This window comes from Balaenoptera ricei, chromosome 6 (assembly GCF_028023285.1).
Source record: "Balaenoptera ricei isolate mBalRic1 chromosome 6, mBalRic1.hap2, whole genome shotgun sequence".
Taxonomy (NCBI): domain Eukaryota; kingdom Metazoa; phylum Chordata; class Mammalia; order Artiodactyla; family Balaenopteridae; genus Balaenoptera; species Balaenoptera ricei.
The window spans coordinates 29,763,503-29,824,450 of NC_082644.1; the positions used below are offsets into that span (position 1 = coordinate 29,763,503).

The 60,948-nt window shown below is 45.6% G+C and overlaps 1 protein-coding gene across 1 annotated transcript; it reads left to right on the forward strand.

Annotated features, from left to right (window-relative positions):
* The first annotated feature begins 39,787 nt into the window (after window positions 1–39,787).
* On the forward strand, window positions 39,788–59,050 carry LOC132367823 (uncharacterized). The gene is made up of 16 exons (XM_059926416.1): window positions 39,788–39,803; window positions 41,759–42,473; window positions 43,426–43,554; window positions 44,601–44,724; window positions 45,275–45,520; window positions 45,912–46,028; window positions 46,550–47,088; window positions 48,042–48,170; window positions 49,217–49,340; window positions 49,895–50,140; window positions 51,092–51,425; window positions 52,613–52,790; window positions 54,493–54,760; window positions 55,152–55,268; window positions 55,790–56,309; window positions 59,043–59,050. The coding sequence occupies exons 1-16, from the start codon at window positions 39,788–39,790 to the stop codon at window positions 59,048–59,050; spliced, it is 3,810 nt and encodes a 1,269-aa protein (XP_059782399.1).
* Window positions 59,051–60,948: the final 1,898 nt, after the last annotated feature.

Here is a 60,948-nt window from a genome sequence, read left to right on the forward strand (position 1 = left end):
ACAGACCAATATCACTGATGAATATAGATGCAAAAATGCTCAACAAAATACTAGCAAACATAATCCAACAATACATTAAAGGATCATACACCATGATCAAGTGGGATTTATCCCAGCGATGCAAGGATTCTTCAATATATGCAAATCAATCAATGTGATACACCATATTAACAAACTGAAGAAAAAAACCCATATGATTATCTCAATAGATGCAGAAAAAGATTTTGACAAAATTCAACACCCATTTATGATAAATGGGTTTTCTCCAGAAAGTGGGCATAGAGGGAACCTACCTCAACATAATAAAGGCCATATATGACAAACCCACAGCAAACATCGTTCTCAGTGGTGGACAACTGAAAGCATTTCCTCTAAGATCAGGAACGACACAAGGATGGCCACGCTCACCATTATTATTCAACATAGTTTTGGAAGTCCTACCAAGGCAATCAGAGAAGAAAAAGAAATAAAAGGAATACAAATTGGAAAGGAATAAGTAAAACTGTCATTGTTTGCAGATGACATGATACCATACATAGAGAACCCTAAAAATGACACCAGAAAATTACTAGAGCTAATCAATGAATTTGGTAAAGTTGCAGGATACAAAATTAATGCACAGAAATCTCTTGCATTCCTATACAATAATGATGAAAAATCTGAAAGAGAAATTAAGGAAACACTCCCATTTACCATTGTAACAAAAAGAATATAATACCTAGGAATCAACCTACCTATGGAAACAAAAGACCTGTATGCAGGAAACTATAAGACACTGATGTAAGAAATTAAAGATGATACAAACAGATGGAGAGATATACCATGTTCTTGGATTGGAAGAATCAATATTGTGAAAATGACTATACTACCCAAAGCAATCTACAGATTCAATACAATCCCTATCAAATTACCAATGGCATTTTTTTACAGAACTAGAACAAATCATCTTAAAATTTGTATGGAGTCACAAAAGACCCCGAATAGCCAAAGCAGTCTTGAGGGAAAAAAACAGAGCTGGAGGAATCAGACTCCCTGACTTCAGACTATACTACAAAGCTACAGTAATCAAGACAATATGGTACTGGCACAAAAAGAGAAACATAGATCAATGGAACAAGATAGAAAGCCCAGAGATAAACCCACGCACCTATGGTCAACTAATCTATGACAAAGGAGGCAAAGATATACAATGGAGAAAACACAGTCTCTTCAAGGAGTGGTGCTGGGAAAACTGGACAGCTACATGTAAAAGAATGAAATTAGAACACTCCCTAGCACCATACACAAAAATAAACTCAAAATGGATTCGAGACCTAAATGTAAGACCGGACACTATAAAACTCTTAGAAGAAAACATAGGAAGAACACTCTTGACATAAATCACAGCAAGATCTTTTTTGATCCACCTCCTAGAGTAATGGAAATAAAAACAAAAATAAACAAATGGGACCTAATGAAACTTCAAAGCTTTTGCACAGCAAAGGAAACCATAAACAAGACGAAAAGACAACCCTCAGAATGGGAGAAAATATTCGAAAATGAATCAACGGACAAAGGATTAATCTCCAAAATATATAAACAGCTCATGCAGCTCAATACTAAAGAAACAAACAACCCAATCCCAAAATGGGCAGAACACCTAAATAGACATTTCTCCAAAGAAGACATACAGATGACCAAGAAGTACAATGAAAGCTGCTCAACATCACTAATTATTAGAGAAATGCAAATCAAAACTACAATGAGGTATCACCTCACACCAGTCAGAATGGGCATCATCAGAAAATCTACAAACAACAAATGCTGGAGAGGGTGTGGAGAAAAGGGAACCCTCTTGCACTGTTGGTGGGAATGTAAATTGATACAGCCACTATGGGGAACAGTATGGTGGTTCCTTAAAAAACTAAAAATAGAATTACCATATGATCCAGCAATCCCACTACTGGGCATATACCCAGAAAAAACCATAATTCAAAAAGACAGATGCACCCCAATGTACATTGCAGCACTATTTACAATAGCCAGGTCATGGAAGCAACCTAAATGTCCATCGACAGACGAATGGATAAAGAAGTTGTGGTACATATATACAATGGAATATTACTCAGCCATAAAAAGGAACGAAATTGAGTCATTTGTTGAGACGTGGATGGATCTACAGATTGTCCTACAGAGTGAAGTAAGTCACAAAGAGAAAAACAAATATCATATATTAACACATGTATGTGGAACCTAGAAAAATGGTACAGATGAACCAGTTTGCAGGGCAGAAGTTGAGACACAGATGTCGAAAACAAACATATGGACATCAAGGGGGGAAAACCGCGGTGAGGTGGGGATAGTAGTATGCTGAATTGGGCGATTGGGATTGACATGTATACACTGGTGCGTATAAAACTGATAACTAATAAGAACCTGCAGTGTAGAAAAAAAACAAAAAAACAACTAATACGAAACTTTCTTTGGGTTATTTGTATGGAAATATGTTAATATAAATGTTTCAGACAGTACATGAAATTTCTAAAAATCTTATATGTTCTGGTATAATGTTATAAGTCATAATTCTAGTTATTACTTTAAAATGTATATCTCAGGAATAACTAAATTTCCTTGTCAATTGCATTATTATAAACTTTCATCAAATCTTTAACCGTGGTCATTTTTAAGTCTTTTGTCATTTACAGACAGTTCTGGGTATACTCTGATGCTTTCGCAAAAATGTTCCTATAAAAGGGTTTCATATTCAAGGCATTCATGGAAAAGACTCTAACAAGTACACGTTTCTGGTAACTAACTATACTGCTGACCTGAATGAATAAGCATATTCGGAACTCTAATGAAAAAATGATGAATTCATAAAAGTGCTAACAAAAGATCAAGATAAAGAAAATTAATTACATGGAACTGAGTGAACTGATGAGGATGATTATAATTTCTGTGACTTTCTGTTTGAATAAAGAAAAAATCCCACAAGGACTCAGAGGCAAAAAATATACAAATCAATTTTCACTGCAAAGTAAAGGAGCTGTTACAGTGGAGGATTGCTGGACTGAATGTCAATATTATGACACAGTATGAGTGTGTTTCGTGTTTGGTAATTGCAATCATTGTTGCTTTTGTTGTGGTCATCCATTTACAATGCATCGTGTCAGTTTAACTCTTGTAAAAATAAAATACAGTGTGTGTGTGTGAAAAAAAAACTCAGCAAATTATGTATAGATGTAATGTTCATTATCGTAATAACGGCCATATATGATAAGACTACAGCTAACATCACACGCAACAGTGAGAAGCTGAAGCAAGGAACAGGATCGTCTAAGATCAGGAACAAGACAAGGATGCAACTCTCTGCACCTTCATTCACCATATGAATGTAAGTCCTAGCCACAGCAATTAAGCAAGAAAAACGAATAAAAGGCATCCAAATTGTAAAGTTATAAGTAAAATAAGTCTGTTTGCAGATGACATGATAGTATATGTGGAAAACCCTAAACACACTGCAAAAAAAAAAAAAAAAACCTGTTGGAATAACTGAATTCTGTAAAGTTTCAGGATCAATATACAAAAATCAGCTGCATTTGTATATGAACGAATATCAACTAACAATGAATTATCAGAAAGAAAAATTAAGAAAATAATCTCATTTACAATAGTATGAAAAAAAGTAAAATACTTAGGAACAAATTTATCTAACGGGGTGAAAGATCTATACACTAAAAACCATAAAACACGGATGTAAGAAATTGAAGAAGACACAAACAAATGGATAGATATTCTGTGTTCATGGATTGGAAGGGTTAATATTGTGAAAATGCCCATACCATCCAAAGTGATCTACAGATTCAATGCAAGCTCTATCAAAATTCCAAAGCATTTTTTAGAGAAATAGAAAAAAAATCCTAAAACTCATATGAAACCACAAAAGACTCCAAAGAGCCAAAGCAATCTTGAGAAAGAAGAACAAAACTAGAGACATCACACTTCCTGATTTCAAACTATAATACAAAGCTATAGTAATCACATAAGTACTGTATTGGCAAAAAACAGAAACACAGATCAACAAAAAGGAATAGAGAGCTCAAAAATAAACCCACGCATATATAGTCAATTAGTTTTCAGCAAGGAAGTCAAGAATAAACAATGGGAAAAGGAGAGTCTCTCCAATAAACGGTTTTTGGGGAAACTGCATAGCCACATGCAAAAGTCACATTACGCCAGACATAGAAATAAGCTCAAAATTAATTAAAGACATGAACATAGGACCTGATCCTTAAAATTCTTAGTAGAAAATATAGGGGGTAATCTCCTTGACATTAATCTCATCACTGTTCTTTTGGATTTGACACCAAAAGCAAAGGCAACAAAAGCAAAAATGTACAAGTGGGACTACATCAAACGAAATAGGTTCTGAACAGCAAAGGTAACCATTCAGAAAAAGAAAAAGCAACCTATGGAGTGTGAGAAAATATTTGCAAATCACGTATCTAAAAAGAAGTTAATATCCAAAGTATACAAGGAGCTCATACAACTCAGTAGCACAAACACCATATAACACAATTTAAAAATTGGCAAAGGACTTAAAAAGACATTTTTCCAAAGATGACAAACATTTGGGGAACAGGTATATGAAAAGGTGATTCACATCACCAATCATCAGGGAAATGCAAATCAAAACCACAATGAGATATCACCTCACACCTGTTAGTATGTGTATTATGAAAAAGACAAGAGATAAATGCCGGTGAGGATGTGGAGAAAAGGGAATCTGTGTGCACTGTTTTTGGGAATGTAAATTGGTACAAGCAGTACTGAAAACAGTATGGAGATTCCTCAAGAAAATAAAATTAGAATACCATGTGATCCAGCAACTCCACTTCTGGTCATATAGCAAAAAGAAACCATATTTTTTTAGGAGTTCCCCGGCTGTCCAGTGGTTAGGACTTTGTGCTCTCACTGCTGAGGGGAGGGCCCGGGTTCAATCTGTGGTTGGGGAACTAAGATCCCACAAGCCACGTGGTATGGGAAAAAAACAAAACAAAAACAAAAACAAACTTTGAAATGTTATTCACAGTAATGGTATGGAAAGAACGTGCCTGTCTCTCACAGATGAATAGATAAACAAAATCTGATACACACACACACACACCATACACACAAATATACATACATAACATACACAATGAGATATTATTCAGCCTTAAAGTAAATCCTTACATTTGCAAGAACATGAATGAGCCTGGAGAACATTATGCTAAGTGAAATAAGCCTGATGGAGAAAAGACAAATGCTGCATGGTATCACTTATGTGTGGAATCTAAAAAAAAGTTGGAATCATAGAAACACAGAGCAGGAATTGTTGCCTGCAGTTGGGCATGGGGGGGAATGGGAACACGCTGGTAAATGGATACAAATTTTCAATTATAACATGAGGGATAAAATGAAGGAATAAGGTCTGAGGAGCTAATGTATAACATGGGGACTAACTGATGATGCTGTATTCTGTAACTGAAAATTTCTGAGAGAGTAGAATTTGTGTCCTCACACACAAAAAGTAAATATATGACAGGTGATGGGTATGTTAATTAACTTGATTGTGAGAATCCTTTCACAATATATACGTATATCAAATAATCATGTTATACGTTTTAGATATATTACAGTTTTGTCAGTTATGCCTCAAAATAGCTGTAAAAAGAGGAAAACGATCAACAAAATTGACAAAACTACTTAGATTGACTATTTAAAAAAGAGATAAGAACAAAATATGTAAAATCAGAAATGAAGAAAGGGACGTTACTACCAATTTTGTAGAGATAAAAAGGCTTACAATAGAGTACTATTGACAGTTGTATACCAACTAATTTGATAACTTAGATGAAATGAACACATTCCTAGAAACACACATCCTACCAAGAAATACAAAATCTGAACAGATCTAGAAGTTAAGATATGGAATCTGTTATCAAAAATCTCCCAACAACTGAACGCCCAGCACCAGGTATCTTCATGGTGAATTCTACCAACACCTTAAAGAAGAATTAACACCAATCCTTCTCAAGTTCTTCCAAACAATTTAAGAGGAGAGAATGTATCTTCACTCATTCTATGAGGTTAACCTTACATCAATTACAAACCTAAAGACACTACAAGAAAAGTACACTACAGACCAATATCCCTTATGAATACTGATGCAAAAACCCTTTAAAAAATAATAAGAGACAGAACAGCCCATTATAAGGATTATACATCATGACCAAATGGGATTTATTCTTGCAAGGCAAGGTTGGTTCAACATATGAAAATCAATCAATGTAGTATAGCATGTAAACAGATTGAAGGGACTAAACTCCATGTGATCATCTTAATTGATGCAGAAAAAACATTTGACAAAATTCAATGCCATTTTATGATTAAAAAAAAAAAACTCAACAAACCAGGAATACAAGTTGATGACTTCAACATAACAAAGGTCACAGATAGAAAACCAACAGCTATTATATTCAGTGGTGAAATCTTTCTCCCTAAGATCAGGAACAAAGGAAGGATGCCTGTTGTCACCACTTCTATTCAGCAAAGTACTGGAATTCCTAGCCAAATAAATAAGGCAAGATAAAAAATAAAAGGTATCTAAATCAGAAAGGAAGAAATGAAATTATATTTGTTCAGAGACAACACACATGCACCAAAAAAACCCTGTTAGAATTAATAAATGAATTTCAAAAATTTGCCAGATACAAAATCAACACTCAAAAATCAGTTGTTTCTCTATACACTAAGAATGAAAATTTTGAAAAGAAAAGTAAAAAAAAAAAATACCATTTAAAATATCATGAAATATAGTAAAAAACGAGGAATAACTTAACCAGCGGGACAAAAGACATGTACATTGGAAACTAGAAAACGTTGCTGAAGGAAATTAATGAAGACACCAATAAATGTAAAGGCATCTTGAGTTCACAGATTGGAAGACTTAATGCTGTTAATATGTCAACACGACTTAAAGGGATGTACGGATTAAAAGCAATCTCTTTAAACATCACAGTGAGGTTTTTTCAGAAGTAGTAAAATTCATCCTAAAGTTCATATGGAATTTAAAAGGCCTGAATAGTCAAAATAATGTGTAAAAAGAACAAAATTTGAAGTTTCAAATTTCTTGATTTCAAAACCGACTACACAACCACAGTAATTAACATAGTATTGGCATAAACACACATACAGGACAGAGAATAGGCCAGTGGAACAAAATAGAAACCCAGAAGTAAACCCGTATATACATCACCAAATGATTTTCAACAGGAATGCCAAGACCAACTAATGGGGAAAGGATAGCGATTTCAACAAATGGTACTGGAAAAAAAAATCCACATTCAAAAGAATGACGGTAGACCCTTACCTTACACCACATACAGAAATTAACTCAGTGAATCAAAGACCTAAATGTGAGACCTAAAACTATAAAACTCTTAGAAGAATGTTCTGGGAAGAAAACCATGACATGAAATTTGGCAAAGAGTTCTTGAATATGACACCAAAAGTGGAGGTAATAAAAGAAATAGATAAACTAGGTATTCAGAATTTAAAAATACTTCTTTCATCAAAAAATAAAACGAACCTCCTGAATGGGAGAAAATATTTGCAAATCCTATAGCTGATAAGGTTAATATCCAGTATGTATACACTTGTACACTGTTGGTGGGTATGGAAAATGGTGCACACAGAAAGGAAAACAGTATGGTCGTTCCTCAAAACATTAAAAATAGAATTACCATATGATCCCATAATTCGAGTTCCTATTAAATACTCAAAAAGAATTGAAATTATGAACTCAAAGAGTTATGTGTTCACCCATGTTCATAGCAGAATTATTCGCTATAGGCAAAAGGTGAAAAAACTCAAAGGTCCATTGAGGGATGAAGGGATATACAAAATGTGGCCTATACAAACAATAAATCAATATTCAGTCTTAAAAAGGAAGGGAATTCTGACACATGCTACAACATGGATCAACCTTCAGGCATTACGCTAAGTAAAATAAGCCAGTCACAAGAGGACAAATACTGTATGATCCCACTTATATGAAGTACATAGCGTAATCAAATTCACAGAGATGGAAAGTACAATGGTGGTTTCCAGGGGTGAGGGGGCAAGGGAAATGGAGAGTTGTTGTTTCATGAGTACAGACTATTATAGTTTTGCAAGATGAAAAGTTCTGTGGATGGATGATGGTAATGATAGCACAGCAGTGTAAATATATTTCATGCCTCTGGCCTGCACTCTTAAATTGTTAAGATGATAAATTTTATGTTATGTATATTTTACCAGATTTTTTTTAAATAAAGGAAAATTAAGACATTCATATAAAGAAACACTGATGAAGTTCATTACTAGTAGATCTGCTCAATAAGAACTGTTAAAGGAATCCTTCAGGCTGAAATGAAACGTAACTTGAAATCATATGAAGAATTAAAGAACAATGGTAAAGGTAACTACACTAAGTTTAAAAGGCCAACACATTTGCAGTTAGGGTTTGTAACGCCTCTTTTCAAAATGTGATTTAAAAGACAAATATATAAAATAGTTATTATAAGGCTATTAATGGGCACACAATGCATAAGGATGTCATTTGTGACAAGTGCAGTGTAAACGAGGATGCGGGATGTAAATAAGCAGAATTTGTGTTATTATTAAATGAAAATGTCATTACTTCAAATTTGTTTTTTCATAAACTTAAGATGTTTACTTTAACCCCTAGGATAAGCACTAAGAAAACTACCTCACAAATATACAGAAAAGAAATAAGAAGAGAATCAAAATGGTAAACTGGGAAACACATCAACCACAAAAGAATGTAATAATGAAGGAACTGAAGAACAAAAAGGATATAAGATATCTAGAAAATAAATAGTGTAGCAGTAGAAGTAAGTTCAAAGGGCTCAATATAGGATCAACACAAAGAAGACTACACGCAATCACGTTATAATCAACTTGTTAAGTGTGAAGTACAAAGAGAGAATATTGAAAGGAACAAGAGAAAAGTGACTTGGAACATATGAGGGAACTCCCAGAAAACAATTTGTGAATTTCTCAGCAGAAACCTTAAAGGTCAGGAGAAAGTTGGATGATATATTCAAAGTACCGAAGGAAAAAAAAAACCTGTAAGCAAAAATGACCATACCTAGCAAAATTATGCTTTAAAAATAAAGGAGAGATAAAGTCAACAAAATCAAAGTGAGTTCATCACTACTAGACCTTCCTTATAAGAAATGCTTAAGGGAGATCACTTTGAAATGAAAACATGTTAACAGAAATGCAAAAGCAAACAAAAGCATAAATTTCAATGGTAAACTCATACACACACAGACAAATATAGCATAATAACACTGTAATGGTGCTGTATAAAGTACTTTAACCCTGAGATAAAAGTTAAAATTTGTTAACAATATACAAAGAAGGAAACTGACTATAAGGACACAAAGGTTGGGTGGGAGTAAAAGAATAGATGTTTAGAACTACAAGGTTTCTATGTAGCCTTCAGTTAACCACAAAGAAAAGGCCTACTATAAATAAACAAAAGATAAAGAGAAAAGGATCAAAGTAAATCATTACAAAAAAAGATCAAACAACAATGAAATAAAGCTACAGAGAAAGAGGACAAAACAGCTACAAAACACACATAAGACAATTAACAAAACAGCAATAGTAAGTCCTTACTGATTGATAATTAGTTTAATATACACGGATTAATCTTCCCAATCAAAAGGCATAGAGTGGCTGAATGGATAAAAAAACAATATCCAACCTTATGTTGTCTACAAGAGACTCATTTTAGATTAAAAGACAAATACAGGCTCAAAGTGAAGGGATGGAAAAAGATACTCCATGCAAATGGCAACCAAAACAAAGTGAGAGTTCCTATATGCATAACAGACAAAATAGACATTAAGTCAAAAATTGTCTGTATAGACAAAGAAGGTTTCTATATGATAATAAAAGAGTCAACTCAACAGGAGGATATAACAATTATATATGCATCCAGCATCAGAGCACATAAAGCTCTAAAGGAAATATCGAAATTAAATGGAGAAATTGATTGCAGTACAGGAATAGTAAGGGACTTCAATAACCCAGTTACAATAATGGATAGAACACCCAGACGGAAAATCAATCAACAAACGTGACTTGAACAACACTATGGACCATATGGTCCTTACAGACATATACAAAACATTTCATCCAACAGCAGCACATACACGTTCATTTCAAGTACACACACAACATTCTCCAGAATAGATAATATGTTAGGCCACAATCAAGTCTTAACAAATTTAAGAAGTCTGAAATAATTTCAAGTATCTTTTCTGATCACAATGGTATGAAACTAGAAATCCCATAATAGTAACAAAACAGGAATATCTGGACGTCCCTGGTGGCACAGTGCTTTAAGAATCTGCCTGTCAATGCAGGGGAAATGGGTTCAATCCCTGGTAAGCAAAGATCTCACATGATGCAGAGCAACTAAGCCCGTGCAGCACAACTACTGAGCCTGCGCTGTAGGGCCCATGTGCCGCAACTACTGAACCCGAGTGCTGCAACTACTGAAGCCTGTGCACCTTAAAGCCTGTTGTCCGCAACAAGAAAAGCCACTGCAATCAGAAGCCTGTGCACCACAACAAAGAGTAGCCCCTGCTCACTGCAACTAGAGAAAGCCTGCACGCAGTGACGAAGACGCAACACAGCAAAATATTAAATTAAAAACAAAATTCTGATAAAGAAAAGAAAACAAGAAAATTTACCAATATGTGGAAACTAAACAATATACTCTTTTCCCTCGTTCCACTTTTATTGAGATATAACTGCCATAGAGCCCTGCATAAGTTTTAGGTGTACAGCATAAAGATATGACTTATGTACATCAAGAAATGATTACCACAGTAAGTTTAGTGAACATCATCTCATATGGCCACAAAATAAAAGAAAAAGAAAAAAATGTTTTCCTTGTGATGAGAACTCTTAGGATTTACTCTCTTAACCTTCATGCATGACACAGAGCAATGTTAATTATATTTATCATGTTGAATAATACAGTCTTGAGCAACAATTGGGTCAAAGAGAAAATCAAAGGGAATTTTAAAAGAATCTTGACACAAACTAAAATGAAACACAACACACCAAGATTTATGGGATGCAGCAAAAGCAGTACTACAGGAGATATTTGTAGTGATAAATGCATACATTAAAGGAGAAGTAAAACCTCACGTAAACAATCTCACTTTATGCCTCAAGGAACTAGAAAAAGAAGAAAAAAGTAATCTCAAATTTGGCAGAAGGAAGGAAATAGTAAAGATTAGAGCAGAAATAAATCAAATAGAGAATAGAAAAACAATAGAAAATAGAAACAAAACTAAGTGGTGTTTTTTGGAAAGATAAACTTGAAAGACTCTTGACTACACGAATTAAGAAAAAAATACAAAAGACAACTCAATAAAATCAGAAATGAAAGAGGAGACAATACAAGTGATGCCTCAGAAATAAAGGAATCATAAGGGTCCATTATCAATTATGCCAACAAATGTGATAATCTAGAAGAAATGGATAAATTCCTACAAACATACAACCTACCAACACTGAATCAAGATAACACAGAAAGTCTGAACAGTCCAATAACAAATATGGAGATTTAATCAATAATTAAAAAAAAAACAAAATAGAAAATCGAGGACCAGATGGCTTCCCTGGTGAATTTTGCCAAATATTTGAAGAATTACTACCAATCCTTTTCAAACTCATCCAAAAAAATGGATAGGAGGGAACACTTCCAAACTAATTTTACAATGTTAGCATTACCCCGATACCAAAGCCAGACACAGGCACTAGAAGAAAAGAAAATTACAGCCAATATCTTTGATAGACATAGATGCAAAAATCCTCAACAAAGTATTAGCAAACCAATTTTAACAATAAGTTTAACTTATCATACCCCATGCTCAAGTCAGATTTATTTCTGGGATGCAAGGATGGTTCAACATACACAAATCAACCAATGTGATACACCACACTAACAAAATGAAGGAAAAATCATATGATCATCTCAATAGAGGCAGAAAAGGATTTGACAAAATTCAACATCCTTTCATGATAAAAACTCTAAACAAATTAGGTGTAGAAGGAATGTACCTCAACACAATAAAGGCATATGGAAAAGAAAAGACCACAGCAAACATCTTACTCAACAGTGAAAAACTAAAAGCTGTCCCTCTAATATCAGGAAGAACGCAAGAATGTCCACACTTACCACTTCTATTCAACATAGCACTGGAAGACGGAGGAATTAGGCAAGAAAAAGAAATAAAATGCATCCAAATCAGAAAGGAAGAAATAAAATTACCTCTGTTTGCAGATGACATGATCATACATGTAGAAAATCCTAAAGATTCAACAACAACAGCAATAAAAACTGTTGGAGGGGCTTCCCTGGTGGTGCAGTGGTTGAGAATCTGCCTGCCAATGCAGGGGACACGGCTTCGAGCCCTGGTCTGGGAAGATCCCACATGCCACGGAGCAAATGGGCCCGTGAACCACAGCTACTGACCCTGCACGTCTGGAGCCTGTGCTCCGCAACAAGAGGCCGCGATAGTGAGAGGCCTGCGCACCGCGATGAAGAGTGGCCCCCGCTTGCCACAACTAGAGAAAGCCCTCGCACAGAAACGAAGACCCAACACACCCAATCATAAATAAATAAATAAATAAAAACCAAAAAACTGTTAGAACTCATAGGTGAGTTTAGTAAAGTTGCAGGATATAAAATCAGCATATAGAAGTCATTATGCAAAAGGAATGACCTACCCAAAAAAGGAAATTAAGAAAACAACCCCATTCTTAATTTCATTACAAAGAATAAAATACTTAGGAATAAATTTAGCCAAAGGGGTGAAAGATCTCTACATTGAAAAGTATAAAAAATGGATGAGGAAAATTAAAGATGACACTGATAATATGGAAAGATATCCCATGTTCATGAACTGGAGGATTTACTATCATTAAAATATCCATACTACCCAAAGTGATCCACAGATTCAATGCAATCCCTATTAAAATCCCAATGGGGGACTTCCCTGGTGGTGCAGTGCTTAAGAATCCACCTGCCAATGCAGGGGACACGGCTTGGAGCCCTGGTCCAGGAAGATCCCACATGCCGTGGAGCAACTAAGTCCACACGCCACAACCACTGAGCCTGCGCTCTAGAGCCTGTGAGCCACAACTCCTGAAGCCCGCGCACCTAGAGATCGTGCTCTGCAATGAGAGAAGCAACTGCAATGAGAAGCCCGTGCACCACAACAGAGTAGCCCTCACTCACCTCAACCAGAGAAAGCCCACGCTCAGCAACAAAGACCCAACACAGCCAAAAATAAATAAATAAAAAAAATAAATTTAGTTTTAAAAATGGGCAAAGGACTTGAATAGACATTTCTCCAAAGGAGGCATATAAATGGCCAACAGATGTATGAAAAGGTGCTCAACATCACTAACTGTCAGAGAAATGCAAGTCAAACCACAATGAGATATCACCTCACACCTGTTACAATGGCAATTATCAAAAAGACAAAAGATAACAAGTGTTGATGAGGATGTGGAGAAAAGGGAACCCTCGCGCATTTTTGTTGGGTACATAAGTTGATACAGCCACTAAGGAAAACAGTATTGAAGTTCCTCAAAACATTAAAAATACAACTACCTTATGACTCAGCAATCCCACTTCTGGGTATACAGCAAAAGGAAATGAAATTGGTATCGTGAAGAGACATATGCACTTCCATGTTTACTTTTCACAGTAGCCAAGATATTGGATCAACCGAAGTGTCTGTAGATTCATGAATGGATAAATAGAGTGTGGTATATAAACAGGCATATCTCATTTTATTGTGCTTTGCCGATACTACGTTGTCTACAGATTGAAGGTTTGTGGCAATCCTGCATTAAGTCCATTGGTGCCATTTTCCCAATTAGCATTACTTTAAAATTAAGGTATGAACATTGGTTTTTTAGACATAATGCTATCGCATATTAACATACTATAATATAGTATACATATAAGTTATTTATTTATTTATTTATTTATTTTTGGTTGTGTTGGGTCTTCGTTTCTGTGCCAGGGCTTTCTCTAGTTGCGGCGAGCGGGGGCCACTCTTCATCGTGGTGCGCGGACCTCTCACTATAGCGGCCTCTCTTGTTGCGGAGCAGAGGCTCCAGACGCGCAGGCTCAGTAATTGTGGCTCACGGGCCCAGTTGCTCTGCGGCATGTGGGATCTTCCCAGACCAGGGCTCGAACCCGTGTCCCCTGTATTGGCAGGCGGATTCTCAACCACCGCACCACCAGGGAAGCCCTACACATAAGTTTTATATGCACGGGTAAACCAAAAAATTCATGTGGCTTGTTTTGTTGCAATATTTGCTTTATTTTGGTGGTCTGGAACCAAACCTGCAATATATCCAAGGTATGCCTGTATACGATGGAATATTATTCAGCCTTTAAAATGAAGGAAATGCTCCTATTTGTGACAACATGGATGAACCTGAAAGAGATTATGCTAAGTGAAATAAGCCAGATACAGAAAGGCAGCTACAAACACTTCAGGATGCTGCTTTTATGTGGAATCTGAAATAGTCATAGATGTGGGGTACAGAACAGTGGTTGACAGTAGATGAGGGGATGGGAAAATTGGCAGGTATTGATCACGAGGTACAAAGTTTCAGTTATGCAAGGTGAATAATTTCTGGAAATCTAGTGTACAACAATGTGCATATAGTTAACAATGCTGTACTGTGTACTTGTAATTTGCTAAGAGGGTAGATCTGAAGTGTTCTCACCATAAAGAAAGAAAAAAGAAAGTGGTAATTATATGAGGTGATGGATATGTGAATTGGCTTGATTGTGGCAATTATTTCAAAAATGTATATGCATATCAAAACATCAAGTTGTATATCTTAAATATATATTTTTATTTCTCTATTACACCTCATTAAAGATGGGAAGAAGAAAGAAATGAGGTAATGATACACACTACAATATGGGTGAACCTTGAAAATTATGCTATGTGAAAGAAGCCAGACATAAGTGGTCACATACTGTATAATTTACACTTATATGAAATATCCAAATAGATATATCTATAGAGACAGAAAGCAGATTGGTGACTGCCCAGGGGTTAGGTAGAAGAAAGCATGGGTAGGTCTTCCCTTTACAGCGATAAAAATATTTTTGAACCACGTAGAACTAAGGGTTGCACAACATGGTGAAGGTACTAAATGCTATTGAATCGTGCGAGTTAAAACGGTTAATTTTATCTCCGTAAAAAGTAAAACTTCTCCCCAAGTTACGTTTAGTTAATTTACTGTGTCCTGACAAGTTTTAATATGAATCATATAGTTAAGAAGAAACAGCCTCAATTCACACCAAATAAACATTCAGTTTAACGAGGTATCTGTTTTCTAATGGTTTTTTTAATGCCCTAACTTTAGCATACTACCCCATCCCTATTGTTGTGGTAGAGCAAATGGCATGAACCAGAGGTGGAAACCTAAATCAGACCTTAGAACTCTGAATTTTTGAGACCGTGCAACGGCGGGGTTTACGTGTTTTTGCTTCAACATGTTTGTACCTACAATTTCTTATCTTGTTCTACCTGACTTTTTAAAATCTTTAATTCATTTACCTTAAAATATGTAAATGGTTTATAAAAAGCAAGTAAATATCTATGTATTGCTAGAAAAGAGATAATTTAATGATGAGCTTTCTTTATTCGTCATATTTTATACTGTTAGAAGAATGAGGCTATCAACTGAATTCTGTCCCCCCAAAATTCATATATTCAGGCTCTAACAAAGTGATGGTATTTGGAGATGAGGCCTTTGGCAGGTAATTAGATTAAATGATGTCATGAGGATTAGGCTCTATTAGTGCCCCTGTAAGAGGAAACCAGAGAGTTTTTTCTGTCTCTCTCCACCATGTGAGGACACAGTGAAAAGACAGTTGTCTGCAAGCCAGGAAGAGAGCCCTCACCAGGCACTGAATTGGTCAGCACCGTGATCTTAGATTTCCAAGCCTCTAGAACTGTGAGTTGTTAAAGTCACCAAGCCTATAGTATTATGTTATGGCAGCTTGAGCTATAAGAGTACTAAATGGAAGAGACATGGAGGAACCCTAAACACATATTGCTAAATGAAAGAGGCCAAACTGAAATGGATACATACTGTATGATTTCAGCTATATGACATCCTGGAAAAGGTAGGGCACTTAAACTATTCTGTATGATACTGTAATGGTCAATGCTTGTCATACATTCGTCAAAACCCATAGGATATGCAACAGAGCAAACTGTAATGTAAACTTTGGATATTAGTTAATAGGAATGTATGAACTTTGGCTCATCAATTGTAAAAAATGCCCCACACTAATGCAAGACGTTAATAATAGGGGAAACTTTGGTTTGGGGAATAGATGTGAGGGAGTGTATGGGAACTCTATACTCTGCTCAAATTCTCTTTAAACTTAAAACTACTCTAAATATAGGCTACCCATTTATTTAAACAAAATAAATCTAAGTTGCCTCATCATATTGTGAGGTTATTACCATCTTACAGTTTTTCTATTGGACCTACTTCTTTAATGTTCATTTCTATCTTCTTTTATCCTTGTAAAAAATTTATCAAATGTTTTGTATTATTTCACCTCCCAGCCTATTATCTTTTTAGTTATATGTCTTTCACAAACTTTCATTGGAAACTACATTAGATATCCTTGACTTATTACACTCTATGACCATTACTATTTTCACCACCTCCCTAGTAATGCTTGAACCTTGGCTATGACCCATTGTCACCTCTGGACAAATAGTTTCTGCTCTATTTTCTGTCTTCTGTCCTTCTGGGCCACTTCTATCTACCATCATTACCCAAAGAACTGACTTGACAGATTCTATATGCCAGTGTGTAAGACTTGCAGTGTTTTAAGAAGTATCCCAACTTCATGATGATGATTTGGGATCATTACCAAAGCACTCGGGATCATACATATTATTTTAAGGTAGTTTTATAGGACAACGCACATTGGTATTTTCCTCCTATTAACAGACTAGGAAATTGTGGGTTGATCTGCAGTTATTTTGATTAAGAAAGCAGGATATGAACTCTGCTTCTTTGCTGGGGTACTTGGCACTGCTACTTCTCTTGCTGGGACATATTTTGCGCCTTTACAGCCTGGCATCTAGGCGTACTGATCAGACTAATGTTTGGCTTTATTGGATACGTTGACCAGTCTGATTGATATTCTGGTACATACAGGGTACTTGGTCATGGTTGCTCACCTCTGAACCTCAGCTTCATCACCTGCAAAGTGCAACTAATAGCACATCCGCTTTGTGGGGTTTTTATGGATTTGGCAAGCGTCATAGTGCCTGGCACGTGCTAGAGACTCAGATGATGCAGTAATTACCCAAATTTGCATTTTCAGTGGATCCTTCCCACCTGGAGAAGGTGACTCACAGCCTTGGGGGAGGAAGAGCAGGACAAACAGCAAGGGCAGCATGGGCCAAGGGAAGGAGGTGAGAACTGACATGCAAGGGGGCCTCATGCTGCTATCACCAGAGGGCCCAGAGTGAGCCAGGATGTGGGGAGAGACTGGTCGGTCAGTAAGACCAGGCCAAGAAGGGCCGTATGAGGGGGCTTAGCTTTTACCTTGTGGTAGAGGCCATCCAAAGCAGAAAGTGGAAGATGGGTAGGTATAAACTTCTCCCTTAGGAATTGTCCTCGGGGTCTGTTTATCTCCTGGCAGGGTCCGTTCAATGAGTTGGCCCCTCCAGCACATTCTAGAGAGGACTGGCCATGTCTGACCCTCTGGAGATACAGCCCTGACCTCCTGGCCACCTCACTGAGGAGAGGGCTCATGGGGGAATCAGCCTCACTCTGCATCTGTCCACCAGTCCTGCACCCTGGACTCCAGGACCACTCACTTGCAAGACACACATCCAGCTGCCAGAGGAAGTGACATTTCCTGACTCATCTGGCTAAGAATGAGCAGAGTATTGCTGACCATTCCAGGGGAGTAGCTGCCACAGAAGATCAGGATGGGTACAAGCCATAGAAGGTCAGAAGGAACAAAGGTCAGTCCACGTGGGAGTTCACATGGGCGCCTCACAGTCACCAACATGCCCTCGAGTTTTCCTTCCAGCCCAACATACACTCCACCTGCCCACAGTCACCTGTACCACCATCACACAGCCCCACAGAGCTCCAAACATCCTCAAACACACAAACTCCCTACCTATAAGCAGATGCCTGTGTGCCCAGAACCCTCCTGCTCCAATATACATGCACTACAAACCCCAATAAAATTACAGCCACAGTCTTGAATACAAAAACACACCCCCAACGGCCCCCGATAATCAAACACCTAAATCCTCATATCCCACAAAAATCCACCCAACCCCATATAACCCCCCAATGCAAACACACAAACCCTTCAACAATAGCCAAATACATCCAAACCAAACTCACATACTTCTGAATATAAGACACAACCCCCAAAATCCAAATATAACACATACAGTCCCCCCACAGCTGTGAACATCCACGTATGTACAATGCCTTAGAGGCTGAGACAAACACAAAATACCATCAGAGAGACACAATGTTTTCAACCTTCTCCTAAATACTCCCCCCACAACACATGATGAACTCACATCCCCAATACAAACATACACCCATCTCCCTCTTGAGATACTATAAACAGCCTCTGTCACATCTCCTGATTATACACACACAGCTAGCAACCCCAATTTACACTGACAACCCCAATCTCTGCAAATTCCTCCACACCAAAAATACACTCCCTAAACTCTTACCCTACAGGATGAGCATATGTATAACCCCTATACTCTGAATACACACAGATCCAACACACAAAACATTAAAATGCATACCCCTACCTCTTCTCAAATGCCTGCACACTGAGCCTCAAAAGACCCAGAACCAGCCCCACCACCCAGCCGCACCATGCTACACCAACCGTACACTCATAAAGGCACTCAGGCCCCTCATCTCTCCCCAGATCACACATACACAGTCTCTACACAGCTTTACTATTACCCCAAACCGTCCTATACCCCAAACATACATCCATGAGTTCCCCACACAGCCCTAACCCATGACAGAGGCAGCTCTACCGGGGGCATCATGGCACCCCGAGAGGGCAAATGCCGCTGAGGTAAGTGCCTCCTATGTTGCTGCAATTCTTGCTGCTGTTGCAAATCATCCCTTGACCCCACCGAGGCTGACTGGGACACCCTAAACGGGAAGTGGCAGCATATGAGTCAGGGAAGAGGAAAACTCCCTTCCAGGTATTCCCTGTCACCATCCACTGCACCAAAACATCGGATGACCAGCATGAACAAGAAACAGAGACATGTAACTATACCATGATAGAAATGCAAATTTTTCTAGAAAACATTTCTCCAAGGGAAGGGGGAGAACTGTGTTCCCCCTAATTATAAAGCCATGCTGTTACAATTCAAAGAAACGTCAGATACAGTACAACAGGCATTGGACTGCATCCATGTTGTAGCTAGATATGAGAAAGATAATTTTTCTGAAGCCCCAAATCTCGCTTGCCAGTAAAGGCACATGGGCCCCACTGCCCCATCGGCCAGGAACCTAACAGAGGACCCTTAAGGGATAGAGGGACTTCTGGGACCCTTACTGGTCTCCACCAAGGGGTGGTGCTTTCACACAGCTCCATCCTTCATGACATGACTAACAGACCGCCCTGTATTGGCAGCTCTGGGGATCGGGGTCCGTAATGACGTAACCCTGGGACAGCCAAGCACAAGGTAGAAATTTTTGCTCAGGCATTACAGACTCTTCAGCAGACTGGAGTGATGGGCAGCTGTCACCTCTCCGAATCCTGTACCCTGACCTCTGCCAAGGCCTCTGCCTTAGGGACCTGGCAGATCCCTGGAGCGTGGCCCTCCTCTGGGACAATTGCCCATATACTTCTCTAATTATCCTTGGGACACACATAAACAACTTTTCTCATGGCTCTTATTGACAACTGGAGCTCAAATTACAGTGCTTCCTCGGAAACCCTCCAATTATAAGCAAGGGCCACACATTAGATTACAACGCATAATAGTCAGGGGAGTGGAAAGCATTCAGCTTCCATTGACTGTCACTACTGAAACAATCTTTATTAAAAATCTTGTAGTGGTGGTAGCCCCTTTGGCCCTACCCTTTCCCGGTACAGCTATGGATGCCCTGATGTACTGCAATGCCATTTGGAACAAACCCAAATCCCTGGTCTTCCTGGTGGAAGCTGAATATTGGGAGCCCATAAGACTGCCACCTAAGACAGTAAATATCCCCCAATAACATGTATGACAGGGGGCTGTGGGATTGCAGCCCAAAATTCAAAATTTAGGACAAGAAGAAGTCATTAAACACACCATTTCTCCTTTTCAATTCCCCCATTTGGCTGCTATTAAAGCCTGCTATTAATGAGTGGCGCCTTATAAGCAACTACGGAAATATCAATGCTGATCCCCACTATTAAGGCTCCCATTTCCAACACTGTCCAGTTAATTAAGGATATCCAAAGGGCTCCAGGGAATTACTTTGCTGTGACAATCTAGCTATTATGTTCTATTCAGTACCAGTTATTGAGGAGTCCCAGCTGCAGTCTACTTTTACTGCAGAAGGCACCCAGTATGCTTTAACCCGTCTGCCTACTGGCTATCTTAACAGCCCAGCTATTGCCCACAGTCTTTGCTGGCAAGACCTGGTGTCCCCTTGCACCGTCTGGCACTATACTGATGTTCTAATCCAGAGCCCCTCAGGAGATTGGTGCACGAGGCCCTAACATGGTTGGTGACCCATCTATAACATACAGGTGGGCTACTGCCCCACAGAAAATTCAAGGACTGTCCACAACTGTTAAATTTCTGGGCATTAACTGATCCTTTAAAATCCAGGAAGTTCCTCTTGCAGCTAAACCTCAGCTGTTAACTATTCAGCTCCCCAACACACTATAGCAAGCCCAACTCGTCTCACTTAGGTCTCTTCACACTTCGGAGGCAACAAATACCACACTTGTCCATCATTCTTAGACCCATTTATGCAGCCACGTACAAACCCTTCACATTTTACTGGTGAAGAGCTAAATAATAAGCTTTATAGCAGGCACAAAGGTCAATTAGTCAAGCCCTCCCACTGGTTCCCCCTGGCTGCTCCTTCTGGGCTGAGAATGGACTATGTGTCCCGGAGCCTTTGGACTAACACAGCTCCTCCTAGCTGCCTGTGGGCTTCTGGACCAGACGGCTGCTCTCTACACCACTACACCCCCTCAGAACCGATTTGGGAACTGGTTCGTTGGTTTTGGTCTTGGTTTGGTGTGCACTGATGCCAGAATTTGCTTGCGTCTTTTGCATTTTGGTGTACACAATGGGAAACACTCCATCTACCCTGAAGGAGAGCCCTTTGGGGCCTATATTAAATAAATGGGTGAAACATAGCCCTGAGCCTATGACTAAGAAACACATGATATACTATTGTAATAGGGTGCGGACCCAAAATACAGGATCAGAAGGGCGATAGCCCCTGAATGGCTCACTCAACTTTTATAGGATCTCGCAGTTACAGGTGTTTTGCAAAACAGCAAGCTGCACCGGCAGTTGTTCCAACTGCCCACCCTCCCCCCATGCCGCCATCATATTCACCACCTCCTGTTTCCCCTACCCACGGGGATCAAATAGAAGTTTCTGTGTTAACCCCCAGAGCACAGGAGCCGGATTTAGTATCACCATCTAAGACTCCACAGACCACCCAATTTGGACCAGGAGCCACTTCCACAGCATGGCAATTTCCCTTGTGCTGACATCCTATAGGAGGCCAGGCGACGCCCTTGGACTTGAGGCGTCTATTCTAATTTCCCCACAGGAGCCCCAGGGAACTTTGACAGTGGGGAACGAGTTGATTGACTCTCCAGTAGATACCACTCCCCAAACCCTCCCTGTTTATCTTAAGAGGCTTGTAAATATTAAACAAAGGGGAAACAAAGTCATCCTAGGAAAAACTTGCCTGTATCTTTGAGATGCAAATGTCCTTTCTGGTCTTCTCAGGAACCCTCATCTCTGCCATCTTTTTAAAATGCATCTTTTTAAAAGAGGGTAAAGTAATTTTGAAATTGACTTATCAAGGATAAATAAAAAACCTAAGTGTCTTTTCTGTAATAATTCAGCCATCTAGACAAGTGAGTTTGATTTTTTCCATCTGTCAGAAACCTAATTTGAATCCAAACTCTTTTTGTAAACTGATGGGTTTCACATGGCTGTACCTGACTCCGTGCTGAAATTTGGAAATGACAACTATGACGTCTCTGTATGTTTGTGTCCTTGTATGTGTCTTTGTCTTTGGATAACATTGCTGAGGTGGATTTGTGGATGAGCTCTATTTAATTGGCTTAAAGAAAAGTGAGCACTTACAAACCAAACTATTCTAAATACAAGAGAAATTGAGCTAAATGAGCTTCAGGTTCATGTGAACTGGGAAATATTCAGTATTAATTAAGACTTGGTATTAACGTTCGTTTGTTGATCTAATTAATATAGACATGCTGTTAGAGTCATCAACATTAAGTATAATACTTTTATTGTGCCTAGGTTTACTATAAGCTAAATAAAATCTTGTTATATCTATTGCAAATTTGTCAGCAAGGAAATAACCTGATGTGAAGAAACTTTTAAGGAAAGAAAATGCAAATGAAATAAGAGCTTTAGGTGAACTTTTTAAAATACTTATCCTTTAGGAAGGTCTATCTAAAATAAGTCTCTCCAGATATTTGACCACTTGAAAGTCAGAATTGTGCTAAAATAAGTGACAGAAGTTTTATGGAAAGTGGACCCTGAAAAAAAGAGTTCTGTACGTGGTCAGGATTGACTAAGTTTAAAATAAGTTTAATTGAGTCAATAAATTTTAAAAGTAAGCTGGTGCAAAACTTGAATTTCGCTTTTCTCTCTGTTAAGAAGACAAGGTTTCTTAAGATTTTGGACTGCCTTTGATACCAGATTTTAAGTTTTTCTACCTTTTAAGAGATCTGTTCTGTACTTGCCTTTGAAATCTTTTATTGTTACTTTGGCTAACTGAGTAACTATTGTTTCACAGTGACATGTGATCCTATCTGACAGTTTTAAACCCTTTTCTTATTTTTCGGACAAAACTTCCCAAATCAAATTATAATGAAGTTCCTTTGAGCTCTAGCTAACTTTGGGGTGCTTCAAAGGGCCCCTGAAACACCCCCAAAGAGAGATATTAACTAATTAGGTTGACTTGGTATGTTGAATTACACCGGAAGTGTTGTCAAATAAGCAATAAATCTTCTTTGGTTATATTGTATGCCAAATGATACGGGTATTCTACAGATTATATGGAGTTCCTAAAATTTGGTATGTCCTGGTAAAATGTTACCAGTCAGAATTCTCTTTATTATCGGAAAGTGCTGCATGTCACCGCAGCAACCACATTACTTTGTCAATTGCATCGTAATCAGATTTAAACGTGCCTTCTCTTTGTTTCTTTTCAAGTAGCCAAATGTATGTCTCAGCCCACTCATCTTTGTAAAAATAGACATAGAAGTCTTTCAAATGCTGTTTTAGCAGGAAGTTACTGATGTGTATGTGCCATTTACAGTGATTCTGTATATACTCCCCAGCTTCAAAAACACTTAGAACTGCTGCTGTGGTTTCTGGAAGAGTCAGTTGTTGGTTCCTCAATTACATCTGTGCAGCTCGGGTCTGAGTTTTTAAAGAATAGTTAACTTTTAAAGAAGTTTCTTTATCAAAAGAGCAGTTTGAGTTATAGCCATGGTTTTTGCTGGGTTAACATTGGCTTCAGTTAAATCGTTTCAATTATAAAGTAAGTATAACTATGGTGAAGAAGCTTGGCTCATTTTAAAATGCTGAATCACATTTTATTTCTTGAATTAATGCGATAGAAACGTCAAAATTCCGGACCACTGGAATATGCCAACTTTTTTGTTTTGGGGTTGTGTGTATAGTTTTTGTTGTGCTGATTTGTTTGCTTGTTTTTTAAAGAAACGGAAACTGCTATGTCTGCTAGTGGAAGAAAATGCTTTGTTTTGCTCTGAAGATTCTGAAATTATTCAGGCATATCGTGGTTCATAGATTACAAAGAATAATGCTAGTTAAATGCCAATGAACTATTTTTACTCTTTTTATACGAAATGTACAAATTTCTGGGGGGTGGTGGTGATGGTGGCAGCGGTGCCTCTTACTACCTTATGTAAAACACTTGAACATTTTCATCAGTATTGCCATCATCTGTTTAATACTCCCAGTATATTTTCTCAACGTGTTTACCTAAAGTTGTATGGAATGACATAATAAGCAATAAAATCTGGATTACACCCTCCCCCCCCAAAAAAAGTGCCTTCTTAAGTCTTTCGTCATTGTACACAGTTATGGTATCACTCTGATGCCTTTGCAAAAATGCTTCCTCTTCAAGAAGATTTATAGAAGGGACCTTTGGATAAATACAAGTTTCTGGTTTTCAGACCATAAAGGTGAACCGGGTAAGATCTTGAAGAATTCTAATGGGAAACCTGATGGCTTCATAAAGCTGTTAACAAAAACGATTAGTTGCACATGACTGGGTAAACTGGTGACTATGGTTATAATTTGTATGGTTTCTATCTGAAAAATGACTGCTTTAAATCTGTGTTTTCCAGGTGTAAGCAAAAGTCTCCCCTTAAACTAATTATGACTTACAGTAATTTGTTAAATTATACCCTTGTAAGCAGAATTGAAACATTTATCTTTTTCTCTCTACCTGGTTGATCCTGCCAGTAGCGTATGCTTGTCTCAAAGATTAAGCCGTGCATGTCTAAGTATGCACTGCTGGTACACTGAAACAGCGGATGGCTCACTAACGCAGTTATGGTACCTCTGGTCGCTCGCTATTGCAACTGGATTACAAATAGTTATACTGATCATTGTTCTTTGTTTCCAGATTGTTTGCTCTTTGTGTCTCCCTGCTGCACTGTGTCTTTGTTAACGTTACTAGCTGCATTACTTATATCCTGTCTATTTTATAAGATTGGTGTCTCTTACAGTACCCAGTATGTAACCAGGCCTCCAACAATACTTCTATGGCTAAACATCTTGAGGAAATAGATCACATTTATAACATAAAATAATTGTAATAGTGTGATTCTAGGTATGGGAGGAAGCAACAAGGGAAAATGTCTCCTGGGTCATAATTAGATAGAGGATCCAGAGGATCTTTAATTATCAATAGGGCCTAATCCAAAAACTAGCACCTAGAGTGACATATCAAGAATTCTCCCCTGACCTGGGATGAGCCTCCCAGCACCGTGGGACAAAATTTGATCCTGAAATGTCTCCCAGATATTGGTCAAAATCCTGACCAAGAGGAGAGGATCTGAGAAATGGAATATTTCCTGACACATCAGTCATTAGAGACTGCAGCCCTCCAACGTGAGCCGGTGAGCCCTGACGAAACTCAGGATATGAGAATATAGGATACAGGCCCCGGATAGCTGAGGTACATATCAAATGAATGATTTCAGTGAGCCCAGACTCTTGCATCTTCCCATACATAGAAAACTGCTAAATTCCTTAACTTGAGATGCTGCCTCCCAGACTTGAAGCTCTCAAAATTCCTGTCAAATAGATCGTAACTCTCAACTTTTAGGCTGAGAATATTTTTTTAAGGCTACAGGTGTAAAGGAGACACTTTCCAGAGAGGAACAAAAAAAACAAACAAACAACGTTTGGAACACTGGCACCGATGGTGGACACTCCCGGAAAGTTCCATCTGACGAAGCAATTAGAAGGGCCGTCACCCCTTTTTCCACAAGACTGTGGAATGGACATTGACAGTAGGGAATTGTACAGGGAGGAGCCAAATCTGACTACACGTTGGATCTGTTTCTTTGACTTTAACCTTTGCCTTCCGCTGCTTTTGTTCACTAAAAGGATACTGTCTGTACATAATGGCCTGCCTCTGGGAACCCTGTTCCTCTGCCTGAATGTTAAACCAAAGTGCCTTTGTTCAGGGAAACATACGGACTCTGTCCACCTGTGGATGGCTGCAATTAAGAAGAAATTAACACATCCCCTCCCTGAGGCTGGCCATTCCAGGGGATATTCGCAAAACTTATGGCCCTTTTACTTTACCTCCTCATCTCCTCCCCATCTCTGTGCTATAAAAGAAACTGGCATCCAAACCCCGATAAGATGGTTATTTTGAGACTTTAGTCCGCCATCTTCTCGGTCTGCTGGCTTTCCGAATAAAGTCATATTCCTTGCCTCAACACCTCATCTCCGATTTATTGGCCTGTCGTGTGGCAAGCACAGCAAGCTTGGACTTGGTAACATCTTTACTCAGGACACGGTGTCACAAAATGGGACATTGTTTTCTGTTTGTTTGTTTTGTTTTTGTGTTTTGTGTTTGTTTTTGTTTTGGGCTGCGCCACGTGGCTTGTGGGATCTTAGTTCCTCGACCAGAGATCGAACCCACGCTCCCTGCAGTGGAAGCTTGGAGTCCTAAGCAATGGACTACCAGGGAATTCCCATGGGACACTGTTACCTTGCAGTCATGGTCCTCACCTTTGTGAGACAGAGGTAGTAGTGTAGCAGGATTGAGAACGTTGTAAAGTTTAAGATAAAGATTAGGTGGTGAAAGCAGGATTTCACAGGAAGTGAATCTAGTGACACTTGCAGTGAAACGTTGTCAATTCAGAGTTAAGAAGACTGTGGACAATGTGTGGAGTTTGCAAATAAACTTCATTTTCTAGAGTCAAATCTGCCAAGGCTTCCACTAAATTTGCAGTTGTGGCTATAACCTTAAGACAACTGAGATAGGCATAAGCAACTGACTCAAGTTGCATGCTATAATAGGCAATAGGCCTATGTTTACTACCATGCTCACATAGTTCCGCGGGGCCTGATTATGCCATTCATGCACAAATCAAGTAAAAGATTTTGAATAACCTAAAGTTAATCTATTAGGTAGAGATCTCTTTGCTAACTTAAAAGGGCTAATATATTTTGCCTCCAGTGGAGATCTCACCTTAAGGTTTCCGGATCAACCTGAACCTGATCATTTGGGTAACCCTAAGGCAGGCAGCTCTTGCAGTGCTTGTTTTAGCCTTATAAAAGCCTGCTTATGTTTATCCTCCCAAGCAAAGGATTCAGGAACTAAATCTTTAATAAGTTCATAGAGTGGAAGAGGTAACAGAGAAAAATTTGGAACCCAGAGCTTGCAATAACCAGCTAAACCTAGAAATCCACAATGCTAGCACTTAGTTGTGAGTCTAGGAAGTTCCTGTATCAGCCTAATTCTCTCTGGAGATAGCTGAATTCCTTCAGTGCTTAGATTATGTCCTAGGTAATGAACAGTGTCTAGAAATAATTGTAATTTTTCCTTTGTGTTCTTTCTCAGCTAACTGTTGCAGCAAATCAATGGAATCTTTTATGCATGCCTTATGGAATCTTTACAGTAACTGAGTACAGCAGGAGGTTATCTCCATATGGTAAAAAGGTTGATTTCTCAGGGAACTAGAGGGTACTTAAATCTTGGTGAGGTACTTGGGAGAAAAAAGAAGGGGTCCCAGTGAACCCTTGAGGCATAAAAGTGCAGGTATATTGTTGACTGTTCCAAGTAAAGGCAGATAGATATTGGCTGTTGGGTCTCCGGGATGCTGAAGAAAGGTGAACAAAGGTCTCCAACAGTAAACCATTCCAAGTCAGTTGAAACTTGTGACAGAAGGGTGGCTAGGTTTGGAACAACAGGAAAACAGGGAATAACTATTTTTATTAACAGCTCCCAAGTCCTGGACAAATCGCCATCCTGCCAGGTTTCCAACCAGGCAAGATTGGCATGCTGCAGGGACGAGTACAGGAATGACTACCTCCCGGGAAATTAAGTCTTCTACAATAGGTGTGAGACCTTGTATGACCACAGGCTTTAATAGTTGTTGAGGAAACCTAGGGAGAGGTTAGGCTACATCTATCTGATTCTTTATAGGTATGCATTTTTTTATTCTTCTGATGTTAACACCGTCAGAAGTAGCCCCCAAATTTGCAAGCATCTCCATCAAATTAGAGAACTTGTGCTGAACTTCCTCTTTTATGTCCAGGACAGATTGTAAGGAACATAAATAATCAGGTTCAGGTTGATCAGGAAATTTTAAGGTGAGATCTCCACTGGAGGCAAAATGTACTGGCCCTTTTAAGTTAGAAAAGAGATCTCTACCAAATAGATTGACTGGGGCTATATTGCATACCAAAAAGGAATCTTGGTTGAGATAAAAATTCTCTCTGAACTTTATTAGGTACTCCCACTATGGAAACATCCTCTTGACTCAGAGGGACCTGTTGTTCTTTGAGGGTGGGATTTAGAGTAGAAAGCACAGCTCTGGTTAGGGCTAGGGGTAGGGTGTTAAAGGGTTAGGTAATTATGTTTACAGTTAGGGTTAGGGTTTAATGTAGATTTCAAAGTAAAATATGAGAGTGGGGTTTAAAGTAGAAAGCATAGCTCCAGTATCAACTAAAATTTGGCAGTTTTTCATTAATTTTCATTCTATTTTCCTCTGGGCTGTTTAAGGTAATTGCTGGTAATAGTTTACCAGAGAACCTCTGGAGTTTTGCCAACTAGGGGAGAGGGTCATGGGGGGGCCCTCCCTTTGAGACAGATATGAGAGCATTTGTGAAGAGTTTGCATAGGACCTTTGAGGACACCTTTTTTTCTAGTGTCCTCACTGATTACAAATGAAACATCAACTTTGGGTCATCGAATTGATCATGGACCCCTAGGAGGTTGTAATGGGGGAGGCCTAGGTGTTATTTTGTGTCTCTTGCCTTAGAGCTGTTGTAACTGTAAGGCTATGAGCTTGGTGGATTTCTGTTTGTGATCTTGCTCCAAGGTCCTTTCAAAATGCTCAGCTGTAGTCAGGAGTTCAGTCAGGCCTACAGACTCTCAGCCTATTTTCTGCCCTTTTATCAATCCACTAATCTCAGAAGATAATCCATTTACAAAGAGGGCAGTTAAAGTAGGCTGAGTGGCCTTTTTATTGCTTGCAACCCCAAATGCTGTAAAAAGAGAGCCTACAAACTGGCTCTAAAGTCTTCCACAGATTCACCCCTCTTTTGTTTGTATGAGTGAATAACAGGCCAATCATTATTAGGCCAATTAATAATAGACCAAGTGTGAGCAGGGAAGATTTTAGGAATAGCTTATAAAAGGTTAGTTGTTATTCTGCAAGCCTTTTTAGGTTGAGGATCTTGAATATCATCCTAGGGATTATGTCATTTTGCTTCCCGCGTCCATTCTGGGGCTTCCCCCAGTCCTACCAACATGTGTACAAGTGGATAAAGATCTAGCAGTTTGGGGACATAGGCCGTGACAGTGACTCTAAATTCTTCAAAAAATGTTGGGGGTTCCTCCCTAGGTTTAGAGAATTCTTTGACTATAGCTCTCAGTTCAGTCTTTGACCAAGAGGTAAAGGACACCTGAGGGGGCTCACCTGCAACCTCAGGTAGTTTTACTTTAAATGGCAATTGTTAAATATTCTCTTGGGAATAGAAAAGTATCTCAGACAGAAAATGAGTAAAACAAGAGTACTCAGGTGAAAAAGGAAAGGGGGGGACAGTAGGAGTTAAATCTGCAGTCACATCCGTCCTATGGTCTTTTGTTTCAGGTACCTTTTGTCTCTTTAATTTTTCATTAGCTTTTTATTCTAAGTCTCTAAACGAAGCTATTTTGGAATCTTGAGACCTTCTGTAAACTTTTACATACCAATTAAAGCAGGCATCTCATTCTTCCTGTCCAATTTGGGAACCCTTGCTCTCCAGTGTTTTCCTCAAATGAACAATCTTGTCTAACTGGAACATTCCCCACAATGACCATTGTAATTCTAGATCAATATTAGTATAATTTTGCCATCTTTCTAAATATCTACAGCCTCCAGGACCATAGTTCTCAAAAATAAAATAAGCAGGTGTGCCAGAAGCTGGCATTCTCAACTCTTTGGTGGTAAAGGATCTCATTTCCTTAGCTAGCCTTTGTCAACCCAAAAGAACACACAAAAGAACTGCGCCTTAATATATCAGCAGTAACAAAGAGATGTTACTATGTCCTGGCCAAAAGAAGGCCTGGTATGCACCACCACCAATTCCCAGGGATCCTTGAACTGAGGAAAAAGATCCAACCAGCAAATCCCAAGGAATGGGGACTGCAAACTGATGCCAAACAAAATGGAGAACTATAGCCGCCACCAACAGTTCCAAGCATGGAAACTGAGGGCTGATTCCAAACAGATGGGGAAGTGCAGACTACACTGCCAGCAGTGCCCAATGTGGAATCCAGGGAACAAAATTAGGGGCTAGGGTTTACCACTCAAAAATATACTGGCAATAACCAAGAGATGTTACTGTGTCCTGGGAATTTCCCTCTGAAAGGCTAGGGGTTTGGCCTCAGGGAGAATCCTCTACCAGCCAAACTGACCTGCCCTGTAAAGGAAAGCCAATTAGATTGCGAGCACAAACTCAATCAAAGAGAATGGAGCTCAAACCAAGAGGAGCTTACCAACAACCTTCAGGAATGGCAAAAGACAGTGAACTCAAAGGAGTTGTGGGCACCACACCTGTTTCTCCTTGTCCCAAATGTTATCAGAAATTTGCTTCAGATCCCATCACTGCCACCAATATATTTATCTTTTTCTTTTTAAAAAGATAAGCATTTAATCATAAAATCATCGTGTTAGCAGGAGGAATCATAAGAGTGGATTTTAGAAAAGTGCACATACATATTTTTATACAGAACATTTCTGAAGGGATACATATTCAACTGTTAGTGGCCACCTCTGAATGCCACCAATGTATTAAAAAACAAGATTTAACTGAGTAAATTTGAAGATTTACTTTGAATTTTGAATAAATTGGCTTTATTAAACGATTCATGAATCAGGCAGCATCTCATCTGACAGAAAGGGAGATACTTCAACGGGTTACACAACATGGAAGGCTTTTTGTTTTTTGGCCACGCCACATGGCATGTGGAAATCTTAGTTCCCCGACCAGGGATCGAACCCATGCCCCGTGCATTGGAAGAGCAGAGTCTTAGCCCCTGGACCACCAGGAAGTCCCAGAAGGCTTTTAAAGTAAAGAGGGTGGGACAAGGAAAGAAAGTCATCATCAAGGGAAAAAATGAAAGTTCACTGGAGGAAAGTGAAACTTCAGGTGACAATGGCTTCTCATTGGCTGAACTGTGGAATTTTCTATTAGCTATTTCTATTTTCTATTTCTTGTTGCTGGCCAGGAAGGAAGTCTTCCCTCCTCCAGCTGGGGTAGTAAAGTGGTTGCACTTCCTGTTTGGGGTCAGTAAATGACCTCTTCCTGTTGGGGTAATTGATGATGAGTGACACGGCATGAGAGCTCCCTCTACGGGCCTTCCAGACTCCAATTCTAGTTGAGGTTTCCTTTTGTTAACATTCACAGCATGTTTTATTGGCAGGAGGATTCACAATGAGGGAGAAAAGGCCACAAGACTCACCATAAAGAAGGCTCAGAAATTCCTGGGTGGGTCCAAGGGAGGCACAAGGTGGCTGTGGGGTCAGCTGGCGGCCACAATGATCACATGGTTCCATCTGATGGGTTTGCAGCTCGATGTGGAATAGTGAATAAAAGGGTCAGTTCATCCTACCAGAGAAACATGAAACTGAGATAAGCTTCCCACTGCTGGAAGCATCTTGAGCCTTCAGAAAAGAACAGAGAACATGTCTAAAGGGTTTGGGAACATCAGAGCCATATCTCCTCAGAGTGGGACTCCCCAGGCTCTCCAGGTCTCAGTCCCCAACTCTCCCTCGGGGACAAAGCCTCCTCACCTCTGTCCTTGTCAGCTCACTGATCCCTAGAGGTCCTGCCTATCCCTGAGGACTTAGGTTTCCACGGAGACAGGTTGGTTGAGACCTAGTGATACAGTTGACCAGCCTGATACGTAACAGTTCCCACCACCCTGGGGCAGTCGGGCTCAGGGACACGTGGCTCTGGACCCCATGTGGAGGGTGTCCTTGCACGTCAGCTGTGCCCCAGAAGAGCCAGTAACGCCTGTAGCTGTCCAACTGATTCTCAAGGTATTTTCCTGGGAGAGCCCTTGGTCATCTGACCTCCTATCCAGGAAGCCCCGTGACTTTCTGACTGCTGCCTGTCACGCCAACAACACACCTGTGAAGGTTCTGCTCTGCATGGCCATCTGTCCTCCAGGCCCCCCCTTCTAGGGACCCAGATGCTAGGACCACCCAAATGCTGAAGGAGTGTCCACCTGCCTAAGGTACAGACACCCCTGTATCCATCTGCATGATTTCTACTGGGAATCAACAACATTTATGGGGATTCTTTGGCCCTAAAGAACAGACCAACCTGATAGGAGCAATGCAATGATTCACGATTACCAGGGTCAATGCACATATACAGGGGCCCATAGCCCCAGATGCCCCACTCACAATTCACATGGGTGTCCCATACGTACCCACCGATGCCCAAATATTCTTGCTTCATACATACATACACCCAAACACGCACATCAGTGGTGTGCTGGTAAGTGCTAAAAAACTCTCCGAGAAAGGTGGGAAAGACTTCACCTATGCTATCTACATGGTATAAATATTCCCAGCATGACCAATTTCAAGCTACCCACTTGCCATCACTGAACACAGAGCTGGGAAGAGATATGCACCATTGACTATCCCAGGATAGTATGAACCAGTTTCAGCACATCCCATACCTTTTCCTATGAATTTGTGCACACAATCCACTTACACCCCAAGTAGAACCCTCAACTCCCATCACAGATATATAACCAAAAGGATACCACATACACATATGTGTTTGTACATATACATATACATATATATATATATATCCTAAACACACACGTACATTTCTACCCTCGCCCTGAATAAATACACAGACTACCTCTTACTACCTAAATTTTTACAGACAAAACCTTACTCACCCTGAATATTCACATTCCACTCTCACAACTATATATACACACACAACATGGGCCTGAAAACAAACACGTGCAACCAATATGCCATCCAGATGTACACACTGAGTACCTAAACACACAGGCTCACCAAGTACACAACTGTCTCATGGGCAACGCAAAAAAGACCCACATGCAATCCCACAGCCCTAAAATACATATACTCCAGGATTCCTGCACACACACATAACCTACACCGTCTACTGGTTTCCAAACACACAAACTAAACTCTCACATCCCCCAGAATACATACCCCAGAAGCCCCAGGAACTCAAAAACACACACAGCCACAAAATAACCTATTCTTATCAAATACAGCTGACCCTTGAACAACTTGGGGGTTAGGGCGTCAGCCCTCCATGCAGTGGTTCTGCATCCATGGATCGTGTAGTAGTCCTGTAGTATTTACTGGAAAAAAAATCCACTATAAGTGGACCCGTGTGGTTCAAACGTGTGTTGTTCAAGGGTCAACTGTACATATAAGTCCACCTCACTAATACTGAGAACACACATACAAGCAACACCACTAAATTCTTCAGGCATTACATTTGGAAATAGACACATAGAGGACTCTAAGCCTCCTGATATACTCACAAATCACAAATACACACACCCACAAACTACTCATGACTATACACCCCAAATGCTCAGACACACTCAAAACAGAAAAACACCAACAACCTCTGCAGTCTTACTAATATACATACACAATTCTCACACACCTATGGACACACACATGCAAATATTCCCAAGCCCTGAACATACAGATCCCCTCCCAAACACTACACATTATGCTACCTCTCCAGAATACAAGCTCCCCACCACTACCCCAACATATAAACTGTATATGTGTGGGGGGGTGTTTATATATATATATTTCTACCCTCACCCCGAATATATAGACAGACCACCTCTTGCTCCTACCAAACACATGTATAAACACCCTAGCATTCTCCAAAGAAATACACTTTGAATACTCCTAACAACTCCATACCTTATGAACAAACTTTGATAATGCATGAACCTGATGATGGACACACACACAGATTAGAATACACAAGTAAGATACATGGAAGTGTCTCCAGCAAACCATTTATGAAACAACTTCCATATATCAAATTATCCCTAGCTATTAGGAGCCAGCTCACACATATGCAAGTACTAACAAATACCCGTATCACATATTTCTAATACATAGAAATGCAATTGTCCAACTTCCCTGTAGAAACATAGAACCTCACCTATTTATCAGATACACATATACTCACTTCCCAAAATACATAAGCTTCAGAGGCTCCTACTGAAAATTACAAATGCACAGCCTCAGCAAATATTCCTCCAAGTGGCCATGCCCCTTGAATACACACACAAACTCATTTAACACATAACTCTCCACAAGTCCCAAATGCAACCACAATTACCCAGAACACTACAAATATGCAATAATATCATCCTATATGCCCTTTGTTCCAAATACACATACAGTACCACACTACTGGCATATACATAACCCCACATTCCCAACCTCTCACACACAATTAACTCTGCCATCTTGCAGAATACAGAATCATACAAACACAACATACCTACATATACAACATCCACCAGTCCCAGAAAATAGTCACAGACTTGCCCTCTACACATCCAAATATACATAGACAGCTCCTGAAAATGCACACACAGAAACACCCCATAACCATACAACATGCCCTGAATACACAAATGATCATCCTACATTCCCCAAATATACAAAATAAACAGACTGGACACCCAAAGTAATATACACCACTATTTTTCCTGACATTGCCCCTATGCATATGCAGATAATCCTTCCAAATCCACCATTAGACACACATAAATCCCCAAATTCATGGGTGATAAAAACACATGTAAACATATTCCCCAAACACCAAATTACAAACACCTAACCACCAACTCCTTGAGTATGCCTGCGTCACATCTCAACACCCTCCAAGTACAACACTCACTCTTACACACTCTCACAAAAACACAGGCATGACCTCCCTTCAGACACAAACATCCACAGACAAAACCAACCCACACCTTTGACTACATATCAGATTCCCACCAACCAATTAAATATGTACAGACCCCATCTATGCTTGCAAATCAATCATGATTTGACATCAGACTACAAATACATGTTTATTACCACATTCAGCAAAGTTGCTCCCATCACTGACAAAAGAATGCAGTTTGAACATAAGTGGTGATTGATGTTTTTATGATAAGAAGGAAGACACTAGTGAAACCATGAGTGTGTTCCTTCGATCTTCACTCATTTTCCAATCACCTGAGCTACACCTTTGGAACCAGATGAGGGTTTTCAACTCGCAAGAACGTCCCTCTAGCTTTTGGACTCTTCAGAACGCGCAGCCTAGAACGGCACCTGGGCACCTGTTTAATAGCTCACACACACTATTTCCCCCCCACTGTAGGCCCCGCAATCACTGAACCCTTCATGCAGCCGGCTCCCCAGTGGTGCCAATAACCCTGGGGTAAACCCCTCAAGGGAATCGAGCTCTATGGGGGCGTGAATCCACATTGTGGGGAGTCTCCTTACACGGACAAGGGCACAAACAACCCACAGGGTGAACACCAGCGCAGAGCGGTGACACCTGAGGGGTGAAAAGTCCCCGTACCCCTTACCTCAGGGTTCCTGGAATTGACTCTCGAGGCCGCCATGACAGGCCCCGCCCCCGCCGGACGGCCGTTGGGGCCCCACCCTCCGCGCTTGCGCATGCGCTCCTCTCTTCCGGAGCCGAGCCAACTGCCCCAACAGACGCCAGGAGTCGTGGGAGGACGGCGGTCCGCGTGCCCGAGAGCCCCGCCCCAGTGGGCGTGCGCAGGCGTGCAGGCGCGGGGCACGCGGGCATCTGGTCCTGCAGCTCTCTGCCAGAGAGGAGAGAGGTGGAGTGTCGGGCACGCTGCGGAGCGTCTCTGGCGACGCTCCTCGCCGGGAACTTTTGTGCTGGTCTCTTCTTAAAACCAGCTCTTGTGAGATGTGCACGCGTGATTTTTCTATTGCACACGTGAAACCCATGCACTTAGCTACAAAGAGTTCTGGAGAGCTCCGCTCTAAGCACAGTAGCCTCAAATTGGGGCAAGTGCTTTCATGCCCTTTGGACTGCACTTCCTTGGTTCTTCTTTATGCCTTTCAAAAAACAGTAGGTCCTTTTTCCTAGCAAGCCTGAAGTTTCCGTTAAAGAACAATTCTAGCCAAGAATTCAGACCTGGGAAACACTCTTAAGATACTGTCTCCTGACTCCGTTCCTAGAGTTTTTCCAAACGCATTTACTCTACTAGAATATTTTTTCTCAGTGTATTTAATACATGGAGGTTTTTCAATAAATGTTGATTCACAGGTGTTTCCTTTGTACGGTTTTTTTTTTTTTTTTTTAAATAACTTTGAGAGAGAGTGGACAATCTGGGCCAATTTCAACACAGCAGGTAGTATGGGAACAATTTTCCTTTCCCTCCCTCCTTTTTTGTAATATCTTGCAGACTTTCAGTTGGCTTTTAATGCAACAACAACAACAAAAATAGTAGCGGGATCAACTTACTGACCTGACTTTGTAATACTTCCCAAAGAAACTCCAATCATCAGATCCTCTTTCTGTTCAATTGCAAGATTAGAGCATTTCTCACTCAACAGGATGCCTCTGAAGACCCCTCACATTTAACAGCACTAAGCGCCTCCAAGTGCCCAGACTTGAAAACTCCACAAGACACAAACATGGTATCTCTTCGTTTCTTTAATGTTTCGTGATTGAGTGGAAGATGAACTGTCTTCTGAGGCTTGTGATGCATGTCCAGAGTTGTTTTTTCTCAGTAGTCAATGCCTGCCCGCAGCCTCTGTGCAGGAATAGTCAGAGATCATAATCCAAAGGACTTTTAGATACTCCCTTCTGTGACTGCTCTTCCCAAATTACATTTGGGCTAATTTGATTATCTCTGTCCCTGGGGTGTAGGATTTTGAAGTATTACAAAAGTGATTGCAGATTTGGGACTGGCTAATTTTTGCACAGTGCAATTTTGGTATCAGTGACCTTGAGAAGAGTCCTTCAAATACTGTATCAGAATTATGAGTGAGAATCTTGTAAATAATTGGTTGAATGACTGAACAAAGGGAGGAAGCAACAAGGAAGCCTGCCTTTCTCGAGTGCCTGGGTACAATATTTTGCCTCACGATCCCTCTAGTATGAAGTTATTGGTTGAAAATCATATGAGTTTTCCTTCATTGTAAAAGCTCCAGTACTGAGCGATATTCCCAAACTGTTTATTTTTTTCAGTCCTCGACAGGAGTTTCTTTAGATATAAAGTTCATTTAGAAACTTTATGTCTAAAGTTTCTTTAGATATAAAGTTTCACCATGATGTTGCTTGAAATATTCTCACCTTATCTTCTCACCTTCTTCTGAGTCAGTTTTTCCTGACAAGGGGCAAGGAACTTCTTAAACACCAACAGGAGTCTTTTTCACACTGTGGAACAGTCCTTCGAAACCTTTGTTTCCTTCCCCAACACCCCACAATCAGTTGGAGTTCTACTGCAGCTACAGCAGTGAGAGAATCTCGTCTCGCAAGAGATTTGGTTGCCATCCTCTGAGGTTTTCAGCCTTCATCTCCCTTGACAAGTTTCCTAACAGTCCCCTCTTCTCACAACACAAAACACGAATACTCTTTCATATCATTTTGATAGTGGTAAACTGACTGACATGGATTCTCAATATGAAAATAATAATCAGACAAGTTTTGTAAAAGGAATGCTACCATGATTCCCATGCAGATGGGGCCATATGCAACGATGAGCCTAGATTGTAAAGAGCAAGTGTATGTAATGCAGGCAGGAAATTAACAAACTTGTAAGCAGGGCTTGCAGGCTAGGATTTAGATGGAAGTGGGCTTGTCTGAATGGGGATTGGACACTGCTGGATAAACTCTTGGCATTGTGTCAAGGTGCACATCCATCTCATGGGTAGTGGACTTTTAACACCTAGAAAAACCAGGGCTCTAGGATGTTTAGTCCCTTTAACATAAGGAAAGAGAAGAAGATTTTCTGCCTTCTTGTTCCTTACTTCTGTCCTTACCCCTACTAAGCCAAGATGTTCAGTGCTATATGATGGCTCTTCCAAATCCATTTCATCCAAAGAGCCTGCAGATTTTGTGTATGTTTACAGTTGTGTTTTCTGTTGGAGCCAAGGTGCACACTTGAGTCTCATCACTCCAAGTTCTCTTTCTCATAAGGATGAGTAACTGATAATAGCTTAGTATGTTCTGATTTTTTGGTAGTGTTGCCAGATAAAATACAGATTTCGAGTTAAATGTAAATTTCAGATAAACAGGGAAAGAATTTGCAGTAAAACTATGTCCAAAATGTTGCATGGGACAAAGTTGTACTACAAATGAATTCATTGTTTATGTGAAATTCAAAAGTCAAATTCAGTTAGGCATTTGTTACTTTTCTTTACTAGATCGAGCCACCCTATTCTTTCAGGTGCTTTGAAATTTAAGAGACTAGAAAGTCTTGTTCTAGGAATCTAGTGCAGAAACAGAGGAGCCACGATACCCGAACAAAGACAATCATTGGAAATATCCTCAGATATATTGGAACATATATGAATTTTCAACTAGAAAAAAAATGAAGGCATTTTAAAAACTGAAAACAGATTGCCTTCGTTTTTAGTTGCATGACGTATCTCTGGGAAGATTTTAGTGAAAGAGATAACACTGGTTTCCTCCGGGAAAGAGGATTGGGTTGACAGGGGAAAGAGGTGGGAGGAGGGCTTGCCACTGCATATTCCATTTTGCACAATTTAATTTTGAACCTTGAGAAGGTGTTGCTCGCTTAAAATATTATACTAAAATCATTTAAAAGGTAAAAAACTAAATCTTTTACAACCATGGAATACTATGAGAAAGACATTTACTGAATTCTGGTCTTGGACATGGGGGCTGCATGACGGTTTTTTGATGGACGGGGGCTTTCCAGCACAAAGGATCATTAGTAAGGCTGGTCCTGCTGGATGTTGGTTGGAGAACAAGGACCACTCCCTTAGGAGTGATGTACATACAGCAGTCAAAGACACTGGATCTGCTGAGACAATCCTAATTTCAAATACTCAGTTCCATGTGGCCATAAATACCCAAGTGTTTATCAGACTAACAGTTCTGAATTTTGTTCAGAAAGTCTAGTCTCTGCTGAAGTAAGTCAAGAGCCAGGTAGGAAGCAGAGTGTGTTGAGGGACACAAAACTAGGTTGATGGAAAAAGAAGTGAAAGGAAGGGACCGTCAAGTCCAACCTCGGTGCCGTGAATCAAAAAAATAGTCTATAAACTGAGTAAAGAGGCACACGCCAATTGTGTTGCCACTGTGTGAGGTGGAAGGAACTTCCGGTTCTTGCCTACCTGCCAGAGCCCTCGTGGAATGTCTCCCCACCCCCACCCTACCCAGACCCACGTGCCCTCTGCCCCTCCCCCACTGCAGAATGTTTCAGCCACATTCTACTGTTATGACTCAAACGTGCCCCTCCTTCAGTTGGATCCTGAGCGTCTGCTGAAGCAGGTCACTCTCTGGGTCCTGGTCTTGACTTTTCTCATTGAGGCTACCAGGCAGCAGTAGTCCGTGCCCAAGCCTGCAGGATGGCTTCAGCAGGAGGTAAGCCTATAGGCTGGGGGTGTGTTCTCAGAGACCCTGCCATCCCTCACATCCTTCGGGTTCACACGTGACACTTCACGGTGGGCACACAGTTGGACTGAAGTAGAGGGAGAAGAGAGCCCTGGACACACGAGGACATTTCACCTGGGGAGACTGGGGAGCCTGAAGAAACCTGAGACTGCACTGGGGAGGAGGGGTCATTGGAGGCGGATCAAGAGGAATTGCCCTGGCTATGGAGAAAGGATGGCAGCAGGCAGGTTGATTCTTTCTAGAAGGGAGACAAGCCACTTTGAAACGTGTGTGTAAGGATGTGTGTGATGTCCTGGTGGTGACACAGGGAGGGTCATGAGGAAAGCCTAGACCTGTCTTGTGTTCCTGAGGCACCTGAAGCTTGCCTCACCATATCTTTCTAAGGGATTTGAACAGGAGCATACTGTATCTAAGGGGGCCGTGGGGAGAGATGGTCTTGGTGAGAAAACTATTCAGTGGGGCTGTGTGTGGCCACACCTGCAGTGAAGTGTCCTCTCCGAGAGCTAGGCAGGAGGTTACTCTAACTGCCGCAGCCCACACCTCGTCCACTCCTCCCAGCCCAGAGCTCACTTCTCAGTTCAGGCAACTGTTGCTTTGGCTTCAACAGGGGATGGGCAACCGTGTAACTTCAGCCAAGAGAGGGCTCAGGTTCCTGAGTTGCTCTGAATTGTTCTTCCTTTTGTGGAATCGCAGTACTTCAGACCTACTTCATCTCGTCCAGTATCTCATGGTGGACCCTCAGGCTGCCTTGAGAGGAAGAGTTTGTTCATATTTCCCGTCACTCCTTCATGGACAGGGGACAGATGTGGAGTGGGGTTGTTTCGGGTGGAATGTCTGTGAAGGCTGCTTCCTCTTTTAAAGGGGGAAGGAGTGTAGCCCAGGGGCAGGAAGACGATCTTCTGTGTTATTATTAAACGTCCTATGACACCTGTTCTGGTTAATTAGGTGCACCGTGGTGTGTACCTTGTTCTCCTGAACAGGGATGTGATCCAGACAACTTGATCGCCATGGCAACTGGCTTCTGCCTGCTTCTCAGATTGTCTTTCCGTTATTGGGAGCTGGAGGGGGAAGGACCACAGGCGGTCTGTAGTCCCATGACCAATGTAACATGACAATTCCCTGGCCCTTGTTTAATCCTCTGCAGCCATCACTGGCTGTGAAATGACAGAATCTAAGGGACACGCGCCTACTTCTCACACACCACTCCCCCCACCCCCGCCACCTAGGAACAGAACTCCTGAGTGATGACAGTGACTCTGGGCACTGGGGAGGGGGTGGCAGGACCTGGCCCATGTTACGTGTCTGCTGTGGGTTGTTCTGAGATGCAGGTGCATTCTGGGTCAGTGTTATGGGTTTGTATCAGGATTCCATTAGAGAGATATTTTCCAGCATTTTGTTTTGTTTTGTGAGGCTAGGAAAGAAAGAGGGGATTTCTACTGAGCATCAGGAAAAGGAGGACTGAGGAGGAGGTGGGGCCCTAATATTTGACACAATACCTGTCCACAAAGGGCCTTTGGGTGCCTAGAACTTACCTTGGAGAAGGTCCCTACCTGCTAGTACGCCGGCTGAGGGGCATTTCTCACAGAGCGGATGTCCACACAGTTCCAGATCTTGGGAGACAGCCTGTGAGGCTTAGGTGCCAGCGGGTGCCTTAGGGAGGCTCTCCAAGTCACTGCTTGCTGAGGCGATTTCTTCTCGGCAGACAGGGGTCAGGGACCTTGGTGGATAGGCGCGGGGTCACCAGTGGAATAATTCTCAACTGGAGGTCAGGGCATGAAAATCACTTGAAGACATTTGCACGCTGCACAGTTTCCCTTGTCCAAGTGTCCCTCACCTGTGGAGATGTACACTCTGATGCCACAGAAAGCCTCGGTCCCACTTGCCCATTCTCCTCCTCCATTCACTCCTTTCCTTTGCCTCCACAGCATGGCCAGTGCTGGGAACGGATGTGACCATGAACCCCGGTGCCTCCTTGTCTACTTTCACGGCAGTGCCCTTCCCTCCACCCACTCCTGGCGCCCAGCACCGGCCACCCTGGCAGCAGCACCTGCCACGTCCCCTCACCCCAGCATTCCCTCCTGGCAGCAGCCTGCTGCTGCCAGCTTTCCCCAGGACGCCTTTGGTGGCTAATGGTGGCCGTGGCCCCAGTGCCCCTGGGGCTTGCAACCTCACTGTCCAAGTCAGGTCACAAGGGAGGACAGTGGAGGCCCCCCAGACTCAGACCTTTGTCGTTACTCAGGCCCCCCTCAACTGGAGCGCTCCAGGGGCCCTCAGCAGGAGTGCTGCATGTCCTGCACCCGTATTCATAGCAACCCCTGTGATGGGGACCGTTGTGACTGCTTCAGCTGTTGGAGTTAGTCAGGCTGGCAAGGGAGGCTGGACCCCAGGCTTTCCTCCTCAAGCTCCACCACCAGCTGCCCAGCTGGCCCCTATCATTCGCCCAGTGAACTCTGGGCCATGGCCACATGGCACTTCCAGGGAGGGCCGCCTGGCCACCAACCAGTCCAACGCCTCGCAGGATGGCTCCTCTAACCCCCAGAGAGAGTACAGTAACTTCCGACGTTGGCAGCACATCAAGCCCCTGGCCCGGAGACACTTTCACCTGAGTCCTGATGCAGAAGCTTTTTCCTGCTTTCTCATGTGAGTGAACGCTCAGGGGGTCCTGAGCTTATGGGAGCTTTTAGATAAAGAGGAACTGGGGATGGACTCGCACGTTAGCTTTCTAGGGATACTGGAAGGAAGGTGTGAGGGCGATGTCCGTGCTATGAGAGGGCACACTGTCGGTCACATGGGTGGGCCTGCCAGTCCGTGACATCAGGACTGAAATGTGCCCTATCTCAACTGGCCCCACCACCCTGTGAGTCTGGCCAGCTTGCTCTTCCATGATTCTCATGGTAATATGGACTGAAGACTTGCAGTCAGAGAGGGTCGTGGTGTAAGGTGAGGAGCCAAGGAGTGGATGCCGCACTCTCCTGTGGTGCCGTGTCCTTCATACAGGACTTGAGCGTACATGGCCAGGGGAGGTCACTTCAGAGGAGGGAGAGAGCGCGGGGCCCAGGAGAGCGCTTTATGCATGCCTCCACTTCGTTGTGGAGAATTCCACGAGGAACAGGGTGATGGTAGAGCTCTCCTAAGGGCGTGGGCTCTCTCCCACTAGACTTGTGAGCCTGGCAGGCATTTCCATCCTAAACCTCCGGTCCCTCGTAAAAAGGGGACACTTACACTTCACTCAGAGGACTGTGCAGAAGACGCCTTGGGCTAATCTATGAAGTGTTAGCAGATTGCTTGGTACATGCCATGCCTCATTGATGATGGTGATTTTTATTATGAAAATGCAGCCTTAAGGAGGAAAAGAGCTCCCCAAGGCACAATGTCCCAGCTCTAGCCTGGGAGTGGATGGTCATCCTTTAGTGAGTGTGAGGCGGTGACAGCAGTGGCCGGGAAGGCTTGTCTTTGCCCTCCCAGACGCCCGCCTCTCACCCTCCTGTTGCTCAGTCATTCTGGGTTGAGTGATGTGTGGTCCACATGGGCAGGTGGGGTCAGGCAGGTGGGGGCTGGGCTGTGCCCAGAGACTGACCCCGAGGGCTTACAGCCCAGTGCTTCGATCCGTGGCCCGCCTGAATCCCACCATGCTGCTGGAGGAGGGACTGCGGAGGGCCGTGCAGGAATGGCGGCGCTTGAGCAACCTTGACCGGATGATCTACTACGAGAGGGCGGAAAAGTGAGTCAGCGTCCTGGGCCCAGGGGCTGCGTGGAGGGTGAGGCGAGTGGGTGAGGGCAGGGTCTGGCCGTGGGGGTGCTCATCAGAGAGGACAGAGGAGAAGGGCTGTCACCCAGCACAGGGTCCCCGCAGCCCAGGGGCCCTACTGTTCCCCAGAAACCCCTCCCTCACCTTGAGAGTTTGAGACTTCTGTCCTTCCTCCACCAGGAGCTCTGCCCTCCTCTGATTTTGACCTACCCTTGCCTTGACATGAAGGTCTCAGGACGGGGCAGGGTGAAGCTGTGTGTCCAGTAGGGGTCCAACTCCGGCCATATGGGCTGGGCCGGGGAAAGAGCTCCACCCGCCAGCCTGCTGCTTCCTTAGTGGTGGGTGGCTGGCGGCCACTAACATAGATTTGGGACCACCTCTCCTCATGAAAAGTGCCCTGAGTGGGTACCCTGGCATCCCTGAAGAGGATGGGGAAGCCAGCTGTCGTCGGCCCAAGGGTCTCCGGCCCTTCCAGTGTTTGCTCCATGGTAATCCCCTTGGTTTAAGAAACAAAAGCAAACAAACGAGCGTCTCTCAGAGGAAGGGAAGGCCTCTCCTCTAAGCTCAGCATCCACATCGTCCAGCCTCTCCTGGGCCCTGTCTCCAGGTCTATGTTCCAGGAGTCTCAGTCCTAGCCCAGGGTCCTGGATTCGGGCAAGGACCCCTGTGGGGAACACATGCCTGTTCCAGCCTCTGGCTGTCAGCCCTTCATGTGGTTCTGGATGGGGACGGGGGCATGAGGAGGGTGCCCCCTGGGTCAGCCATGTGTCCCGTTGACTTGGTTCAATTCAGCGACCTGGGTCTATGCTGTTGAATGCCCTCCAGTGCTGGTGAGGCAGGAAGGGTCCCAGATCTTGTTATCACTTCCAGGAGCAGCTCTCTGCTGTGGACAGAACCTCACAGGGCCTTGACGGCCCCAAGGCACATCCTCTCCCAGTGCCTCATTCTTGGCTGCCTTTGTTGGGCTCCAGAACCCAGGCCTTTTTCTCAGGGTGGCCTGTGCCTCCGTCACCCCCCAGGTTCATGGAATTTGCGGCCGAGGAGGAGACGCACATTCAGCATTTGCAGTGGATGCAGTGCGTGCAGGACCTGCCTCCTCCAGCCCCACCGAAGCTGGATGCTCGGGGGCCCCCAGCCCCGAAAGTGCGCCTTCAGCCAGGCACCCAGCTTCCCACTGGAGCTGAAGGCACAGGTAACAGGGCCTAGGTTTGGCCACTGTCCCCATGTGGATCCTTTTCTTTCAAGACAGGGGCATTGGTCTTTCAACCAAAACAGCCACCGAGGCGGGGTGGGGGGGGTGGGGTCTCAGCTGCCCTTTGTCACTACGGGGTATTGACTTGGTCAGTTTTGTAACTCCTCTCACACCTCCCTGTCAAAGGACCCCACACGAAGTCTGCCTAAGAAGTGGGCTTGATGGGGAGACCCCTAGAAAATTGGAGGTTCCCCACTCCCTTACTTGTGACTCTCTTAGATGACCCCCTAACCTCCCCTCTCCAACTGTGCATGAGGCTTCAGATGGTCCTGACCCCTCCCACACCCACATCAACGTCCCCCAAACAATGCCCTCACCAACGTGCGCTCGGTGGTCAGGAGGTGGACCGGGAGTCCCTCACCTTCCTTCCCTTCCTCCTGCTCTGCCTCAGCCTGTGCTCCCAGGATGTGCGGCCCCAGGGCCCAGCCCTCGCACCCGAAGCCACACAGATCCCAGCGGAACCCGGAGCCCAAGGCGCCCAAGGAGATTCCCCCTGAGGCTGTGAGGGAGGCTGTGGACAGGATGGAGGCGCTGGTGGGGCCCGTCCACTCAGCCCCAGGCAAGTCACATGCAGAATGTGGAAAGGACGGAAATGAGCTGAAGCAGGAAGAGGACGACACCTACTTGGACCCGTGTCTCTTGAGCTACACTGACGAGCTGCGTTCCCGGGAACACTCTGTCACCAAGGTAGGCTGGGCCTGGAGCCTGGGGTCTACAAGATGCCAGGGCATGGAACTCTCAGCACCCAAGATCTGGGTTCTGCTCAGGCCGATGGGACTTAAGCTCAGCTCCTTGTTCCTGAGCCTGGTGTTAGGGGAGGTTTACGTAGATGTATGTGTGTATATGTTTGTGTCTGTGTGTATGCCTTTGTGTGTCTGTGTATGTGCATCTGTATATGTGCTCTTTTGTGTGTGACTGTGTATGTGCATGTGTGTGTGTGTGTGTGTGTGTGCTGACCATCTCCACCTTGTGGAGGAGAGTGGGGGTGGGTCTCTGCTTTTCACTTTCCCTCCTGGTCTTCTTGTGTCACAGGCCACTCCTGGCCAAGGATGCTCACAGCCTCTTCTTTCTGTCCGAGGTGGAGGCAGTCATTCACCCTCGATTCCCGGCAGAATTGTTTTCCCCGGACCCACAGCTGGATGTCTTGGCCCTTGCTGAGGAGCTGAAGCAGGAGGAAGGACTCACCCCTGAAGAAGTGAGCCAGGGGAGGGAGAGGGACACTTAGGGAGCCAGGGGACTCCAGGGGAGGGGGGACTCCAGGTGATCCAGGGGACAGGGGAAACCAGGTGGCCCAGGGGAGCCAGAGGAGGGAGGGATCGCAGGTAGAACAGGGGAGACAAGGGACACCCAGGAAGACCAGGGCACGGAGGGACCCCAGTGAGCAGGGGAGAGCTAGGGCCCCAGAACAGGAGGCCCACATGGCTCTGTCCGTCCCTTCCCTGCCTCGGAGGCCTGGCATGGGGAAGGGCCCTCTCTGGGGTGGGTGCGGCACAGGGTGATAAGAAGGAGAGGATGGGGAGCCGGGAGCGGAGGGAAGGACACACAGCTGGGAATAAGGTGCAGGAGGATGGCAGGAATGCCACCGTGTCTGTATTTGGAGTCTAGTCCTGGGGTCACCCGTCCCCTCCTCCCCCCCAGGGCCATTGTCCCACTGCCCAGTGCTCCTCCTCTCACACGTGCGCGTGGAGCCATCACTGTCCTCCTCCCTCCAACCAGCTGGTGCAGAAACGACTCGTGGCCTTGAAAGAGGACGAGGGTGGGCCGGCAGCCCCGAGCCACAGTGCACCCGGAATGGGCTCAAGTCCATCTGAGTCCCACGCCGGCCAAGGTGCCCAGAGGCACGACCAAGACCGCCATCGAGGGGTCAGTGATGAAGCCTGCCCACCAGAGATTGATGTTGAGGCTCTTCATAGGCCCATCCGAACAGACACTGGCCCGTTCGTGCTCAGAGTCTTTGTTCCCTCTCGAGGACGTCAGGCTGGCAAGGGAGGCTGGACCCCAGGCTTTCCTCCTCAAGCTCCACCACCAGCTGCCCAGCTGACCCCTATCATTCGCCCAGTGAACTCTGGGCCATGGCCACATGGCACTTCCAGGGAGGGCCGCCTGGCCACCAACCAGTCCAACGCCTCGCAGGATGGCTCCTCTAACCCCCAGAGAGAGTACAGTAACTTCCGACGTTGGCAGCACATCAAGCCCCTGGCCCGGAGACACTTTCACCTGAGTCCTGATGCAGAAGCTTTTTCCTGCTTTCTCATGTGAGTGAACGCTCAGGGGGTCCTGAGCTTATGGGAGCTTTTAGATAAAGAGGAACTGGGGATGGACTCGCACGTTAGCTTTCTAGGGATACTGGAAGGAAGGTGTAAGGGCGATGTCCATGCTATGAGAGGGCACATTGTCGGTCACATGGGTGGGCCTGCCAGTCCGTGACATCAGGACTGAAATGTGCCCTATCACAACTGGCCCCACCACCCTGTGAGTCTGGCCAGCTTGCTCTTCCATGATTCTCATGGTAATATGGACTGAAGACTTGCAGTCAGAGAGGGTTGTGGTGTAAGTTGAGGAGCCAAGGAGTGGATGCCGCACTCTCCTGTGGTGCCGTGTCCTTCATACAGGACTTGAGCGTACATGGCCAGGGGAGGTCACTTCAGAGGAGGGGGAGGAGCGCGGGGCCCAGGAGGGCGCTTTATGCATGCCTCCACTTCGTTGTGGAGAATTCCACGAGGAACAGGGTGATGGTAGAGCTCTCCTAAGGGCGTGGGCTCTCTCCCACTAGACTTGTGAGCCTGGCAGGCATTTCCATCCTAAACCTCCGGTCCCTCGTAAAAAGGGGACACTTACACTTCACTCAGAGGACTGTGCAGAAGACGCCTTGGGCTAATCTATGAAGTGTTAGCAGATTGCTTGGCACATGACACGCCTCATTGATGATAGTGATTTTTATTATGAAAATGCAGCCTTGAGGAGGAAAAGAGCTCCCCAAGGCACAATGTCCCAGCTCTAGCCTGGGAGAGGATGGTCATCCTTGAGTGAGTGTGAGGCGGTGACAGCAGTGGCCGGGAAGGCTTGTCTTTGCCCTCCCAGACGCCCACCTCTCACCCTCCTGTTGCTCAGTCATTCTGGGTTGAGTGATGTGTGGTCCACATGGGCGGGTGGGGTCAGGCAGGTGGGGGCTGGGCTGTGCCCGGAGACTGACCCCGAGGGCTTACAGCCCAGTGCTTCGATCCGTGGCCCGCCTGAATCCCACCATGCCGCTGGAGGAGGGACTGCGGAGGGCCGTGCAGGAATGGCGGCGCTTGAGCAACCTTGACCGGATGATCTACTACGAGAGGGCGGAAAAGTGAGTCAGCGTCCTGGGCCCAGGGACTGCGTGGAGGGTGAGGCGAGTGGGTGAGGGCAGGGTCTGGCCGTGGGGGTGCTCATCAGAGAGGACAGAGGAGAAGGGCTGTCACCCAGCACAGGGTCCCCGCAGCCCAGGGGCCCTACTGTTCCCCAGAAACCCCTCCCTCACCTTGAGAGTTTGAGACTTCTGTCCTTCCTCCACCAGGAGCTCTGCCCTCCTCTGATTTTGACCTACCCTTGCCTTGACATGAAGGTCTCAGGACGGGGCAGGGTGAAGCTGTGAGTCCAGTAGGGGTCCAACTCCGGCCATATGGGCTGGGCCGGGGAAAGAGCTCCACCCGCCAGCCTGCTGCTTCCTTAGTGGTGGGTGGCTGGCGGCCGCTAACATAGATTTGGGACCACCTCTCCTCATGAAAAGTGCCCTGAGTGGGTACCCTGGCATCCCTGAAGAGGCTGGGGTAGCCAGCTGTCGTCGGCCCAAGGGTCTCCGGCCCTTCCAGTGTTTGCTCCATGGTAATCCCCTTGGTTTATGAAACAAAAGCAAACAAACGAGCGTCTCTCAGAGGAAGGGAAGGCCTCTCCTCTAAGCTCAGCATCCACATCGTCCAGCCTCTCCTGGGCCCTGTCTCCAGGTCTATGTTCCAGGAGTCTCAGTCCTAGCCCAGGGTCCTGGATTCGGGCAAGGACCCCTGTGGGGAACACATGCCTGTTCCAGCCTCTGGCTGTCAGCCCTTCATGTGGTTCTGGATGGGGACGGGGGCATGAGGAGGGTGCCCCCTGGGTCAGTCATGTGTCCCGTTGACCTGGTTCAATTCAGCGACCTGGGTCTATGCTGTTGAATGCCCTCCAGTGCTGGTGAGGCAGGAAGGGTCCCAGATCTTGTTATCACTTCCAGGAGCAGCTCTCTGCTGTGGACAGCACCTCACAGGGCCTTGACGGCCCCAAGGCACATCCTCTCCCAGTGCCTCATTCTTGGCTGCCTTTGTTGGGCTCCAGAACCCAGGCCTTTTTCTCAGGGTGGCCTGTGCCTCCGTCACCCCCCAGGTTCATGGAATTTGCGGCCGAGGAGGAGACGCACATTCAGCATTTGCAGTGGATGCAGTGCGCGCAGGACCTGCCTCCTCCAGCCCCACCGAAGCTGGATGCTCGGGGGCCCCCAGCCCCGAAAGTGCGCCTTCAGCCAGGCACCCAGCTTCCCACTGGAGCTGAAGGCACAGGTAACAGGGCCTACGGTTGGCCACCGTCCCCATGTGGATCCTTTTCTTTCAAGACAGGGGCATTGGTCTTTCAACCAAAACAGCCACCGAGGCGGGGGGGTGGGGTGGGGTGGTGTCTCAGCTGCCCTTTGTCACTACGGGGTATTGACTTGGTCAGTTTTATAACTCTTCTCACACCTCCCTGTCAAAGGACCCCACACTAAGTCTGCCTAAGAAGTGGGCTTGATGGGGAGACCCCTAGAAAATTGGAGGTTCCCCACTCCCTTACTTGTGACTCTCTTAGATGACCCCCTAACCTCCCCTCTCCAACTGTGCATGAGGCTTCAGATGGTCCTGACCCCTCCCACACCCACATCAACGTCCCCCAAACAATGCCCTCACCAACGTGCGCTCGGTGGTCAGGAGGTGGACCGGGAGTCCCTCACCTTCCTTCCCTTCCTCCTGCTCTGCCTCAGCCTGTGCTCCCAGGATGTGCGGCCCCAGGGCCCAGCCCTCGCACCCGAAGCCACACAGATCCCAGCGGAACCCGGAGCCCAAGGCGCCCAAGGAGATTCCCCCTGAGGCTGTGAGGGAGGATGTGGACAGGATGGAGGCGCTGGTGGGGCCCGTCCACTCAGCCCCAGGCAAGTCACATGCAGAATGTGGAAAGGACGGAAATGAGCTGAAGCAGGAAGAGGACGACACCTACTTGGACCCGTGTCTCTTGAGCTACACTGACGAGCTGCGTTCCCGGGAACACTCTGTCACCAAGGTAGGCTGGGCCTGGAGCCTGGGGTCTACAAGATGCCAGGGCATGGAACTCTCAGCACCCAAGATCTGGGTTCTGCTCAGGCCGATGGGACTTAAGCTCAGCTCCTTGTTCCTGAGCCTGGTGTTAGGGGAGGTTTACGTAGATGTATGTGTGTATATGTTTGTGTCTGTGTGTATGCCTTTGTGTGTCTGTGTATGTGCATCTGTATATGTGCTCTTTTGTGTGTGACTGTGTATGTGCATGTGTGTGTGTGTGTGTGTGTGTGCTGACCATCTCCACCTTGTGGAGGAGAGTGGGGGTGGGTCTCTGCTTTTCACTTTCCCTCCTGGTCTTCTTGTGTCACAGGCCACTCCTGGCCAAGGATGCTCACAGCCTCTTCTTTCTGTCCGAGGTGGAGGCAGTCATTCACCCTCGATTCCCGGCAGAATTGTTTTCCCCGGACCCACAGCTGGATGTCTTGGCCCTTGCTGAGGAGCTGAAGCAGGAGGAAGGACTCACCCCTGAAGAAGTGAGCCAGGGGAGGGAGAGGGACACTTAGGGAGCCAGGGGACTCCAGGGGAGGGGGGACTCCAGGTGATCCAGGGGACAGGGGAAACCAGGTGGCCCAGGGGAGCCAGAGGAGGGAGGGATCGCAGGTAGAACAGGGGAGACAAGGGACACCCAGGAAGACCAGGGCACGGAGGGACCCCAGTGAGCAGGGGAGAGCTAGGGCCCCAGAACAGGAGGCCCACATGGCTCTGTCCGTCCCTTCCCTGCCTCGGAGGCCTGGCATGGGGAAGGGCCCTCTCTGGGGTGGGTGCGGCACAGGGTGATAAGAAGGAGAGGATGGGGAGCCGGGAGCGGAGGGAAGGACACACAGCTGGGAATAAGGTGCAGGAGGATGGCAGGAATGCCACCGTGTCTGTATTTGGAGTCTAGTCCTGGGGTCACCCGTCCCCTCCTCCCCCCCAGGGCCATTGTCCCACTGCCCAGTGCTCCTCCTCTCACACGTGCGCGTGGAGCCGTCACTGTCCTCCTCCCTCCAACCAGCTGGTGCAGAAACGACTCGTGGCCTTGAAAGAGGACGAGGGTGGGCCGGCAGCCCCGAGCCACAGTGCACCCGGAATGGGCTCAAGTCCATCTGAGTCCCACGCCGGCCAAGGTGCCCAGAGGCACGACCAAGACCGCCATCGAGGGGTCAGTGATGAAGCCTGCCCACCAGAGATTGATGTTGAGGCTCTTCATAGGCCCATCCGAACAGACACTGGCCCGTTCGTGCTCAGAGTCTTTGTTCCCTCTCGAGGACGTCAGGCTGGCAAGGGAGGCTGGACCCCAGGCTTTCCTCCTCAAGCTCCACCACCAGCTGCCCAGCTGACCCCTATCATTCGCCCAGTGAACTCTGGGCCATGGCCACATGGCACTTCCAGGGAGGGCCGCCTGGCCACCAACCAGTCCAACGCCTCGCAGGATGGCTCCTCTAACCCCCAGAGAGAGTACAGTAACTTCCGACGTTGGCAGCACATGAAGCCCCTGGCCCGGAGACACTTTCACCTGAGTCCTGATGCAGAAGCTTTTTCCTGCTTTCTCATGTGAGTGAACGCTCAGGGGGTCCTGAGCTTATGGGAGCTTTTAGATAAAGAGGAACTGGGGATGGACTCGCACGTTAGCTTTCTAGGGATACTGGAAGGAAGGTGTAAGGGCGATGTCCATGCTATGAGAGGGCACATTGTCGGTCACATGGGTGGGCCTGCCAGTCCGTGACATCAGGACTGAAATGTGCCCTATCACAACTGGCCCCACCACCCTGTGAGTCTGGCCAGCTTGCTCTTCCATGATTCTCATGGTAATATGGACTGAAGACTTGCAGTCAGAGAGGGTTGTGGTGTAAGTTGAGGAGCCAAGGAGTGGATGCCGCACTCTCCTGTGGTGCCGTGTCCTTCATACAGGACTTGAGCGTACATGGCCAGGGGAGGTCACTTCAGAGGAGGGGGAGGAGCGCGGGGCCCAGGAGGGCGCTTTATGCATGCCTCCACTTCGTTGTGGAGAATTCCACGAGGAACAGGGTGATGGTAGAGCTCTCCTAAGGGCGTGGGCTCTCTCCCACTAGACTTGTGAGCCTGGCAGGCATTTCCATCCTAAACCTCCGGTCCCTCGTAAAAAGGGGACACTTACACTTCACTCAGAGGACTGTGCAGAAGACGCCTTGGGCTAATCTATGAAGTGTTAGCAGATTGCTTGGCACATGACACGCCTCATTGATGATAGTGATTTTTATTATGAAAATGCAGCCTTGAGGAGGAAAAGAGCTCCCCAAGGCACAATGTCCCAGCTCTAGCCTGGGAGAGGATGGTCATCCTTGAGTGAGTGTGAGGCGGTGACAGCAGTGGCCGGGAAGGCTTGTCTTTGCCCTCCCAGACGCCCGCCTCTCACCCTCCTGTTGCTCAGTCATTCTGGGTTGAGTGATGTGTGGTCCACATGGGCGGGTGGGGTCAGGCAGGTGGGGGCTGGGCTGTGCCCGGAGACTGACCCCGAGGGCTTACAGCCCAGTGCTTCGATCCGTGGCCCGCCTGAATCCCACCATGCCGCTGGAGGAGGGACTGCGGAGGGCCGTGCAGGAATGGCGGCGCTTGAGCAACCTTGACCGGATGATCTACTACGAGAGGGCGGAAAAGTGAGTCAGCGTCCTGGGCCCAGGGACTGCGTGGAGGGTGAGGCGAGTGGGTGAGGGCAGGGTCTGGCCGTGGGGGTGCTCATCAGAGAGGACAGAGGAGAAGGGCTGTCACCCAGCACAGGGTCCCCGCAGCCCAGGGGCCCTACTGTTCCCCAGAAACCCCTCCCTCACCTTGAGAGTTTGAGACTTCTGTCCTTCCTCCACCAGGAGCTCTGCCCTCCTCTGATTTTGACCTACCCTTGCCTTGACATGAAGGTCTCAGGACGGGGCAGGGTGAAGCTGTGAGTCCAGTAGGGGTCCAACTCCGGCCATATGGGCTGGGCCGGGGAAAGAGCTCCACCCGCCAGCCTGCTGCTTCCTTAGTGGTGGGTGGCTGGCGGCCGCTAACATAGATTTGGGACCACCTCTCCTCATGAAAAGTGCCCTGAGTGGGTACCCTGGCATCCCTGAAGAGGCTGGGGTAGCCAGCTGTCGTCGGCCCAAGGGTCTCCGGCCCTTCCAGTGTTTGCTCCATGGTAATCCCCTTGGTTTATGAAACAAAAGCAAACAAACGAGCGTCTCTCAGAGGAAGGGAAGGCCTCTCCTCTAAGCTCAGCATCCACATCGTCCAGCCTCTCCTGGGCCCTGTCTCCAGGTCTATGTTCCAGGAGTCTCAGTCCTAGCCCAGGGTCCTGGATTCGGGCAAGGACCCCTGTGGGGAACACATGCCTGTTCCAGCCTCTGGCTGTCAGCCCTTCATGTGGTTCTGGATGGGGACGGGGGCATGAGGAGGGTGCCCCCTGGGTCAGTCATGTGTCCCGTTGACCTGGTTCAATTCAGCGACCTGGGTCTATGCTGTTGAATGCCCTCCAGTGCTGGTGAGGCAGGAAGGGTCCCAGATCTTGTTATCACTTCCAGGAGCAGCTCTCTGCTGTGGACAGCACCTCACAGGGCCTTGACGGCCCCAAGGCACATCCTCTCCCAGTGCCTCATTCTTGGCTGCCTTTGTTGGGCTCCAGAACCCAGGCCTTTTTCTCAGGGTGGCCTGTGCCTCCGTCACCCCCCAGGTTCATGGAATTTGCGGCCGAGGAGGAGACGCACATTCAGCATTTGCAGTGGATGCAGTGCGCGCAGGACCTGCCTCCTCCAGCCCCACCGAAGCTGGATGCTCGGGGGCCCCCAGCCCCGAAAGTGCGCCTTCAGCCAGGCACCCAGCTTCCCACTGGAGCTGAAGGCACAGGTAACAGGGCCTACGGTTGGCCACCGTCCCCATGTGGATCCTTTTCTTTCAAGACAGGGGCATTGGTCTTTCAACCAAAACAGCCACCGAGGCGGGGGGGTGGGGTGGGGTGGTGTCTCAGCTGCCCTTTGTCACTACGGGGTATTGACTTGGTCAGTTTTATAACTCTTCTCACACTTCCCTGTCAAAGGACCCCACACTAAGTCTGCCTAAGAAGTGGGCTTGATGGGGAGACCCCTAGAAAATTGGAGGTTCCCCACTCCCTTACTTGTGACTCTCTTAGATGACCCCCTAACCTCCCCTCTCCAACTGTGCATGAGGCTTCAGATGGTCCTGACCCCTCCCACACCCACATCAACGTCCCCCAAACAATGCCCTCACCAACGTGCGCTCGGTGGTCAGGAGGTGGACCGGGAGTCCCTCACCTTCCTTCCCTTCCTCCTGCTCTGCCTCAGCCTGTGCTCCCAGGATGTGCGGCCCCAGGGCCCAGCCCTCGCACCCGAAGCCACACAGATCCCAGCGGAACCCGGAGTCCAAGGCGCCCAAGGAGATTCCCCCTGAGGCTGTGAGGGAGGATGTGGACAGGATGGAGGCGCTGGTGGGGCCCGTCCACTCAGCCCCAGGCAAGTCACATGCAGAATGTGGAAAGGACGGAAATGAGCTGAAGCAGGAAGAGGACGACACCTACTTGGACCCGTGTCTCTTGAGCTACACTGACGAGCTGCGTTCCCGGGAACACTCTGTCACCAAGGTAGGCTGGGCCTGGAGCCTGGGGTCTACAAGATGCCAGGGCATGGAACTCTCAGCACCCAAGATCTGGGTTCTGCTCAGGCCGATGGGACTTAAGCTCAGCTCCTTGTTCCTGAGCCTGGTGTTAGGGGAGGTTTACGTAGATGTATGTGTGTATATGTTTGTGTCTGTGTGTATGCCTTTGTGTGTCTGTGTATGTGCATCTGTATATGTGCTCTTTTGTGTGTGACTGTGTATGTGCATGTGTGTGTGTGTGTGTGTGTGTGCTGACCATCTCCACCTTGTGGAGGAGAGTGGGGGTGGGTCTCTGCTTTTCACTTTCCCTCCTGGTCTTCTTGTGTCACAGGCCACTCCTGGCCAAGGATGCTCACAGCCTCTTCTTTCTGTCCGAGGTGGAGGCAGTCATTCACCCTCGATTCCCGGCAGAATTGTTTTCCCCGGACCCACAGCTGGATGTCTTGGCCCTTGCTGAGGAGCTGAAGCAGGAGGAAGGACTCACCCCTGAAGAAGTGAGCCAGGGGAGGGAGAGGGACACTTAGGGAGCCAGGGGACTCCAGGGGAGGGGGGACTCCAGGTGATCCAGGGGACAGGGGAAACCAGGTGGCCCAGGGGAGCCAGAGGAGGGAGGGATCGCAGGTAGAACAGGGGAGACAAGGGACACCCAGGAAGACCAGGGCACGGAGGGACCCCAGTGAGCAGGGGAGAGCTAGGGCCCCAGAACAGGAGGCCCACATGGCTCTGTCCGTCCCTTCCCTGCCTCGGAGGCCTGGCATGGGGAAGGGCCCTCTCTGGGGTGGGTGCGGCACAGGGTGATAAGAAGGAGAGGATGGGGAGCCGGGAGCGGAGGGAAGGACACACAGCTGGGAATAAGGTGCAGGAGGATGGCAGGAATGCCACCGTGTCTGTATTTGGAGTCTAGTCCTGGGGTCACCCGTCCCCTCCTCCCCCCCAGGGCCATTGTCCCACTGCCCAGTGCTCCTCCTCTCACACGTGCGCGTGGAGCCGTCACTGTCCTCCTCCCTCCTACCAGCTGGTGCAGAAACGACTCGTGGCCTTGAAAGAGGACAAGGGTGGGCCGGCAGCCCCGAGCCACAGTGCACCCGGAATGGACTCAAGTCCATCTGAGTCCCACGCCGGCCAAGGTGCCCAGAGGCACGACCAAGACCGCCATCGAGGGGTCAGTGATGAAGCCTGCCCACCAGAGATTGATGTTGAGGCTCTTCATAGGCCCATCCGAACAGACACTGGCCCGTTCGGGCCCAAAGTCTTTGTTCCCTGTCGAGGACGTCAGGAGGTCTCTCCATTCCAGGCCGGACGGCCCTCTCCTCCCCAGGGTCAAAGGCGCACTGGTCCTCTACTGGGACCCAGGGATGCGTCTGTTCTCAGAGAGGCGTCTCCTGTTCCGGAGGCCCGAGGGCCCAGGGACGCGTCCAGTGAGAACGAGGAGGCGCTCACCAGCCTGGCCTTCCTCTTTGCCTCTCCGCAGAGCCTGCCGCCTTGCGGTCTGTCCCAGAGTCCTGCCCCTGCCTCAGGCCTGGCCTCCCCTGGAGGTTGGGGGGCCCAGAGTGCTCCCCAGGCCCCCTCCCCTCAGAGAAGAGGCCCCAGCCCAGCTCCACCAGCCGCTCCCAAGTCGAGCAAGCGGGCTCTGTGTGGGCGCCCAGCCGCTGCTGAGAAGCTGCCCATCCCCGGGGCTGGCCACGGGGTCTCTAAGAGGCCAGCCTTGGCTCTGGGGCTGGCTCGCCCCTCACAGCCGAGAAAGAGAAAGCGTGACCCGTTTGTCACAGGGAAGAGGAGGAAGAAGAGGAAGCACTGCAGCCAGTAGGGAACAGCCGGGCCGGCCCTCCAGGGCGAGCACCCCAGGGCGGCCCCCAGGGGAGCCTAGGGGCTCCTCCTCACCCCAGAGCTGATCCTGGGATTGTGGGGGGTTAGGGAGGTGGGGGAGGTGGGTGTGGGCAGGACCTTTGGAGTGATGTATGAAAATTGTGAATAAAGATAGTTTTGGTGGGAAATGCTCTCAGGCCACTGTCATCTTCTTCGTGTGGAGCTGCTCCGCAGAGAGCGATCCTGAGAGGAAGGAAGGGTGAGGGAGGTCACAGGAGCTATGGATCTACAGGTGGCCAAACCTTTCCTCCACATAGACAAGGACTCCTCAGGCTGCCCCTGGGAACCCACAGCTCTCACTTTCCCCAGGGACCCCCTCACCATCCCCTTCTCTAAAGCCTGCTTGGCTAGGGGCCTTCTGGGGCATCTGTAGCATCTTCTGCATCCCTGAACCGTCTGGGGAGGGAGAGCTGCTTTTGTGCCTCTCAGCCCTCTGGACACTAACCAGTTTGTAGGACGGAGCCTGGAGACGGCCCTTGTCTTTATGGAGCTGCTCTCTGCTTCCCTGAAGTGGCCAGGCGATGGCGCTGGGGTGACCCTCCGCTCATCCAGGGTTTCCTGTGTGGGTGGCCTGACCAGAGAGGAAAAGTCTTGGCCATGGGGACAGGACTGTCTGCCTCGTCATAGCGGGAGCGTTCTCTAGTCCCACTGGGATTATTGCAATGTGGAGAGTGGTTGAGGCAGCTACCTCTTAATCCCAGTGAGGATGCAACGAGGGGAATGGGCGCGGGGAAATTCATGGGGCACCTGTTACAGGTGTGTCTAAGGGAAACGACAGTTGGGCCCCTTTGTGGAACTTGTGGGATTTCTGTGCAGCAGCATCTCGTTCAACTGAGGGAGGAGGACCCATCTGGCTGTGGCTGTGGGGACTGGCCTTAGGGGCCTAGGGGTGTGCAAAGACACCCCAGAACTACTGTCCCTTCCCTTTCCACCCATGGCTGGACATGTGTGTGTATTGGTATCAACACTGATTTGTATTCCCATAGAAAACAGTTCCTCCTGACAAACTATGACCGTGTTTCACAAGAACAGCTTGCTCACAGGGGCAGCAGGGGTGGGGGAGAGGTGTCTGCGGCCCCAGATCTGGGTGGGAGCTGGGATCCATGCTGAGGAGTGTGGAGGCCTCAGTCACCGTCCTGCGGTTGCCGGCAGAGACTTCGAATCATCAGAGCAGGGGAAATGACCCGCTCATAAGGGTGAGACGAGCAAACAATGAGGGGCAGGGAGCAGACCCCTGCTGTCTCCCTGAACTGCCCCCCCTCGCAGCCTGCTTAGCCCCCGTCATGGCCTGTGCTGGCCCACCTCTGAAGCCCCTTCCTCTTAATGCACTCAGATGCTCTGATCCTTTGTGGACCCGCCCTGGGCCTCACCCCCCTTCCCTGCTGGCCAAAGCCTCTTCTCCCGGTTCTGAGTTCTGATTCCTTCCCCAGGACCCAGGCGGGGGTTGGGACAGCAGAGACTCCCTAATTCTCCCTCCTCCTCCCTGAGATCTTGACAATCACCTTTGTATGTTTCTATGATTTAACTACTGTAGATACGTCATGTGAGTGGCTATGATATGTCCTTTGATGAGTGGCTTATTTCACTTAGCATAATGTCTTAGAGGTTTATCCATGTTGTAGCATGAGACATGGTTTCCTTTTATTTCAAGGAAGGAAATATTTCCTTGTGTTTTTAGACCCCCATTATCCCTTCATCTGCTGATGGACATTTGGGTTTCTTCACGTCTTGGGTATTTTGGATAATGCTACGACGAATGTGGGTGTGCAAATATCTCTTTGAGATCCTGCTTTGAATTCTTTTGGATACATACCCAGAAGTGGGACTGCTGGATCACATGGTAGTTATATTTTTAATTTTTTGAGGAAACTTCATATTGTTTTCCGTAAGGGTTGTCCCATTTTACACCTCTCACCAACAATGAGAAAGATAGCCACCATCAAGAAGTTGGTATATGTCCATCTTATAAAAACGTTTATGCTTTTAGCAGAGCTGTAGATAATCAAAATTATGTATAATAACAATATTTTTGGTTATATATGGTGTCATGTAAATCATATTGCCTTTGGCTTCTTCTTTCAACATTCTTACTTTAAGAAAAATGGATATATTAGATGTTCTTTAATTTTTTAATTATTTATAATTTTGCATTGTATGCATACATTAAAAATAATTTATCAGTTCCCTTGTTGGTGAACTTTCATAAATTATAATGTGACAGGGTAATCAGTTCCAGAGGAAAAGTTTTTCCTTTCAGAACTTTGAGTATTTATTCCATCGAATATGGCTTTTGTTACTGTTTTTTTCAAATTATGCCATCAATACACCCTTTCATGGTGGGTGATCAGTTTCCTTGCTAATTGTTTTTTGGAAGACTGTCTGTTGTCTTTTGTGTTCTCCAGTTTCTTGACGTGTGATTAGTTTCAGGTTAAAAAAATGTATCCTCCATGTGATCTATTTTGCTTCATTCACTGATAATACACATTCTTCATCTCATCTAGAACATAATATTATCTTTTTCATATGTTACTTCTACTCATTCTCTCCTGTCTCTACTTCTAGAACCCTGGATATATGTATATTAGACCATCTTATATATTCTCTGTGTCTTCATCAGCTTGGACGGCTATAACAAAATGCCATAGACCTGGTGGCTTGAAAAACAGACGGTAATTTCTTAACAGTTCTGAAGGTTGGAAGTCCAAGATCAAGGTGCCATATTCAGGTCCTGGTGAGAGCTCTCTTCCTACTTTTCAGATGGTTGTCTTCTTACCGCGTCCTCACGTGGCAGAGAGAAAGAGGGATCTCTCGTGTGTCTTTTCTTTTAAGGGCACTAAACCCATTATGAAAGCTCCATTCCCATGCCCTAATTACCTCCCAAAGGCCATATCCCCCAATACATTGAAGGGTAGGGCTTCAACATAAGAATTGGTGGGGGGGATATACGTCCATAGCATTCTGCCCCTGGTACCCCAAATTCGTGTCCTTATTGTATGCAAAATACATTCATTCTATCCCAACAGCCTCAAAAGCCTTAACTCATTCCAACATCAACTGTAAAATTTAAAGTCCAAAGTCTGATCTAAACACCATCTAAATCACATATGGGTGAGACTGGAGGTACTATTCATCCTGAGGCAAAGTTCCTCTGTAGCTGTAAATCTGTGACCCAAACAAGTTAAGTGTTTCCAAATACGATGCTGGGACTGGCATAGAATAGACAGCCCTACTCCAAAAGGCAGAAACAGGAAAGAAGGAAGGGGTGACAGTTTCCAAGCTAGTCCAGAGCCTAGCAAGGCCAATCCCATTAGATCTTAAGGAACGAGAATAACCCTCTTTAGTTTGATGCTTTGCCCTCCAGGCCCGCTGGGGTGGCAGCATCATCCCCACAGCTCGGTGGGGCAGCCCCACTCCTTCAGCTTGGTGGGGTGCCACCCACACTGCAGCTCTCTGTAGGGCCCCCACCTACACCATGACTCTCTGTGAGGGCGACAATCTCACACTTTGAAACTGAGGCCCCCTGGGCCTGTGGTGGGATTGACAGACCCGATGACCTCGGAATCACCTTTGGGGTCCTTCTTCCCTTTTCGTCAAGAGGAGTACACATTCACAGCCAAATGGCTCTAGTCTCCCATTCTGTAGAATCCAAGAATTCTGACAGCCTTCCTCATTCTGCCTGGCTTTCTCTGTCCCCTTTAGTTCCAACTGGCAGTGTCCCTTCTCTACTCCTGGCCTCTGCTGAGATGACTAATTAAATTAATATCACACCTATGATCTCTTCTTCAAAGGGTTGCTCAGCTGCACCCTTAGAGTTTCTTCAGAACAAGCTTTCTCACTTTCAAATATGGATAGGCTGAGAAGTTTCCAAATCTCTAAGTTCTGATTTCTTTTTGCTTAACAATTTGGTCTTCAATTTATCTTTCTCCTGATGTGTTTTACTAGGAGCGGTGATGAGGAACCAAGCTACTTCTTCCAAACTTTGTTCAGAGATCTCCTCAGATGAATATTCAATATCATCACTTACAAGGTCTACCTCCCCCAAAACGCTAGAACACAGTTCAGTCAAGTTCTTTGCCACTTTATAATAAGAATTGCCTCTCCTCCAATTTCTAATAATGTGTTCCTCATTTCTGTTGGAGACCTCACCAGAATAGCATCTAACGTCCATATTTCTATCTGTTCATGATTATTTCTGTATTCTCTACAAAGATGGAGACTTTCTCTCCAGTGTGCCTCTTTGCTTTCTGAGCCATCACCAGAATCACTTTTAATAGGTATAGGCTGAAAGGACTTTATGGCGATTTCAGC

Excerpts from the sequence above, each read along its gene's own strand:
- LOC132367823 (XM_059926416.1), top strand. Across the intron at positions 46,029-46,549 it reads AAGGACTCACCCCTGAAGAA|CTGGTGCAGAAACGACTCGT; the intron begins GTGAGCCAGGGG and ends CCCTCCAACCAG. Across the intron at positions 47,089-48,041 it reads GCTTTTTCCTGCTTTCTCAT|CCCAGTGCTTCGATCCGTGG; the intron begins GTGAGTGAACGC and ends GAGGGCTTACAG.